The sequence below is a fragment of the Sceloporus occidentalis genome, unplaced genomic scaffold (assembly GCF_023333645.1).
Source record: "Sceloporus occidentalis isolate IW3139 unplaced genomic scaffold, rSceOcc1.0.p SCAF_5, whole genome shotgun sequence".
In the NCBI taxonomy this organism is placed as follows: Eukaryota; Metazoa; Chordata; class Lepidosauria; order Squamata; family Phrynosomatidae; genus Sceloporus; species Sceloporus occidentalis.
Genome location: NW_028316985.1, coordinates 122,434,569 through 122,506,657, shown reverse-complemented (window position 1 = coordinate 122,506,657; position 72,089 = coordinate 122,434,569). Strand labels below are relative to the sequence as shown.

The 72,089-nt window shown below is 40.4% G+C and overlaps 2 protein-coding genes across 3 annotated transcripts; both read left to right on the top strand.

Moving 5' to 3' along the window:
• The first annotated feature begins 16,653 nt into the window (after positions 1-16,653).
• Positions 16,654-22,162, top strand: LOC149312768 (FAD-linked sulfhydryl oxidase ALR-like). Of its 2 annotated transcripts, XM_089526985.1 has the most exons (4): positions 16,654-16,696; positions 19,564-19,740; positions 19,916-20,039; positions 21,311-22,162. In XM_089526985.1, the coding sequence occupies exons 1-4, from the start codon at positions 16,679-16,681 to the stop codon at positions 21,358-21,360; spliced, it is 369 nt and encodes a 122-aa protein (XP_089383111.1). In that variant the 5' UTR covers positions 16,654-16,678; the 3' UTR covers positions 21,361-22,162. The 2 variants fall into 2 exon arrangements, 1 of the variants encoding a protein (XP_089383111.1); XR_016281428.1 differs by lacking the exon at positions 16,654-16,696 and adding an exon at positions 16,940-17,196 and having other exon boundaries at positions 19,564-20,039.
• A 22,915-nt stretch (positions 22,163-45,077) lies between these two features.
• On the top strand, positions 45,078-69,733 carry LOC149312767 (acid ceramidase-like). The gene is made up of 14 exons (XM_089525326.1): positions 45,078-45,253; positions 52,507-52,553; positions 53,169-53,259; positions 55,487-55,573; positions 58,387-58,465; positions 59,330-59,404; positions 59,511-59,556; positions 62,495-62,639; positions 63,417-63,471; positions 63,821-63,902; positions 64,765-64,896; positions 65,516-65,639; positions 67,482-67,538; positions 68,546-69,733. Exons 1-14 carry the CDS (start codon positions 45,185-45,187, stop codon positions 68,633-68,635), a joined length of 1,179 nt encoding a protein of 392 aa, XP_089381452.1. The 5' UTR covers positions 45,078-45,184; the 3' UTR covers positions 68,636-69,733.
• Positions 69,734-72,089: the final 2,356 nt, after the last annotated feature.

Genomic DNA, 72,089 nt, shown 5'->3' with positions numbered 1-72,089 from the left:
AGAGGGAAGCCAGACACTTCCTGGGCCATAAAATCCGCCCAAAGGTGTGAATGACTCTTCCTGTTAGCAACTCCTATTTTGGGCCCTTTGATCTATGTTAAAATAGTGTAGGTGAGGTGCACATCTTGCAGTTATGGAGAACAGTTCTACCTCATCTCCCATCAGGCACTCAGTTATAGGGTCAGGAAAACCACCCACATTAGGGATTTTAAAGCACCAATGCTTGTAACAGCAGTGGGGCCGCACCCAACAGAATTTTTTTACCGCACCAGGTGTCCAGGGCTAGGGTTTCCACCCTCCTGGCCTCCAGCTCAGCTGTTCAGAGGGCAGGAGCCAGAGGCAGGAGCCTCTCTGACTGTCCCTTTGGTACACTCACAGGCCGGGCCAGCAAACGGCCTTCGGAGCCTGTTCGGGGAGAGGAAAGGCAAGCTGGGAGGAGGAAGAGGCCTGGACACATGGCCCGTCCCTCTTTCCCACAGATCTGTTCCTCTTTTGACATAAGCATATATTCTTATGTGATTTAGAAAACAGGAGGCAAGGACTACTATGCAGAGGGTCCACTGGATCAGAAAAAGCCACATCATCACCTATACAACACTGAAGCGTTTTACCCTGGCAGGCCTGGAAACAAGACCCAGGAGCAAATGAGGGAGTTCTTAAAGTTATTTGCAAGGCTTTATCCTTGCAGTGTGTGTTCCAACAGAATGAAACAAAGGTGAAAGGAACATTGGGTCTTACCTGTGAGGTGTTCGTTTTCTGCGATGTAGGTGGAAATATCCTATAACGTGGGTTGATTCCATCTCTTGCTCCGAAATAGGCAGGAAAAACAGACTTGAAGGAGTCGCCACCAGAGGGAGCAACCTCTTTCATCCTGTAACGGAGAAGCACTCCCAGCTGTCCAATCAGAAGGCAGCTGAGGGCCAGCCAATCGCCTGTGGGCTGGAACGTTTGAAAATTCCGAACGGTCAGTTGGGGAGTCAGTTGGGACTCAGGCAGGAGAAGGTTCAGTTGGGGGTTGGAATGTTGAGGAGTTAGGACCTGGAATCCAGAGAAGAAGGGTTTTCAGGGGTTAGAGAAAGATGGTTAGGGGTAGAGTCTGAATGGAAAAGGGCTCCCTACCATTATACTGCCAGGGCTCTAGAAAAGAGAGGGCCTGGAGTAGAATATCCTGCGGGATAGTGTTAGTTAGGGGAACTGCTAGGTCCAGAGAGGGACTGGATTAGATTGATGAGTCTAGGGAAGAGAGGCTCAGAATAGCCAAACTCTAACAGGGGGTTGTGGTTATATTAGATCATAAGAGATGTTGTTAGCCTAGGGGCGAAAATAGGAAAAGGAATTGTCAAAAAGGGATGCGAAAGTCCCAATACAGTGAAAAGAAAACTGGGGAAAAGACTAGTCCCGAGAAGGGCTATAGTCTTGAAGTCTCTGAGGGTACAGTGTGTTAAATGAGGAAATTTGAGCTTTTAGACCAAGAGAAGGCCGAAAGATTAGGAAAAGGGTCGCATCTGACATAAGAGTTTCTGTAAACCTCTGCAACTAAAGTTATTAAGAGACAAGTTCACAACAGCTTATTATTGACAATCTTTTATTCTGTTCTGTTTCTAAAATAAACTTATTTTATTGAGTTTCAATCAATCTGCTTGGCCTAAGTGATGAGTTTTAAACACGCTACCATCTACATATTTGAGGCTAGAGATTTGTGCTTTTGTTACATCATCATATAGAAGGAAGATTGTTACACATCCCTCAGTCAATATTATAGCCGAGGATAGAAAACAAACTCAGAGAGCATTTAATGCAAATCTAAATATAATCAATAGAAACTATCATAAAGTCAAACTAAAAATAACTAACTAACTAACTAACAACCACCCTTGCACAGACAAGGGAGACAGCCTCCTCAGTTCTGGGTGGGGAGGATATTTCCACCTACATCGCTGAAAACGAACATCTCACAGGTAAGACCCAATGTTCCTTTTTCCAGCGATGGAGGTGGAAACATCCTATAACGTGGGACTTACCAAAGCTCCCCAAACCAATGGGTGGGTGAACTGAGGCATATCACTTATGTGAGAACCACCAGATGTGTCTTCCAAATGAAGTCTCTTTTGATTCAAGGCAACTCAACAGTGGTGGCATGTAAATATGGAAGATGAAGGCCATGTCATGTCCTACATTTATCTTAGATGGATGTGATTGTTGGTAGTGCAGAGGCAGTAGCTGCACTGTAAATGGAGTGATCAACAACTGATCACAACAGAGATATCTCAATCTTCTTGTAGCATGTTAAAATGCATCCAAGACAAGCCACAATTTTATCAACACCTTGTTTTGATTGTGACAAAAAGAAGTTGAAATCATTTCTTGAATCAAGTTATTAGAAATTTTGATTTTGTCATCAGTGACCTGGATTGGGTCAGTCATTTGGTGTACATGAACCCTTAATGTAAACTTGTCAATTTGAATCAGAATTGAGCTGTTATTAGTTGTGGTTGAAAACAAACACTATTGGTTTTAATTGAAGCCAATTTATATTGTTGAGTAGAGAATGTTGGTCGTATTTTTTATTTATTCATTTTGCTTATTGCAAGTAACAAAATGATTAGCATCGGCCTAAGCTGGCATCCACCATTATTTGGAACTCCATCAGGGGCCAAATCAGACAATCCTTCTCGATTGGCAGCAACAACCACCATTCAAAGGGATTTGAACTTTTTTGGTATATGTCCGAACAAGTGGGACAAGTGATTTATCTGTGAAAATCTATTTTTGAAATAGCTAGAGGAACCACTCTAGGCTCATCGTGTTCATGACAAACTATTAATTGAAGCAGATCAGGCACTGTAGGTGCACCAGTAACACTAGTTCAGATAACTGAGAACAACCTACCTGCTTGAAGGTGTTCTTCATGGATCTTACCCTTTGTTTGGTCAGGAAGACTCTGGTCAGCAACGCATCTACAACCACTCCAAAGTGTTGTAGCTTCTGAAATGGAACTAGGTTGTCATTTTCATGAGTTAGCAGAAACCATTTCTGGATAGGAAGGAAAGCACAACTCGACATCTGTTACATCTTATGAAAGAAGAGTTTATCGCATTAGTACGCGGAACGCGACCATTCCGTCCCCAGAATGTAACGATAGGTAACGTTACGGGAACCGATATTATCGCATTTCATCTATTAGAACGTTCCCATAACGTTACGAGAATGCATTATACCGCACTATATTATACTATACCGTTATAGCGTCCGACATTTTTCTGAAAACGTTCTTCAGTCTGCCGTGCATGCGTATTTGTTCTGGAGGTCGATGTAATGCTTACGTAAGCACTCTATGCCTTTTTACCCGGAAATGCATCTGGTGCAGTGTTGCCAATTTCGAGACTTTCACGTGGAAACGGAAGAGAGAGGACAGTGATTGCCCCCCCCCCCCCCAATAGGCATTCTCAGGCTCCAGGGGCAAAAGTGCTGGAGAGAGGCAGGGAGTGAGGGATCTTGGCTGGCTTCCCAATTGCCTTGGATTTCCAAGTAAGACATAAGGTTTAAGGCACACAAAGGCAATATTTGATCACGGTATCATGGCTTGATGTTGTGGACTTCTGTGTGTGCCTGAGAGTGACATTTGAATTTCTGAATTCCTGAGCTTGGGCAGAGTGCCCCAAGCCTACCTCTCAGGGTTGTTGTTGTACTGTGAGGACCATTTGGGTTGTGTGATGTGAATGTGATGTCCCTGAGTGTGTGTGCGTGTGTGTGTGTTAGTGATTAAATGTGCCTCTGAGCATGGGCAGAGCACCTGGTAAGTTGGCATCCCTGCCCTGTCTTCCCAGAATTTTGTTTTGTGGATCTCTTTTTCGTTCTCTTTTCCATTGCCATCCATACTGCAGAAATAATCCAGTTTGGCACTGCTTCTAACTGCAAGGCTCCCTGCAATGATGGGATTCTGGGCAGAAGAAACCACCAAGCCCAGAATTTCATGCATGGAGCCCTGGCTGCCGGTAAAAGCAGTGTCTCAACATGTCACAAGAAACTACAATTCCCAGGATTCCCTGGTTTGACTAGGAAATTGCCTCCACACTTCCAGATTGCAGCCCCAGAGAATGAGTCTACAGGATATCAGTGTTGCCAGTTTAAGTCCACTTCTTCAGCTGCATTTGGATTTAATAATGATAATAATAATGGTGATGATGATAGAGAGATCTTGTAGCACCTTTGAGTCTCACTGAAAGAAAAGTTGGCAGCATGAGCTTTCCTTAGACTTAAGCGTACTTCCTCAGATGCATGGGAATTGTAGTTCATTGTGGCACCAGAGCTCTTTCTCACAAAACTATAATTCCCAGGGTTCCCTAGCACTGAGCCAGGGCAGTTAAAGCGGTCTCAAACTGGATTATTTCTGCAGTGTGTCTTGGACCCAACTCAGGCTGCATCTTCACTCCAGACTCCAGAGACAATCCAGTTTCATACCGTTTTTACTGCCATGGCCCAGTGCTATGAAATCCTGGGAATTGTAGTTTGTTGTCACACCAGAGTTTGCTGAGAGAGAAGGTTAAATGTCTCTGAAAACTAGAATTCCCAGGATTCCCTAGCACTGAGCCATAGCAATTAAAAGGGTGTCAAACTGGATTTATTTCTGCAGTGTGGTTGCAGCCTAACACATTTCTATTTGGCACAAAGCTTCCTGGACCCCTTCATGTCAAAATAAATATCTTAAAAGGACTGAAACATTCTTTGTTTGGTTCAATGGTGATTTTGAGGGTTGAAAGAAGTTACAATTATTTTTATTAAATTATTTTTACGTTTATTTGCAAAATATCTGCCATTTTAACATTATGGGAATTTTCCGGGAATTGCGACTGAATATTCCGTGTGATCTGGGGGGATTCGGCGTGTTTTGGACAAACATTTTCGGGAATTATCTTCGAGGCTTGTTTGCAACACTGCTGGTGACCTCCTTGTGGGGTGTAAAGATGGCGTCCAAGAAAGTGTTATTTGATCTCTTATCCACAATTTATGAGAAAGAAGAAGCACAAAGAAGGAAAAAGAGGAGCCGCTTCACCAGAACTCTATTGCTATTGAAGCGAAGAAGACATGCATTAACTACTTTATTATTTTTGGCGGGTAGTGGCAATATAGACATTTCTGGGTGTCTTGCCTGGGTGGCTACCTGGCCCCGCATCTCTCGTTGGTGGGTGAGACCCCGTCAACGTTCAAAGTGGTGGAGCGAGGAGGTGTTACAACAGTGGGATAACGAAATGTGGGTTGCAAATTTTAGAATGTCAAAGAAAACTCTCTTTGATCTTGCTAGCCTTCTAAAACCAGAGATTTATCGTGGCGAGTCTACTTTCAGAAGCCCAATCACTGTGGAACAGAGAGTAGCCATAACAATATGGTGGCTCTCCAGCCCATTAATGTATAGAAAGGTTGCTTCCTGGTTCGAGATAGGACCATCAACAGCAGCAGAAATTGCCATCGAGGTCTGTTTAGCGATGGAAAAAGTGCTACTAAAAAAGACAGTGCAGCTTGGAAATTACCACACGGTATGTAACATTTCCTTTATGCTATACTGCAATAGGGTAAAACTGTAAATGTAAAATGTGCTTAGAAAGTAATAATTATACCAGAAATGTGTGACAGTTTGGAACAGAGAACAATGTGTGATGGCACATGTGTAGTTCCCCAAAGAAACCCTTTATTCCACCAAAAGTTCAGGAACTAACATGTCCATAAATGTTGATGTTCTGTTATAGAAACATAAATAAATGTCTTGTTCTACAGGTCTTGTTTTCAATAAGTGTTTTGCCATGGTGACTGCATTACTAGCATGGTTTTAATGAAATGATTACACCCCCCATGTCTTATATTCATTATTTTATGTCGCTGTTAGAGAGAGAAAAAATGTTATACCTCCGGTTGCTATACATACACCACATGCGAATGTATATTAATATTTTCCTGTTTACTCTCAACAGATAATGGATGGCTTCCAAAAACTTGGTTTTCCACATTGTGTGGGCGCTATTGATGGGACAGATATCAACATTTCTCCTCCATTGGGGAAAAGAGAGGAATACATCAATCGCAAGCAAGGATTTTCTGTTGTTCTTCAAGGAACTTGTGATCACACAGGGCGTTTTATCGAAGTTGAAATTGGAAATTCTGGCCGTTCACATGACAGTCATGTCTTCACAAATTCTGCTTTTTGCCAGGTTATGGACGCAGGATGTTTTGTGCCTGGTAATCCAACCATCCATGTTGATAATGTAGATATACCTCCATTGGTTATTGGTGATGGAGCCTACCCGATAAGAAAATGGCTTATGACCCCATATAGATATAATATGAACCCCGCAAAAACTTATTTCAACTCCACCCTATGCAAGGCACGATCGGTGGTAGAAGGATCTTTCTCAAGATTGAAATCGAGATGGGGCTGTCTTTCTGGAAGGCTTTCAGTAAAAGAAGAAAACTTTATATCTGTCATATCAGCGTGTGTGATCCTACATAACATTTGTGAAACTAATGGCGAAGTGCTGGATCATGATGTGGAACCCCCTCCCAAAATCATTCTTTTCCAGGAACTATTAGAGGACCATTTGAAAATCACAAAAAAAAATGGTCAAGCTGTTAGAGCTGCTTTAACAAAAATGATGTTTGATCTGTGACCGTATACAACTAACTTTTATTTATTTATTTTTGTCTTGCATTGGCCTAGTTTTAGGATGTTCTTCATTGACGCTGTGTTCTCACAAGTCATCTGTAACCACATGTTTCATGTCTTGTGCCTTGATAATTTTTGCTATTTTTATGGTGTGGAAAAGGAACCTGTGTTGTTAGACCTTTTGTGACCGTTCCTCGGGAAAAAGAACCAAATTAATACTCGTAGTTGCAAAAGGTATTCAAGATATAAGATTGTGTTTCCAAACAGTGATTCCAGCACTCCTATTTCACGATGTGTGGTTTTCCAGCTCAGTATAGTTTGTAATGTTTCTGTATTTTTGGGTACTACTGTATTATTCTATTGCTGTTCTGCAAACACTAGCAAATTCATGGCTTACTACTTCTTCTCACGCAGAGGCAATTAACCTCTTGCCAGGTTTGATGTCTGCAGTGGGCACAATCTGGCCAAGGACAGGTGGTTCTCTCCTCTGGCCACGCCAAGGCCTCTCAGGTTGTCCATCTCACCGCCCAAACCCCTTCTGGGGATGGTGACTGCAGTGTGGCGCCTTTTGGTTAAGGACAGGGAATATTCCCTCCTCCACCAATGCGCCAATTCCTTTTGGGATGTCCATCTCACTGCGCAGACCCCTTCCTGGGGTTGGAGATTGCAGCGGAGCGCATCTGGTCCAGGACAGAGGGATCTCCCTCCTCCGGCCGCACCTGGGCTTCAGCCAGACATGGCTGGGCTGTCTTCTTCTTCTTTAATGCTGGAGTTGGGCCTAGTTGCCTCACAGCCCAGCAGCTTCTGAACTGTCTCTCCCTGCCTAGCTTTATTTCAGCCCTTAGAAAGTCAAAGGGATAGAGCAAGACTAAAGGAAACATAGCTGTTTTTGCAGGTAGTTGTCAAGGCAGGAGAGAACAGATTATGAATAGAAGAAGAATAGAAGAAATTTTAGAAGAAATATTAAAGTCTTTAAGACAAAGAAGGAGAAAAGGAAAAATAGCCTACTCGGAGCGAGGCAGGAAAAAGACTGAGGGATGAAAGGGGTTGCTCCCTCTGTTTTTCCTGCCTATTTTGGAGCAAGAGATGGAATCAACCCACGTTATAGGATGTTTCCACCTCCATCGCTGGAAAAGGGTTTTTTTCCCCTCCATGGAATATTACCAGGGCTATTGTGATTTGTGTAGCATTTGTTTTTCACCAGATGTGTCAACCAGGGAGAGTTTGACCTTATGGCTATGCAATTTTCATAACTCCATCATCCAAAAAGATGAGAAAGAAGTGCCCTCCTCCCAGTCCATCTGCCATGGTCCAGGCATCAGAGGAAGAGAAGATCTGCTGGATTTTCCCCCCTTCCCCACTGATTAAGAGTGTTTTTACTTGACTGGGAGAGGAAAACAGGGAGGGAACCATTTAGTCTCCTTACAGAGGGAGTTCCAAAGTTTGGGAGCAGTCACCAAAAGTGTCCTCTTCTTTGTTCCTACTGAAGGTAGTGGGACAGTGAGAAAGGCCTCTCCTGAAGATCTTACAACTGCAATGGGTTCATATAGGGATATATGTTCCATCAAATAGCATGGACCCAGGCCCTATAGGGCTGACCCAGTTGGTCAAAATATAAAACTATTTGTTTTTGTATTGAAAAATTGGAGCGTGCGTGTTATGCAGAATAGCTCATGTGATAGCATGAACGGGGCTTACTTTAATATTTGTATCAGTAAAACATTCCAGAATATTCCAGAAAGATAACATTTATCCTTCCCTACAGTACAGACATTAGGCAAGGTGGCTATTTTATATGACAACAGTGGCGAGATTGGTTTACGTAGCGAAATGGAAAGAGAAGAAAATACCGGAAAAGACTGGATAAGAAAAATAATAGACTATTTGGAAATAGACAAATTAACTCAAAGAGTACAGAAAAGAACAACATCACAAGGGCGCTGAGACATGCGGATGCTAAGCATCCGCCACATCAAAATGGCGGCGCCCATGTGTATAGGGCACCGCCATTTTGTACGTACTAGGTACGTACTAGGGTTAGGACGTCTGGAAAATAATAAAAAATAATAGACGATTTGGAAATAGACAAATTAACTCAAATAGTACAGAAAAGATCGATGGAAAAATTCAAAAAAGAACTGGAATCCTTTGATTCAATATCTGAAAAATAAAGAGGGACAAAACTGGGATAATAGTCTGGACCGTTAAATCTGGTGAAAAATGTAAACAGAGATAGAGATGATGATAAACACCAAAGTACATAGAAGATGGTAAATGTTTAACAATTATGTAGAAAAGATATTTCAAATTTGATCGCTTTATAAGGATTAAAACCTTATAAAAGAGTAAAACCAATCCCTCAGGCAGAGGCTGGAGACCAGGAGCAATAGTAGGAGAAACTCTTGTTTAAAGAAAATTGTTGAGAGGCCGCAAAGATTTTCCCATTGCAAAGACATGCCAACATGCTGTTTGCAAAACACAGCTCTTCCCTCTGCGTGTTCCAGCCTCATTTTCCATGGCCGAGCACAACAGCAGTAGACAGCCCAAGGAATATTTTCACTGCTGCTTACTGATGAATCCTCTCCCAGACGAGGAACATTGTAAAGAAAAAGAGACGGATGCTGTGACCTCTCCGGAACATGCTTTAAGCTACATATCAGAACTGTTGGTGACAGATTGAAACACCTTTTAAATAATAATAATAAAAATATATATTTCAATTAAAAAAAAATAAGGAGTAAAGCATATACTATATATCATAACAGTAGTATTTAGATAGTAAAGGTTTGGGTTTTTTTAAGTATGGTGTTTTAGATGTGTGTCTACGTATGAGTGTTTTGATTATATGTGTTATGTATGTTGATATATACCAAATAAAGTTGTTTTTTAAAAAAAACTGGTCAGCAGTTTCCAGCCTCTAGGTGAGACTTGACTACTCATTTGCACACATTACAAACTAAGGTAGACTGTGGATGAGCTACACCTCTAATAAGAGTAGTAGATAAACTAGGAGTTGACACTTTTGACATATCACACCCTAGCGGATTTTCAAAAGCCCTTGAACAAAATGTGTTGCTGCTGAGGCAAAAAGCAGTTTGCTTACATCTAATGCTAAATATTTTTCATAACTAGATTTTTTAAAAGCTTCCTAGGTTTTTTTAGTACTCTTGCAGTAGTTGAAATATGTTGGTGCTGTTCTCTCAATTATATAATACTGGTTACTTCTCTAAAATGTGCATGATGTGCTGTTAAATATTAGCCAAAAGTCCTCATAACTCCTTAGCACAATGCACTTCTGTTATATTGTCTGTATTAATGTCACTGTCAGTTTGTCACCATAAAAATTAGCAAATTTTGTTTAGAACAGGCATCCACGTGCCAGTGGTTTGTTTGTTTCTTCTTATTTAAAATCTGCCTTGACATAAATTATGTTTACAAGGGACCTCACAGATAAGATCCTTAGCCAACACAAGGTCGGCCCTTGAGAATATTGATATAGTTGAAACAGCCTAAATTGCCAAGGAGGATGCTGTTTATGGTCTTTTAAGCACCACATCTGTTCTTTCAACAGTATATGTATATATACATGTATATACTTGTGTGTGTGTAAAATAGAGAGGGAACGTACATCTTCTCCATCTTGAGTATAAATGGGAGAAAACCAGGGCTCAAATATTGAATCATCTATCTATTAAATTTGTAATTTTGCCATTACCTGTAGGGTAAATGATAAAGCTTATTAACAGACAGAATTTAGGTGTACTGTGGCGGGTTTAACCCACTCTTTCCTGACACCTTCATGAAGTCAGCTCTTAATAGTGTCTCTAGTACCTGGTCTAAGAAAAGTCACCTTTGCCTTGTGACAAATCAAGACCGGAAATAGCAGAGACAACTTTCGTTGAGCATAAATCCTTTCCTCGAGGAAGATCAAAATCCCCCGTTTTTATTGATCAGAGGTGACATTAAACACCAATTAATTGTCTTATACAATAATCCCATAAAAACAAATAGAATAATAATAAAAGATCATCAGCCCCCAAAAGTCTAACAGATTTCAGAAGCTTTCAGGAGGTACTGAAAGGCCTCATCTTTCTTTCTTCTTGTGTCTTTGTTTTTAACGCTTTCTTTCCAGATCACATTCCTCTTCTGAGGAATGAACTACAGGTATTATTTTCTTTTGTTTTACTAGAGGCATATTGGTTGGCAGAAGCAGCAGGCCTTTCTTCTTTTGCCTTGCTGTCCTTAATCAAAATGGTTGCCACACCTTCAGTTCCCAGCTTTGCTCTTCTTTTTAAAAAGGCAAGCACAACAAATAAACGCCTTGGCCAAATTCTCCCCAAAGAGTGACTGAAACCTCCAGACTAGGTGACGATGGGGCAGAAGGAGAAGTCTCTCCTTTTGTTAGCGCTCTCTGATCCCTTTGGTCTGAGTGGATCATGGAGGAAGGAAGGGAGGAGGTGGTGGCAGTTGGTTGTGGAGGAAAACTCTCCATTTGCACCTCTGAGATAATTGAAGTCTCCTTCAAAACTGGCAATGCAAGCCAGAAACAAACCTCTGGGGCAAAGCTTAACCCACAAATATAGGATTAAGAATTGAATCATCACTCACCTCTTGAAATCTGCCTTCTCTCTCTCTCTCTCTCTCTCTCTCTCTCACTGTGCAGACCCCTTGCCAGGGTTGGAGATTGCAGAGGAGTGCATCTGATCCAGGACAGAGGGATCTCCCTCCTCTGGCCATGACTGGGCTCTCTGGCCTTTTAGCCCCTTTAGCCAGATGTGGTTGGGCTGTCTTCTTTTCTTTAATGCTGGAATTAGACCTAGTTGCCTCACAGCACAGCAGCTTCTGAACTGTCTCTCCATGCCTGGCTTTGCTTCAGCAGTTAGAATGAGCAAAGACTAAAGAAAACATAGCTGTTTTTGCAGGTAGTTGCCAAGGCAGGAGAGGACAGACCATGCATATAAGAAGAATAGAAGAAATATTAAAGTCTTTAAGAGAAAGTAAAGGAAGGAAGAGAAAAGGAAAAACACAGCCTACTCAGAGTGAGGCAGGAAAAGACTTGAGGGCGGTGGAGGTTTGCTCCCTCTGGTGGCATCGACTCCTTCAAGTCTGATTTTCCTGCCTATTTCGGAGAAAGAGATGGAATCAACCCATGTTATAGGATGTTTCCACCTCCATCGCTGGAAAATCGTAGAGTTGGAACTGGAAGAGACCACAAGGACCATCCAGTCCAACCCCATTCTGCCATGCAGGAATTCTCAATTAAAGCATCCCCGACAGATGGCCATCTAGCCTTAGTTTAAAGTGAGTTTTTGGTGAGGGCTTGTATAAACTTACCATGCCTTCATCAATTTATATTCTAATCAGCAATAGCATGCCTAAAGCAGTGTCTTTCTTTTCCTAACTTCTATTAGTAATTTATGTTAGGATACAGGTCCTTAGTGAACTGCAGTCATATTTAGAGGGTTCAACAAGCTCAGACTCTCACAATCCTTTGAGACAGGGAAGATACTCATCAATTTAGATTCTAGTGAAGCCACATAGTTTTTTTATTATGAAGGAATGAACTTATTATGTTCTTCAGATTCTGAATTACAGCATTCAGCTAGAAATGTGGGATAAAAAGTTCAGATCAATATACTTTTACCACAACATAGTTAAAGAAACACTTAGGAACAAACATATGCCTGAAAATGTTTACTTGAGCGTACAAGCCAAGCAGTTTTTTAAAGTGGAAAACAGTTATACTTCCAAGCAATGTCTTTTCATGCATTTCAATGTTCTTTTGTAAGAGTAGCCACATTCTGCCCATCCCTATCTGCTGCTTCCAGTACTCTAAGCCCAAGCTTTCCCATCACAAGGTCCTCCATTTGTTTGTGCTACAATTCCCATCAGCACTAGCAAGCCAGTCAATGGTCAGCAGTTAAAGAAGTTGTAGTTCTGAACAACTCGAAGACAACAGTGTGAGGACGACTGCCTTAGTCTTGGTTGACAACAATGAATCTTTGAAGAGAGTGAGACTAGGTGTATATAAAACATAAACGAGGTTTGTGTTTAGACTTATGTCCCACCACCAATATATTTCATTATGTGCATATATGCAAATACAAGTATTCCAAAATCCAAAACACATCTGCTCCCAAGCATTTTGAATAAGGGACACTCAACTTGTAGTGGAATAGAGGCAGATAGGATGGCAGAAATCTTGTCTATATTAAGACTGCTCAACATAAAATGTATGACTATCTCCCAGAATAATCCAACATGCTTGAATACACATGGTGATACGTGTATACACACACACATGCGCGCGCGTGCATATTGTTGGCAGTCTTAAAAGCTCAAATCTAAGGACACTTTCTTAAATCTTCATTTGGTTAAAACAGGAATGAACACATTTTTCTGTTAGTCTTCCCCAACTAGACAGGTTCCAAATAGATTGGATTAGAATTCCTACCAACCAATAAGCTGGGGATAATGGGAGTTGTAAGAAGGGCTCAAAAGAAAACATGTTTTATTTAGTCTTCACAAAATAATATTTTTGTACCTCTTAAGACTTGTACAAAAATGCACAGCCCACCTTGAAAATTTTTGAACCTTACAGAATACTCCAAAACAATAAAGTACACCAAAACAGTAAGCGTATTTTAAAATGTTAACAGCCAATATGTATATCACTTTAAAAAAAGGAGAAATCTGTTTTAATCAAGTGGAGGGGGGATTTGCATAGATCAGATAAAACCGGGCAATAAACATATCCATTAGGAAAAATATATTAGAAGTTGTGTGAATTTCTATTCAGGAAAAAAGAATAGTGCAAACCAATTCAAAACAAGGTCAAGAAGAAAGTGAAGATGGGATTCATAGGAGACCTCAGAAGGTAGGCATCTGTTTTATTCTCATAGGGTGATAACTGCACTGTGTGAATTATGGGATATTTTCTGTCCTTAATGAAACCTCCAATGTATTTTGGGGTACAATAATGCCCTTTTTCCAAAGGGATGTGCATGGACATGCGCATAGCTATCATATGTTACATACACCCAAGCACCTAGAGCCAGAAAACAGAAGATGAAATAAAAATAACACCAGATAAAGTGAAACTCCCTGTATTATGGGCTATTTCTGGCCCAAATAAACTCCAGTTTCACACAGTGGAAAAATATCAGTTTTGTCTCAATGAAGCCTCAATGCTGAAAGAGTACTTCACTTTCGCTTTGTTGTATGATGGCTCACCGAAAAAAAGCATGGGGCCTTTCTTTGTCTCAATATGCCACATTCTCTGGGCAAATAAGTACCCCAATGGAAACAATAACAACAACAACAACTTCCCAGATATTTTTTTTTACCCAGCTGTTAGTTTTACAAAAAGAAACTGTACATGACAAGGTACCAAAATCTGGAGACATTACATGTACAAACAATGCCATGCAATTTTTATTTTGTAGGTCTACTGTGGATTCTGTAACATATGAACCTAGGGGACTAATATGTCCCATCACGTGTTGCATTCAAGCACTTAAGAGACAGAAAACCAGAATCCTTCTATGAAAGTTTATGCTAACAAATTTTTTCTCTCAGTTAATAAGAAAAGTGCTACTAGATCTCTTTGCAGAATGTATCATCCTGATATCCGAGGAATAAAAATAAATAAAATATCGACTAGAATTAAGAGCTCAAAACCTCCCCTTTGCGAAGTTCCTTGCCTCTGCTTTTTTATCACGTACAACATGCTTCCACCTCTCAATAGGTGGCAAATCAAGGTTCATGATGTACTTTGGAACGTTTCCTTTGTACCTAAGAAAGGGATAATGCCCATGACATTCATGAAAGTTGCTGCATACATATAAACCATGACTTTTCACTTGAGGAGGGGTTTAGCTCATCAGTCATACGGCTTCAATTCCCAAGTTCTATTTGGCTTTCATACATATTTAACACAAATGAATCACTTGTATTCACACCTAATACTAGCTTCTCTATTGTTCACACACAAAAAGAGAGCGAGAGCGAGAGTGAGAGTGACCTGTTTTCTAACAAATGTACATAAATATGAATTTTGAAGTAGTTACACAGAGTGTGGGTACGGTAGCAAAGGGTCAGTATCCAATTAGCAATAACATCTTATACTCTAATAGAAAATGGCAATATCTTCCTCTATCACTAGTTTCAGGTAGAATATCATTTTTGGTTTGAGCAACTATGTTTTTCTTAGAGCTATACTGGGATCTTGGAAATGAAGACCAGTAAGACTGCTGCCCAGTTTAGTAAGGAATGCGGGAAAGTTTGGAAAATGTTCCAAGATGGTATAAAAGTTTGCTGTGAAGACAGATAATCCATGTCTTTTCTTAAATCTGTAACTATCACCTACTGGTCTGTCATTTCTGAAGTAATTGGTACTTACGTTGGTCCTGATGGAGGATATTCATGTGTTTTGCAGTCTTCAGCAAACTGTAAAGTAAGAAAAAGCCTTTTTGAGAGCAAATACTTTTGTAATAGTTGCATGCAATGTTTTCACAGCTTCAGTTACCTCTTCAGCTTCAATAGGAAAAAAATTAGCAAGACTGAAGTTGCAATCTTTATTTACCTTAGGACTAAGTGTAACTGAAGTCATTGGTCTTACTTAGGATTCGGTTGTAGGATTTTACGGTATGTCTGGACTTTGATTTGCATGAATGTTTAAGATCAGAGCTCAAATTTATGGCACAGGTCTATTAAATGTATTGGTCTTCAGAATTACAATAAAACAGGAAGATTTTCTCAAAATACATTTAGAGTGGACTACTTTGGAATTAACCAGACCAGAATGTATTTAATGGGACTTGAGCATTCATTGATTTTGGTCTCCATGGGGAGAGGCTTCCTGGAACCAAATCCCAGTGTAGTTCTCAAATCTAGCAAAACTTTGGACTATCTCTTTCTTGCTAAGTGAAATATGGTACAGCTTGAAGTTAGGCAGAGAAAAGAAAACCACTAGTTCCTCATTCCTGATCTAGTGAAATCTTGTGAGCTTCATGAGTAATACACTAAAAGTTGTCACGGGTGCTTCTTAACTCACAGGAAGAATAAAAATAAGACCAAAACATCCACAAAACTGTTCCACAGCTGAGCAATATGTATGCCACTACTGCAGGATCAAATCACATAACCTCCTCTGAACAAATCTTGCCAAGAAAACCCCATGACACGTTCGCCATAAGTCAGAAACGACTTGAAGGCACACAATGACAACAACGCAGCATAAAACCTTTACCTTTTGAAGTGAAAGAGCTGAGGCAGAGAGAGCATAGCCAAGTGGTTTTAGCCTTGGGCTATGACCCTAGAGATCCAGGGTTCAAATCCCGGCTCGGCCATGGAAACCCACTGCTGTATGTGTGTGTAGACCTTGGGCAAGTCACACTCTCTCAGCCTCAGGGAAAAGGCCACGGCAAAACCCCTCTGAAGAAACTTCCCAAGAAAACCCCAGGATAAGTTTGCCTCAGGGTTGCTGTGATATGAAGGCACACAACAACAACAACAACGATTACAGAGCCAGTGTGGTGTAGCGGTTTGAGTTTTTGGACTCTGGAGACAGCCCTCCCTTCCAATCATCTGAACTAAGACCAGAAAACAGCAAAATGCAGGCCTAGGACTAACATCTTTGATTTCTCTCTCTCTCCTGACAAAGAAGCCAGCATGACTTTGGAAGCTTGCAGTATGCCATTGTGCATTTGGGTTGGCCCAATAAAGGCATCCATGTTTGGCTCTTTCTTACTGGATTTGTTATATGGCCATCATGGCTCCAACAGGTGTTTAATCTGTCTCCTGTGAGAAGCAGCAGGAGACTAAGAACCAGAGGGGCCTCCCTCTCTCTCTCTCTCAGTCTCTCTCCATTAGTTTAGGAAGCAGGCTTGGAGAGAGAAGGGAGTGGGGTGGTCTCTCTCCTTCAGCTCCAGAGACTCAGTCCCAGGATGGAGTGGAGAGTAGTTGCCAATCACCCTCCAAGGAATTCCCCTGCTTCAATCTGATTGGCTCCCCTGATTCTGAATGCCTCCAAATTCCCCAGTAGGTCTGGCTCAGGGGCTGCAAAGCACTATGGGAACTAGGCAAAAGGGGGCAGGAACTGGGAATGGCAGCCATTTTGTTTTGGGTCTAAAGGCCTATTCAGCCATTTTGTTTTAGGCCCAATAAGGCATGTTTTTCGGCCATTTTGTTTTAGGCCCAAAAAGGCATGTTTCTTCTTCAGCCATTTTTTTTAGGCTGAAGCCATGTTTTTTCAGATGTCCCACCCCCATTACAAGAAATTTGGAGGGCATTCGCAAAGCCAACCAGGGAATTTCCTGTGAGAGTGATTGGCAACACTTTTTAGGCCTGAAGGCATTATGCCATTTTCAGCCATTTTGGGGAGAAGTTGAATTCCCCTTAAAAAAACCTGAAATATTTCTGGGACCAGAAAATAAACGGAGTGGCTTCCAGAAACCTTGAGGGAATTCCCCTGGGATCGGCAATGTGTGGCTTCTTCCGCTTCCATCCCTTTCGCCGCCATTTGGAGCGGCTGTGGAGGGGTGGGGGTCTGTGTTTATTATTATTACCATTACATCATTTATTATTTTATTATTATAACATTACTTATTATTACAATCATTATTACCATTATTATTATTATTATTATTATTATTATTACACTTTACCCCCACATTCGCTGGGGTAACAAAAACACTATATTTTCCCTGAGAGAATGCCTCTCTAGGCATCTCTAGGTCCTCCAGGGCAACTCTGTGGTCAACATCTGCCAGACATTGGCCATAGAATTACCCTTGGGGAGCTACAAATGTTTAGGGGAGTGTTCTCGCTAGGAATCTCAGTCCTTTGGTGTGATTTTGGTTAAAGTTGCCCATGGAGTTGCACTGGAGGACCTAGGGATATTCCTAGAGAGAACATGTAGTAAAATCTGTGAATAATCAAAGCCACAAACACGGAGGGATGGGTGTATTGACATTTGTTTATAGAGCGCTGTAAACTTTGCACACAGTTTGCTTCACACAGCAGGAGTCAAATAAAATAGGGAAAAGGGGGGGGGGGAACCTGCTAGGCAGCATAGCATACAATCTAAAACAATAACATTACATGATTAAAGCATCTCTAAAACTAGTATACAATGGAGACAAAATAAGCAGCACATTAACAACCAGAAATTTGGAAATGCCATGGCGTTGTGGTTTCTGGAGACCATGGTTTGAATCCCAGCCGTGTAAACTGTGTGACCTTGGGCAAGTCACACTCTCTCAGCCTCAGAGGAATGGCCATTACAAACCTCCTCTGAAGAAATTTGCCAAGGGAACCTCATGAAAGGGTCACCTTAGGGTCGAATAAGTTGGAAATGACTTTGAAGGTAAACAGCACATGCATCCACCACTTTGAGCCCTTTGCTATGGAATTCTGAGAACTGTAGTTCTGTGAGACATTTAGCCTTTCCTGTCAGAGAGAGCCCTTGGTGCCACAATAAACTACAATTCACACAGAATTCCATCAAGCCATAGCAGTTAAAGCAGTGTCAACCTGAATTATTTCAGTAGCTGACAATTTATAAATTTGGCATCTGTACTGCAGAAATAATCCAGTTTCACTCCAGTAACTGCCCTGGCTTAATGCTATGGAATTCTGGGAATTGTAGTTTTGTGAGTTGTTTAGCCTTCTCTGTCAGAGAGTGCTTGGTGCCATAATAAACTACAGCTCCCAGAATACCTTAGAATTGTGCTATGGCAATTAAAGCAGTGTCAACCTGAATTATTTCTGCAGTGCGGATACAGCTGAGGATGTATAAACTTGTGCATCTGCACTGCAGAAATAATCCAGTTTGGCACCATTTGAACTGTCCTGGCTCCATTCTGTGGAATTCTGGGAAGTGTAGTTTTGTGAGAGATTTAGCCTTTTCTTCAGAGAGCTCTGGTGCCACTAGAATTCCTGGGATTTCATGACATGGAGCCAAGCCAAGTAGTTGCAAACTCGCTTCAGAATCGATCCTTCAGGAAACTACTGCCAAAAATGTAGTGTCGGGAAACCCCACACTTTTGCTCTTTGCCGCGGGTTTTTCCCATTTGAATTGATCCAATCAGAATCAATATCAAATTCAAATTGAAACTAGAGGAATTTACCTTGCATTGGGACCAGGGCTTTTTTGTAGTGGGATTGAGGCCATGGTTTGGTTTAATAGGACTTCATGCTCACATGGAGTTGCAAGTAAGCTCTCTTGAAACTGGGCTGATTTCCATGTAAACTGAACTAAGGCTGAGGTATGAGAGGCTTACATTAAAATCCTATGCATGTTTACTTGCTTTCTAGCCTTGGACCTTACTATATTTATGCCTTGTAACTTGTGGTTCTTGCAGGACTCTTTGAGTGGATAACTGGTCAGAGAGATGGTTTCCTCACTAGAAGTGTGTTGGAAAATGGTACAAAGTAACAGTCAGTTTTTAAGGGTTTATCAACAAATATACCAGACAAATGAAATCAAAACTTTTTGCCACAGCAGTATCTTTTAATATAGGTTTTTAACTTCACTATGTATGTCTTATTTAATGGTCTCTGTTGCTATCTTTGTTTCATTGAAGAGGGAAAAGACAGAAGATTTAATATCTGAAGCCCGTTCTTAAAATGTACTCAGACATGTCATGGTTGGCTTGTATCATCTCACACACTATGTGTTAATCCATATGGGGCTCAGAGTTCTCTGCCCAGAGAGAGCCCTGGGTGAAGAGGGGCCTGTGGGGGGGGGGAGGGGGCTAGAGCCGGGCTGAGGAAGAGGAAGAAGGGTGGAAATTCACCCCTCAATCCTCCTTGACATATCAGCTCTGTCTGCAAATTATCACATTTGCCCCCTTCCCCATCATTAATTGCAATGTCATAAGCATATATGCATTTCTCTCTTACAGAAAAGGGGAGATGAAGAGTACTATGCAGATGGTCCCTTGGATCGAGAGCAATTTGGGAGATACTCCTGGGCGTTTTTATACTCGGTGGCAGCTTCCTATCCTGAACGCCCCACTAAGAAGAAACAACATGAAATTAGAGAATCCATGCATTTATTCTCCAGATTTTATCCTTGCAATGTATGTTTGAAAGACATGAAGAAACGGTGAGGTTTTTTTGAGGCGACCCTTCGACCGCAAAGGGTCCCTCAGAGGCCAGGCAACTGGCTTTGGAGGATGGCAGCCAGAGGTGAGCCATAGGTTCGCCATCACTGCCGAAGGTGATGTTTTGTCCACTGATGGTGAACCTTTTCAGGTTCGCATGCCGGGGGCACCATGTGCCAGGGGTATCAACTGTGGCAAAAATATCCATCCAGGTGTGTCAAGCCATAGAGGATGCACTACTCAAGAAGACAGTGCAACTGGGAAACCATTAACAGGTGAGTAAATCAAATATTGGTGGTAATTGAGTCATTATTTGTTGTGCTTTTATTAATATTACTGGTAATGATAATTATTTACTTATTTTGTTATTTTGAATATTGTTGATATTATTATTGTTGTTTTTACAATTGGGAATGGGGTGGGAAAGGGATTATTTTTAAATTGCAATTTACATTGATGTTTATTGTATAGCATTTTCCAAATTTTTTTCTAGCCCATTTGGAGATTGGGTTATTTTTTTCCATAATTGATTATTATTACCCTGTACAATATTATCTAACTTAATTGATAAATTTACATCTAAATATATCATATTTTTATCCCCAATTTCAATCCTGATACAGTTGGCATTTCTTTGTGTTCCCGCCAATCAGTGTTCTAGAATGACCTTATAAACTACTTTGATTCCTCATGAAGAGGCAGGCTATAAATTAGTTATGTTGTTGTTGTTGTTGTTGTTGTTAATAGTATTTATCCCTGTGAATGTTATTTATAACCATTCATAGCCTATAGGGCTGAATTTATTAATGAGTGGATAAAAGTACAGTAATTTAAGATATAACAATTACTGAAGTTGCTATGTATCATCAGGCACTTTAAATGTGATGATGCAGGTATGCTACAAACATGATTTTATTATTTTTTTATTTGCAGGGGTCTTGCTCCTGGTCCACAATCTTTATGGACCCAAATTAAATGTTTGGTATCCCTGCATTTGAGTTTTTAACTTAGCCAGCTTCACCAGCTACTGGTCCATTTCAAGGCAGAATTCAAAGCGATGGTTGTTTATTTCAAAACCCTATATGGGCTGTCAGAAAGACTTTATTCCCACACACGTCTGCAGAATTGTAAATTTCTAGGTGAGAAGGAATCATCTCATTGCCCACCCCTGCTTTCAACGGCTTTAATGCTTGTGAACACTGTTCAAATGTACCTTCCTCAAATCTTATAAGATAAAAATATTTTAATTTGACTTATGCACACACACACACACACACACACACACACACACACACATATACAAAATTTCAGCATCACAACAGTGTATTGGTACACTATACAGAACCACAGCAAATCAGAGAACCAAGGAAAAAGTTCATATGTCAAAAGTGAATGTTTCTGAAAGTCAGCACTGTGTCTTCTATATTATTTAACTGTGAAAGCTGAAATACAAAAATTATGGCTTTGTTCTATACATGGGTATTTGAAAGTATTCTGCATTGAGTGTTACATATTTTACAATGCATAATCCCTTCTGATTCTTTAGATTTGATGGCATGGATTGACCTCAAGAGAACCCATGTAGAGTCCAACTAGAGAAGAAGATGAAAATGACAAGCAACAAGGCAAGCTGAAAACCTAAAGTGTTTGTGCTCATGCATGGTTTTCAAATATCAAATCTGTGAATTGTCATTCTGGCAGAAGTTAGATGGGTCACAAAGATGTGACTCCCCTCTAGTGGATATTGTCATCAAATTGGAACCTCCCAGGTATGCTGAAGAGAGGACAAAGAAAGAAAAAGGAATTATGTCAGTAATGTAGCTGAGAGGAAATGTAAACTCATTTTGCCTTCTATAGTACAGTCAGCCCCCCATATTCACAGATTTTGCATCCACAGATTCAACCATCCACAGCTTAGAAACATTCACACTCCAAAAAATCCCAAAAGCAAACTTGGAATTTGCTATTTTATATAGGCAACACAATTTTAGCAATAGCAAATACATTTCTATACCACTTATCATTGAAATAGCACTCTGTAAGTGGTTTAAAATGTGAAGAGGTTTCAGTACAAAGCCTTAGTGGGATTCAGGCTCCTGTGCAAAGAAAAAAGATTTAAAAGGACAAAAGGAGTCCAGTGAAATTAGTTGAGTGTGTCACGTTCTTTGGGGACGTGAAGAGCTAGTTCAAGGGTGCTCATAACCGCCTTATTCGGGGGAAATGTTTATGAATTGAGCCAGTCTTTCATAGGATTTATACACCTGATGAATGGCTTTATTGAAACTTATGTTTAGAGAAATAAAACAGTTTCAGATGGAAACCAAGTCAGTGAGGGAACTGGAACATAGACAGTTTATAACAAGTGAAGTGATGTACACATTATAACAGCAAGATTTGAGTACCAACTGTAAGAAGAAACTAAGTTAAGTTCTGTTTGTAAATAAATCTTATCGGTGTATTTCTTGTTTACAAAGGAGTGTCTTGAAGTAATTTATAAGTACAAACATCAGAAGCATGCTATCAAAATACTAAAACATTTAAATTTACAGCGCTTTATAAATAAAGGTTAATAATAATAATAATAATAATAATAATAAAACATTTAATAGGAAAGGATACTGGGAGCCCATCTGTGAGTCACTTATTAAGTGAGTGAAGTAGGGAAGGAATTAGGGCCAGTAAAAAAATTAAGGGTTAAAGAGATAGTTCTGAGGAAAGAAAAGTCTCAGACTATAATATATACATAAGAAGGGAGAAGAACCCTGTGTAAACCTGGTGTGCTTACTTCAGGGGAATTTGTAATCTAGAATAATTATCCACAAATTTGTAGAAAGTATGCAGACAACACATGGTGGGAGAATAATAGACTAGTAACTCTTCAGTGGCTCACCTTGCTGACATTTATGAATGCTATTGTACCATAACACACAATCCTTACTTGTCAACACTGGTGAGGAGGATGCAACATGGAGTAGTTAAAAGTAATCTTACAACCCCGTGCTGCACTGTTTCTACACATTTTACTTCAACATTGATTTCCCTCATACAAATAAAAAAAAAATATTTATATTTCCCACTTCTCCCAGTTGATCAAAGTGGGGTTACAGACTAAGTAAAATAGTAGGTGTAGGTGGTCAATGTTATGTTGTTTTGTTTTTCAAGTGCATTGCATGTTTATATCCCCAAATGTTTGTTCAGTGTTTTTGAAACTACATGATGAGGAAGCTGGGACTAACCTACTACCAGTTCTTTGAACTGAAAGTTATGGAGGTAGCTTTGCAAACCATGCAACAGTCACTCAGTCAGTGCTGCCAAAACCAGCTTCTAACTGAACAGGTTTGCCTACATTCAAGTTAGATGGGAAAGCTCCACATGTATTGCAATACCTCTGTCAAGCATGTTGACACAGCAGGCTTGGCACTGAAGCAATATATGTCTGCTTCAGTGCCATTCATAACAGCCTTGTTATGGATCAAAGTACTTTGGAGTTGTGTTTGCATGTTCTCCCCCTTGATGCTTTCCTTCAAATAGCTGAAAAATCTTTAAAGTCTGATATTTGAAATCTTATTCATTGCTGTGTTCCTCTCCTGTTCTTTGTTTGGTCTTGTTATCCTGACTAATTCTTTGCCACCTTGATTACTGTAATTTCTCATCTCTTTGAGTCTCGTTGGTTAGGAAGTGATGGTGGGCATTGGGTTTGTTTTAAAATACCTGCCTACCTGCAAACCAAAATGTGCTACAAGGAAGGGGTGGGAGGGGAAGCAGCCTAGGAAGCAGCCATTACACCAGTAATGATCAGGGGGAGATTAAACAAGAGGAAACAATCTGTTATATTGGTAGAAGGGAGATATTGGTTGTTCCCAAGCTGTACCTCATTTCAGATAGTTTGATTAGCCTTTCCAACAGGACCCTTGTGCTGAAAATACTGCTACTCAATGCCAGTGCAGTGAATGGAAAAACATCTCTGATCCAGAATGAGATTCTGGATAAGCATGCTTATATTTCATATACCTGGCTGGATGAAGTTCTGGGGGAGGTCCTGTCTCCCAGCTTTATCCACCTGAGATCCTTGTACAGCAGTAGGTAATGCCAAAGGGGCAGGGAGACAGGGTTGCAGTGGTCTGTTGGGATTATATTTCACTCATCAGGTGCCCCATCCCACAGTCTGTTGGGTTTGAATGTGTGTTTTTGAAAGTGGATGGCTTATAATCTCTTAAATTGAGATTACTGCCCACCAGTGGCATCACTAGAAGGTACAGGGGGTGCAGACCACAGTGGTTACTATCAGAGGGGGTGACATCTGGCAGTAACAAGGCACCCAAAGCCCCCTCCCCCAGAAAGAAATGGGGCACTGTTCTTGGCATGCTGCCCTCTTTTGAGGGCGTTGAGGATGAGAGTGACCAAACCCCCATCCGCCTAATTCTACAACTACATGTCCCACTCCCAAGCACGCATAGCATTTGAAAGACCACAGGCAGTCCCTTGTGCCACTGCAAACTACATGTCCCACTCCCAAGCACGCATAGCATTTGAAAGATAACAGGCAGTCCCTTGTGCCACTGCAAACTACATGTCCCACTCCCAAGCATGCTTATCATTTGAAAGACCACAGACAGTCCACCACACTTCTAAGGAGTGTGTTCCACATCTAACAGCTTTTACTGTCAGGAAGTTTCCCCTAAAGTTGAGGTGGAATCTTTTTTCCTGTAGCTGTCATATAGAGGTATGGAAGTACTCAGGATATTTGGAAACTACACTCAGTATTTCATTTCAGCAAGTATCATTGATCTCTTAAACTCACCAGATCAGCCTTCTATCCCAAACCTCCTTTGCAAGGCTTTTTTCTGGCAAAACCTGAAGAAATGGCAAGAGAAACAGAGCGGTGATAGGGGTTTGTTTAGTAGTTTTCTGCGTTAAAATCAGGCAAAGTTATAGTTTAAAAAAGAGTACTGAAAAGCTTCCTGGAAACTTATGAACAATAGCCTTAGGGATTGTCTATTCACCTCTTTTGTGATTGCAGTCCTTGTGATTTCAGCAGGGTCAACTAGTGTGCAAACTTTTAAACTGTAATAACCCATTGAAGCATGTTATTGGTTTCATTAAAATATACTTCTAGATAAAAATGTATTCAGAAGATGTTGTAGCATGACCCAACTATGTACATTCAGTTCAATGTAAAGACAATTCTTATGTTAAACAGGATATTATGATGTTGCTTTGCAATGAGTCTTCTTTTTAAAAAAATGTGAAGTTGGTGCTTTACTACATGATCAAACTTGCACTCAAAAGAGTTGTAAAATATAAAATTTATGGAAAGTTATAAAGTTACAGAAATTAATCACTGCTAGTTCTCTGGCACTGTTTTCTTTTGCTTCATCTTTTAGATCCTTTGTTGCACATCCCTACGTTTTACCCTCGACTTATCTAAGGGTCACATCAAAATCCAAAATTTTGGCCCCAAAACCTGCCCTCGACTTATACATGAGTATATATGGTATTTAAAATACCTAATGTGCACATACCAGCTTTTGTCAGCAGGGGGCCCCCTTCTCCAATGTCAGACCTGGTCTCTGTAAGAGCTAAGAAGAAAAGTCATGAGTTTCAGCAATCATCTGAAAACTGTTTGTTGTCTTTACATCCATATTGGACTCACTTGTGGTGCATAGCAGCTATCTGATCCTGTGTATAGGATCCCATTTACATTTTGCACATCTGTAAAATGAAAGGAAATATTTACATGCAATGACAAATTATTTTCTGGTTTGTTGCTGTTGTTGTTAACCGCCATCACATCAGTCTCAACCCATGGCGACACTGCTGATGAGACATCTCCATGACCCCCTGTCCTCCACTGCTCTGCCCAGCTCCTGCAAACTCATACTCATGATCTCTTTAATACAGTCCATCCATCTTCCATGCGGCCTTCCTCTCTACGTCCCTCCACCAGCATTGTTTTTTTTCTAATGAATCCTCTCTTCTCATGATGTGTCCAAACATGACACATATATAAGTTTAGTCATTTTGACTTCCAGGGAGATGTCTGGCTTGATCTGCTCTAGGGCCCATTTGTTTGTCTTTTTGGCCATCCACAGAACCCACAGCACTTTTCTCCAGCACCATATCTCAAATGCATTGATTTTCTTCTTATCTTGTTTCTTAACTGTCCAGTTTTCACATCCATACATGGTAATAGGGAATATGATGGCTTGTATGATTCTAACTTTTGTGCTGAGTTTGCATTTTAGGATCTTTTCTGGTTCTTTCATAGCTGCCCTTCCCATTCTTTACCTTTTGAGTTCCCGGCTGCAGTCCCCATTCTTATCAATCTTTGATCCTAGGTATGAGAATTCTTTTACTACTTCTATTTCCTCATTGTCTAGTTCGAATTTGTGTAAATTCTTCATGGTCATGTTTTTTGTTTTCTTTATGTTCAACAGTAAGCCTACCTTTGCACTTTTTTTTAAATCTTCCTTTGTAGTTGTTCCAGGTCTGCGAGATTTTCTGCTAGTTTATTATGCTGTCATCAGCATATCTCAGATTGTTGATAGTCCCATTCTATAAAGATGGGCCATCTTCTGCCATTTCCCCCCTTCCGCACTTTTTGGCACAACAGTCAAACAGGCCCTAATGTCTAGGGAGGGTACTCAGCTTTTCACCCTATACCCCACCCCCACTGCTACAGTTTCAGGTGGAATTGTGGAAGCTTTTTTCTAAACCAGAAGTGAATAGCTTCTGGGCACTTCCAATTTTGAAAAACTTCCTCACCACTACCACCACCATAGACCTTAAAAACAGCTGGAGATGGGAACCAATGCTCTTAAAGGGTACAATTTGCCATTATGGCAAAAAGCGGGTCACAAGCCCTATTCCTCTCAAGGTTGCCTATCCCTGTTAAAGAGAGAATGGTTGTATCTGGCAAAGGTACTACAGCATTGTTCACTGTGGCATACGTTTGAGTGAAGCCTTGTTGGCAGCATGTGCTTTCTCCTTCACAATATGAAACAGACAAGAAATAAATTAGAAAGTTGTGACGATAGCAGGATTGGGTTCAAGTTCCTCACTACAGCTTATCTTCAAAATACTATGTGCAGTAATTTTGGATCTGACACTCCTTGGAGGAAATGTATCAGGAGGTGGTGGCATTCTAGTTCTCAGCAGGTTTTTAAAATTCCAAACAATGTTTCTGTTGTCCCAAAGGATCTTCTGGCAATCCTTGGCATAGCCTTCAGCATTTTCATCCCACACTCAAGTGGCTTTATTTTTAATTCCACAACAGATCAAAAGATATGTACACTTCTTCTTTATGCTTTAATTTTTTTAGTTATAGTTTTATCAGTGAAATAAGAATCTCTCTGTCTGTCTCTTTCTCTCTCTGTATGCTCTGTGGCTTTTAAAAAATTCAGATATTCAGGGGAAATTTGCCCTTCAAACCACATGACTACCTCAGCAAACCAGGTTTAAATAACCTTTGGAAGACTCCTAGTGCAGATTCAAGCAATTGCTACAAATATCTCCCAAAAAGAATGAAACACATGGACAGGGAGACAGCAACAGCTGGCAAAAGCCAAGAACCTATGGCAGGAAAAATCACACTTCTTGAGACCAAAAACAGTCCAGACTTGATCAGAAACCCACCTCCCTCAAAAAGCCACAAGGATGTGTTCCCATTTCCAAATGAAGTTTAACTAAGATACTATAGCCTGCAGATAGCCCTCCCTGCCATCTGAACCAGATACAGAAAATGCAGACCTATGACTAATATCTTCAATTTTTTTTCTCCTGTTTGCGTTTGCCTGATGAAAAAGCCAGTGTGAATTCAAAAGCTTGCAATATGTAATTGTGCATTTTAGTTGGCCCATAAAGATATCATTGTTTGGATGTTAGTGGATTTGCTATATGGCCATCACAGCTGCCCTAGATGTTTTAGGATACTATACAGTAGGTTAGACTCCAAAGCTAATCTCTGGAGCAAAGGGAGCTACTTCTTTGCCCAAAGGATAAAAGGGATTCTGAGGGTTGTATTCCAAAAATAACTTCCAAGTCAGTTGTAAGCAACTGATGTCAAAGTTTTTTGGAATTATTTTATTTAGACAATCTGTCATCTCATTTGTGGAGGTAGTGCATTATAATAAAATGCATTTTTGTAGTCATAGCAGCAAACATACATTAGGTGTGATAGCATCTGGCTGAGGAAAAATTGAACCCTAGATTTTGGGCTCCCAAGTTCAACGCTGAAGCCTTCTGCCTCCCTTTTCTTTACAATGGAAATGTGTATAACTGTAGTTATGTAATGAAGTCTGCTGGTCTGCATCCCACTTTTAATTAGATATTATCTGTTAAGAGTCTACTGTTGATTTGCTGTTTGTTTCAAAACTGTTCTGAAATTCTCCTAACCTTTCTGTTTCAAGGCCTGCTTTATGTGTTTTATATAGTTGTCTCCCCCTCCCCACATCCTTGGTACTTTAGAATATCAATTATTGTTTGTATTTATGTTTCCTATAAAACAAGTTATCTAGATGTCATATTATGAAAACAAATACTACAGTGAAATACTAATAAAGTTCTATAAACACAATGCAAAAACAAAACAATAAACTGTATTTTCTTAAAAGAACTTTAGGAAATCATGAAATATCCAAAGAAAGAAATCATTACAGAAAGCAGCCAAGGTATTAGGCTTTAATTCTACGTATGATCGTCAAGGAGTCTCACAAAATAATAGTGGAACTTAATTCTGAATAAGTGATGGCACTGTTAGTCAGGAAATTAGCATACTGTGATAATATCAGCTTCGCAATCTTTGCTGGGGCATGAAGAACAAGATTTAAAAACAAAGGAACAAGAAAAGAAAACCAGATTGTAGTATTGATTTTTGCAGTTATTCCAGTTATGCCTGTTTGCTGAAGGCACATTGTTTCTCATGCTATCTAAGTAGCAACATTGCTGGTCTAAAATAATTGTGAAAAAGATCACTTATGCAATTTGGGGGTTATGAAATATGCAACATGAATCATCTCTGCTGATTAAGACATCCTAAGGGAATTTCAGTTACGTTTATTGGTAACAAGTGTCGCTGTACATCATACTTTAAAGAGGAGTCTTCTGCTTGAAGAGTTGACCTACAGTTGTCCTCTCTCTGAAAGTGCCTTCTACTTGAAATCTCATCCAGACCCAAGCTCTGATCAAGAACAATAACAAGGGGGAGCAGGGGCCTTAAAGTTGTTCATCAGCTGAATCGAGATGCAGGTCACACTTAAAGTGTGTGGTGTGTTGTTTTCTATTTAAATTACAGTGATTTCTAAATTTGCAAAGGCACATTTCAACACACAGGCAAATATTATTCAGATCTGCATCCTCTTTTTGGTGATGCACCTAGGTTGCCAGGTCAGCTTTACCCCCTGAAATCTCAGAGCCAAAACCAGAGACCTCGTGATGATTCGTTGTGAGGTCATGAGGATGGACCCTGATGACGTTAAAGCAGGCAGCCCCTAGTGATGTCCTTAAGCATGGTACATTCACAGTTGCACAGAGTATGCCATTCAAATAAAAAACACTAAGTCGAACAAATGAGAAAAGAGTACACACACTTTTCAAGACAGTGCTCTCACCCTGAAATTCCTCCAACTCATCCTGAGGACTGGAGGACAGAAGCCAGCCTCTGAAATTCAGAGCTAGGCCCTGTAGTCTAGAAATCCATCCACAATCCAGCACTTCTCACTTTCTAATTATGCTGCAGGACAAGAATGGGAAACTGCTGGGGATAGAAAGCTCTCTCTCTCTCTCTCTCTCTCTCACACACACACACACACACACACACACACACACACACACAGCCCTTACTTTGGAGGGCTGCATTACCTCCATTTTCCTTGTTTTTGTAATATTTGTTTTGGAGTGTATTTACGACATTACCCATTTTTAAAACAGGAGGTAAACCTGAAGCCACTTAGGTGTGTAGTGCAAGGCCTTTTAGTGATACACAGTATATAGTCAGCTGTAAGTTGACCTCATGTATAAGTCGACAGCAGTCTTTGAGGCCAAAATAAACGGATTTTAATATGACCCGTGGATAAGTTGAGGATAAAACTTAGAGCCATGTAACAAAGGATGTAAAGGATGAGGCAAAGGAAAATGATGCCAAAGAACTTATAAAATTCTGTCAGGCATAACTGTTTGTGCTCATCCTAAGGGATGGATGGATGAGAGATTAGAGCAAATCCATGCTTTTTTTTTTTTCTTTTTTTTTTGTGCTACCAGGATGGGCTAAACTCTTGCCTTTTACCACTCTATTTAGAGAAAAGGGATGGCACCATATAGATATAGATACACACACCATTCCTGCTGATTTCAGGAACTTGAAGGAAAAAAACTAAGCGCCAAGTCACAAGGCTTAGCGCCTGTCCTTAGAAATGTGCCTGTAGGATTGTTTTGGCAAGGGTAAAAATGAAATTATTCCAAGCAGGGACTATTTGTGTATATATATGAGTTAATGTACATTGACACATGGATAAATTTGGGTCAATTGACTAAAATTTCTAGATGTATACATGAGTATATACAGTATATATATCAAATTGGGGAGGGGCTGGAGACACAAGAAAGAACAGTTAAGTTTTTAAGGTTTTTTTTCCCCCTATTCTTCATAGCTATCCATTTTTATTTGGTTTCCCTCAGCAGATTGCTTGGCTGATATAGAAAGACACACTCATCACCCACACCCTTCTTTTGCAAGCTCAGTAAGCTTATTCATATAATACTACATCTTGCCTTCACCACTCGATTGTGCCCACAGGTATCCTTTGACACTCTGGAAATGAAGCACTTTGGATGTAGTGTTGATCAGTGGGACATTGAAACTGGCCAGTTTCTCTTTAAGAATATAGTTCATGACACTTTCGAAACACCTGTGCTTTATATAACTTGAAACTATGATGTATGGTCAAATTCTGGAAGGTGGCGCTAGCATTTCAGTTAATTTATATATGTCCATCTTTCTATAGTTGTTCTGCCTCTCTTTTAGCTGGCACGCATTCTACTTACGCAAATAGTCCATGCTTGGAATAATTTCATTTTTACCCTTCCCGAAACAATCTTACAGGCACATTCCTAAGGACAGACGCTAAGCTTATGACTTGGCACTTAGTCTTGGTTCTTCAAGTTCTGCAATCAGCCTGAGTGGAATTTGTACATTCCACCTATGAGGGGGTGCTGAAAGGTTCTCAGCCCAACCAAGAAGTGAATGAACTAGAGTCATAAAGCTTATGTGTTATTCTACATCAGGGGTAGGCAATCTGTGGCCCGCGGGCCGGATGCAGCCCGGCAAGGCCTTGGGACTGGCCCCAGCCCGGTCCTGCCGTCGATTGCTACTGGGGCCTTTGGCCTCTCGCGCGAGGGGCATGGTGGGGCAATTGTCCATAGAAGCCTCAGAAACATGCATTTATCTTAACATTTTTTTAAAAATCAGCAATTTTTTTCACGTGTCTTCCATTTTTTATTTAAAAAGTGCCCTCCATTTGAAAATTTTGTCCTACATTTGTCCCGGTTTATTTTTTAAAAAATTATTTAATTATTTGTTTTTTGGCTTCGGCCCCCCAGTTGTCTGAGGGACAGCAACCCGGCCCCCGGCTCAAAAGGGTTGCCTACCCCTGTTCTACATGTTCACCTTGAAGTTGGAGACACCTGGCATATCGTTTCTCGAAACTTTAACCCTTCCAAGAAAAAAAAATGCCCAGTCACTGAAATACTGCTCTGCTGCTGCTATAACATCTGAATCATTTGAAAATGTTCTTCCTTTTAAAGGTTTGACCTTCAAAAAGAGAACATCTTTCTACAGCTTCCTCGCCATTTTTTTTATTAAGTGCCTTCTTTAGTCGGCACATCAAGTTAAAGTAGCATTTTGCATTAACTCTTTGGTCCTTCTTAAGATCATCATCAGAATATCTTATCTCAAAAAACCGTTGCCATGACCTTTCCTGCTGACCTCTGAGTCTTGAATTTCTTCAGCCACGAGAACCTAAGTGCTGCCACTGCAAGGACTGTTGCTTGGTTTCCAGAACATAGTGATTTAAGTATGTTTCCTCAACAGAAATGAGCTGTTCCAAAAAATTATCACTAGATCACTCATAATGCTGCATTCCCAGAATATTTCTAGTATCTGAACAATTGCTTTAGCTGAAATTTGCCAATCTACCAAAATCAAGTCATGAACACACTCAAACAATTTCAAGAGCTGACATTCATTAAGGCCTCCCAGACCTCGCTGCATCTTCAGTATCAAAATCTCTGTGCTGAAAGTTGGAAGGCTACTTCACAGTTGAGTATGATGGCTACTTGGTGCTCAGTGTTGAGTATGATGGCTACTTGACGCTCGATTTATCCATGGGTCATGGCAAAATCCATAATTTTGGCCCCCAAACGTGACCTCGACTTATACATGAGATCGACCTATAGTGGACTATATATGGTAGCTCCAAATATGGTGAGCTGGCTGATACCTGAAAGGGGCAGGGAAGTGGGTACCATACAAAAAATTCACTGGGAAATCCAAAGTTTTATAAGATGAGGGGAATCTTGCCTTTCCCAGACAGCTATAGAGACCAGGTTTCGAATCCCTGTTTGGTCATGGAAACGCACTGGGTGACCTTGGGCAAGTCATACTGTCTCAGCTTCAGAGGAAGGCAAAAGCAAAGCCTCTCAAGAAAGCTTGCAAAAAAAATACACCTTAGAGTAGCCATAAGTTACAAATTACTTGAAAGCACACAATAAGGAAGACAGCCACCCCTGTTTTCAAGGCTGGTCAAGGAAATCACACACACACACACACACATCCCTTTGCATTACCAGCTAACATTTTTCAAGCAAGCTTGAATGTGGATGCTGACATGTGGATAGCATGTAGATGCTGTTCAAGCAGCCATCCTCTAAACCCAGTTGGTAACTAATAACTCCTATTAAATTCAATTGGTTTGAAATTTTGAGTGGACATGCATAGCATTGTACCAAGAATTTCTTAAGCTTCTGTATATCTAACATCCACATCATAGGCTTCCTTGACAGTACCATGCAAGCCTGCTTCTTCCTCTGTTAAGAAGCTGATTACTTCCCACTCATGGTGATCTCCACCCAATACTTGCCCTAGGCGCTCTTCACTTCCCACTTTTGTCTCATCTATGCCACTTCCATCATTGGAAATTATCTGTTGAAATATCCCTCTCCTACCCCAAGAGCTTATTTGACTATTAATCTGTTTTGTTTGCTTGATGGATATAAGATGCTGCAGAACTGTTAAGACAAATTTTGTGCTACCCATATAGTATGTTAGCATTTTTGTGCAGATTTAAGTTTAATGTGAGAGAACAGAATAAATCCATATGAATATCTACTATAGTTTAGCAATAGCAAAGTTGCATCACATTGCATGGAAACTTTTTCGTACACAGCTTTATGCAAAATGGAAGTTCAGCACAATCTAATATTTAAAGTAACAGTTTTATTATTTAAACTTAATTGAAACTGCACTTATGAATATGATTTGTTCTTACACTGCAAAAATGACTTCACATGGTAACAGATTGGCCCAGTTCAGATTTTTTTTAATGCATCCTAGAATAAATCAGGCTTGAGCATTCCCTAGAAGCCAAGATGATGACGCCGAGGCTGCCTTACTTTGGACACACCATGAGAAGGCATTAGAAAAGACAATAATGCTAGGAAATGTAGAAGGTAGCAAAATGAAAGTAAGACTGCATGCCAGATGGCTCAACTCAGGCCTAAATCTACAGGACCTAAATAGAGCAGTGGAGGATAGGGAGTCATGGAGAGGTCTTATCCACAGGGCTGCCATGAGGTGGGGTTGATTTGAGAGCAGTTAACAACAGACAGCAAAGAAATTACACACTGAAAGTTATGGGGTCACTGGAAGGGATCAGACTCAGGACTTTGTTAGCTTCTGAAGAAGTGGGTTTATATCCAGAAAAAACCCATGCAACATTTACAACCAGTTAGCCTTAAAGGTTCTGCTGCATTCCCTTTTCTCCCTCCCCCTCCCTTGCTGCTTTTTATGCAGAAATGGGGAATATGCAGCATAGTGGATTCACACAAAAGATGTTCATAGAATCATAGAGTTGGAAGAGACCACAAGGACCATCCAGTCCAACCCCTGCCTTGCAGGAACTCACCCGTGACAGATGGCCATCTAGCCTCTCTTCCAAAGGAGACGCCACCACTCTTCAAAGCAGTGTGCTCCACTGTTCAACAGCTTTTATTGTCAGGAAGCTCTTCCTAATGTTTTCAGGAAAATCTCTTTTCCTCGCTTGAATTCATTGCCCTATGTCCTCTGGAGCAGCAGAAGACAAAGCTTGCTCCATCCTCAATATGATATCCCATCAAATATGTAAACATGGCTATAATGTCACCCCTTATCCTCCTCTTCCCCAGGCTAAACATACTCATCTTCCTAAGATGCTCCCTAAGATGCTTCTCACAGGGCATAGTTGACCTTTCACCATTTTGGATTCCCTCCTCTGGACACACTCCAGCTTGTCAACATCCTTCCTAAGTGTGGTGCCCAGACCTGGACACAGTATTCCAGGTGAGGTCTGTCCAAAACAGAGTGGTACTTCAGTCTGGTCACTACACTATTAATGCAGCCTAGAATTACCTTGGCTTTCTTAACTACTGCATCACAACATTGCTGACTCTGCAATGCTCAGCCTGTGGTCCATTAAGACTCCTAGAACTTTTTTGCATGTATTGCTGTCAAGCCAGGTGTCATCCATCTTATTTCATTTTTACTGTCCAGTGTTGCATCCTACATTTTCCCTTCATGTCGTGATGAGGAGAAAAGTGATGAACAATTAACAAGTATCACATTGCAGGTCACTGGAGCAACAAGGAAACCATGATCCTGCATTTGGCCTATGCTGGGAACAGCAAAGACAGGCCACTTATAAAATGAGAAGTCATACTGAATGAATTGCATTCCAGAGATAAGACAACTCACAGGCTTCTCACTGGGAAATTAACTGGGCGTTTCTTCCTTTATCCCCCAATGTCAAGGAACTGACAACTTTCTATTTCATCTGTTACCCCCTTTCTGCTGGCAACTTCAAGACACATATGTACATAAAGCATAAAGCTCATCAGCCCTTCTCTGGCTTTCACTCCAGGACCAGGACTGTGCAGTTCCCTGGAGGTTTTGTCCTGTTGAACGACATCCATCATAGCTTGGAAGCTCCTATGACAAAAGGTAAGTTGTAACTCTCCTGAGAGATAGAATTCATGAGTAAAAACCAATAGATCACTCTTTCCTTTGCATGGATGTGAAATTTGGGCTTTCCAAGAATAAGGAATCACAGCCACCATCTAAAAAGTTGTTTAGGTTGGATTACACAAAAGGTTCAAAGTATTGTCTGGATGTTGAAAGCCAGTTGAATTCCAGCCACCAAAAATAAGCCCAGACACAATTTTTTTCAGCCTCAAGCTCAAACATGGGAAGGTTTCATAGTTTTGGGGTAGGAGCAGATAACATCTCTCTGCATGTCTTTACCATACAAATTTGGCACACAGAGGGGGAAAATTACATGCGTGCTCTTGGGAAATCAAAGTTATTGCATATGGAGGCAGATTAACTGTCAACATCTGGAACCCTTAGTCAGTGACACTTCCACATGATGCCCACACATAACTGCATGAACCTCACTTTGCTAGTGCCAAAGTTTAAAAAGACATGCTAGATCAGGGCTGGCCAGAAAGTGGATTCAGATCTGCTGGGATTGGGAATTCGGAGCCTATTAGTAATACATCTGCCAAATCTGAATTGCAATAAAGATGTATTAATGTCACACAATATTTAACATTAACAGAAGCCAAACCTCCTTTGTTAAATGCATCAGCTAGAAGGGGAAGATAAGATAAAATGAGTAAGTTAAAGAAAAGAAACAAGCCTTGGGAGAAAGGATAATAAATAAATGAACAAATAAATAAATAAAATATCACAGCAATTAATTTATTGTATTTATTTTCTTTTTTTACACAACTGTTCATGAAAAACTAGCACTCAAGACAACTTTGTTTAAAAGAAGTTAAAAACAAGTTACATAATAAAACTATAAAAATCACAACAATAATCATAACTGTTAAAATCTCAGCAATAGTCAACAAGTATCAAAACAAAAATCCACCAAACAGTGATACCTTTATTGGCCAACCGAAATGCACAATAGACTTGTTGCAAGCTTTCGAAGCTCCACTGGCTTCTTCATCAGGTAATGAACAACATACCAAACAGAGAAAAATTAGAGATGTTATTAAGATGCCTGTATTTTGTTGTTTCTGGCCTTAGTCAAGATGGTATGAGAAGGGTAAATTTTGCAGGATGGCTCCTTCTTCTGGCCATGTGGGAATTGGGAGTCTAACAAAGTCCATTTGCATATCAACAAGACTGTTTGGTGGATTTTTGTTTGAATTGTTTGGTGAATTTGTTTGTTTGAATTTGCTAAATGGCCACGACAGTTACCCCTGCAAAATATCAAAACAATTTTTTAAAGGCCATTTTCAATAGATGCACCTTCTCACTCTTCCCAAAAGCAACTAGAATGAGAAACATGCATAACTCTGAGAGGAAAACATTCCATGCAGTCTCTGCAAAATAGGCAAAGGCCTTTATTGCCATCCAACAATCTTCTCAAGGTGGTGATATCCTCAAAAGATCCTCTCTTGCAATAGACAGATTCGGACAGAAACAAGTAGTCATTTTGATAGCCATGCTATTTAGAGCTTTAAAGGTTAAAACTGATGGATAATTAGATTGTAATCAATAAATCACACAATCAGCAGCTACATCCAAAAACAAATGCGGGGAACAGAACTGTTGGAAATGCTGGAACTGGCTGCTTTTCAGTAACTGTGATCATCTGTGAACTCATACACATGTTCTGTGCCAGCACAGAAAACATCTAAACTTTCCAGAGCTAAACCTTGTGTTACCTGGCAAGAACCCTACCCTCCTCCATTGTGTATATGGATGCTGGTTTCTGATGAATCATTGCAGTGAAAGTAGAAGCAGCTTTGAAAGGGAAACAACAACACCCCAATAGGGAACAGGGCAGGAATTCAGAGATGACCATTCAGAAAATCAGTTACAGAGAAGCAACAAACAGATAGAATACAAGCAATATTCACTGTGAGGTGATTTCCATTTTTATTGGGAAAAGGCTGAAAGCATTCTCCTTCTAAAATTTGCACCAAACCTGGCACCTGGGTCAACCTTGCGGTGTCTGATGAATGTGGATGTCTGTGACCAGGTGGCTCCCCTGCAGACATCACGGAAAGGCAAGCCATGAAGAAAGGCAGTTGAGGCATCCGTGGCTCATGCTGAGTGACCCCAGACATGGGCAGGAATGGGACAATGTGCTAGTTCACATACAAAGATTATAGCTGCAACAATCCATTTTAACAGCCTCTGCAAAGACAGGTGTAATCCCTTCTTCAATACAGTCTTGGGAAAAATATTTGTTATATCGACAAAGAAAACTATAGTCCTTCTGACAGCTAGGGTGTGGAGCTGCCTCTCTCACTCAGAAGTGCAGTTTGGGGGGAAATGATGATATCTTGGGTGAGATGATCTTGGGAGAAAGGTGAGATCTGGCCAGAGAACCACCTAATCTCTAGGAAGGATGAGATAAGAAAGATCATGTTTCAGGTAGCACACCTAACCTGAATGCCTAGATCAGACAGCTGCCACTAGAAAGACAATCTTAAATGTCAGCAGCCTTAGGGCAGAGGTGGCCAGAGATTCAAAAGGCTTCCCTGTTGTTTCCAAAATAACCAAGGAGACATGGCAGGGTGAGCCAGGAGTGGATGATGGTAATGTAGATTTGTGAATCCCTTCATAAAGGCCTTGACTAATGAGGAAGCAAACTAGGAATAATAACAGGATGACAGAGATTAGCAAATGTGGCAGCAAGGTAAACACTCAGTGGGAATGTTGAAAGACCTGAGTCCCTCAAGACAAGCAGGAAAAAGAATAGGTCACCCAGGCCCACTAACCGTAGTGCAATCTGCCTATTCTTAGGAATTCTGAAAACGTTTTACATATTTGGTCATAGGGATCCTATTATATTCTATCCCACTCACACAACTGTATAAATATGCTTTATACCTGAGCCTTAAAATGACTTGGTGCTGTTTTGAAACCGTTCCCAGAAATGGCCTCCCTGGAACACATTGGGAACACATTTGGAACGCCCGGCGGCAATGGCGGCGTTCCGCTGTGCGGTAAACTAGCATTCTGGCCCTCATCACGTTCCAGGCTCGCGCCCGTGAGAACACATTGGGTAACGCTTTTACCCTAGTGTGGTAATCTTACGTCAGAAAGAGAGTTTGATGGGGACACCAGCCCCAGTTGTGCTATTGAGAGGAGGTCCAGTGCCTTGAAAGTGGTATGTTCCCTTTTTATTTTTACTAACATGACTGCTGTGAGAATGGGACACTTATGGAAGAGTTTTTAAATGCAGTATTAGGAGCTCTATGCTGGAAGGTGCATTTTGCAAACATCAAACCTATAGGGAAGGTGCATGCTAAGAGGATCATGCTCCGAGAAGTCTAGAACTAGCAATTGCCTCCTTTTGCTATTCTAGCTTTATGCAAACAAAATTAAATAACTTTTCTTAATCTGTTAAACAAATGTTTACCCCATGCCCCACTTAAAGAAGCTCCAAGAGCAGCTTATACATATCAGAAATGAAACTGCCCATTGGCCACAGGCTATATAACTAAACAAAAGGAATAGGGATTGAGAGGGAGGAAAAAAGAGCAGCTCACTTTTAATGTATGCATTGTGTATCCTATTCAAGCAGTGCCTGACATTATTGTTCTGACTAGGGACTTTATCACACGGGGAAAACCGGGGGTTTAAACAGCTATTATCCTGTGAAAATCGCACAGTCATGACTGACATTTTCACACACATTGCGATTAAATAGTCATTATCCTGGGAATAAACAAGCAATAAACAGGCAATAAACAGCAACAAATCATTTCACGGGATTTCCTTGTGAATGATTTGTTGCTGTTTATTGTCTGTTCATTCCTGGGATAATGGTACTTTAATTGCAACATCATGTGAAAATGTTAATCGGGACTGCGCAATTTTCACAGGATAATTGCTGTTTAAAGCCCCGATTTTCCCCGTATGATAAAGTCCTATCTTCAACTCACACTGGCCTATAGTATAGCAGTATTCTCTATATAATGTGTTACTACTAACTTATTCCTAATTTCACTCCATTTGTTTAGCTTTGTCAGAAAAATAAATAAATAGTTGGGTTATTTTTTTAAACATGATGCAGAAATACATACTCATTGTAATGGCTGGCTGCTGCCACAGAATAGAACATGTTAGCACTGTTGTGGGACATGATGATGGAGAATCATGTTTACATCATTTTTTATTTGTTTTTTTTTTAATACAGCAAGATGACACAGTTGCAAATTCAGCACCTTTTAAGATAGATAAAGGATAACTGTGGGACCGTGGAAATTCTCTTCCTGGTTCTAAACCCTAAGATTTTAAAAAAAGCTTCAAAACCTGTCTGAGGAGAAAATGAAAACAAGAAGCTGACCCCTCCTGTTGCTGCACCCACTTGAAAACATCCACCTCCACATTAGGACTAGCATGAATGTCAGACTGGATTTGTACAGATACAAACTTCAACACAGACTATTTATTTATCATTGGGATCTAGGACAGCCCCGTTAAAAGTTCAGATTAAAATCTAGAGCACTCTTTCTGCCCCACTGACATCAGAGCCACCAGCTGTCATTGTGCATCTGTCCACATGGGATTTGTTTCTATCTGACCACAGTTGCAATCTAAGAGAGAGTAGGACAGGGACAACGTTTCCTCTGACGATTCTTCTCAAAGTAAATGTTTGCGGCCACTTAGAAGACAGACTAGGGAGTTTATCAGACAAGGGGAATTGGAAGTATAATCTGATGGCAATCTGAACACAATCATGGGGTTTAACGTTATTGCGTGATAACCCACTACACACAATGGGAAGTCAGTCCGAACGCAATCATGTGGTTTCACATTATTGCATGATAGACTGCTACACGCAAATTCGGTCAATGGCATGCTATTTTCGGGCAATGGGGAGCCAGTTCGAATGCAATGCGTATTCACGTAATTGCATGAAACTAGCGACTTTTAGTGAATGTGTTTTGGCCCCACTTTCTTTTCATTCAAATTTAAGAGGAATTCCTCCCGTTTGATAAACTCCTAAAACCTCCACATACCTGTGGCATCCACAAATGCATTAGGGACAAGATCAACTTGTAGCAACATTAGCCATTGCCCCTGACTCCCAGAATCCTCACAATTAATAAAGAAGTAGGAATATATCATAATCCTTTGCAACTCTGTTCTCTGCAGCGCAAAAAGCCACAGGAACTGGTACATGTAAGGCACGTCAGAATGTGAGTTTCTTAAAACGCTGCCTCAAACAACCTTGCTCTTTCCTCACTCTTCTCTCTGGTCAGTTTACTTAATAAGTGTCAGCTTGAAACATCCTTCACATAGGATGGGGTTGCCGCAAATAGAATAAAATGAGTTTGCACCCACTTACCAGCTTCTACCAGAAATGTCTAAAATTAGCATCAACATGTCAAGTCACTCCACCTGCTAGGGAATCTGGTTGGAGCAGTTTTCATTGACTGGTTTGCAACTGCTTGTATGGCCTGCCACTTTATTTCTTTACATAATTACGTATTATTCACTTAGTAACTATTAGTTCAATATGTGACCAGACTCCACTAAAAAGCATTGTAAGAAAAATGATGTAACAGATCTATAACAGAGTGTCGAATGATTCACAGACTAGCTATTACTGAAGCAAATCCATATTCCTTAGGAGCAAAAGTACAGTTTGAACCTAAAAACTGCTTAGGCTGCCTCTACACTGCAGAATTAATGCAGTTTGACACTGCTTTAACTGCCATAGCTCAATGGTATGGAATTATTTGATTTGTAGTTTTGTGAGATATTTAGCCTTCCCTGTCAGAGAGCTATGGTTCCACAACAAACTACAAATCCCAGGATTCCATAGGATGGAGCCATGACGGTTAAAATGGTGTCAAACTGCATTAATTCTGCAGTGCGGCTGCAGCCTAGTCTCCCCCCCCCTCCAAACACTATGGGTCCCTTTCACTTTGACCTCCCCCCCATTTCTTTCTCACTGTTCTTTCCTTCCTTCACTTTGGTGTTCATTCAGGATTTCTCCTCCAGTTATTCAACAACAATTAGGTTTCTCACTCTCATTCTATGGACCGTTTGAAGAATTTGGGGACCTTGCAGAAGAAGCCTACCTTAGCAATACCTAGGGACCCTGTGGACAAACAAATTTCTCAGACCAGCCTCCAGCTTCATCTCTCACAGTTGATGAAGATCTGGCATCTAGTGGCTGAAGATACTACTGCAGAAAGATTTTAATTAGCTACAATTAAGTAATCCAATTAAAAAACAACATCATGCAATGACATGTGTGCCCCAAGGATTTACCTAGTATCCATGCCAGTTTTTAGGGTCTTAGAATTCATCATCTTGGAGGGGAAGACTGACATCTGCACATGGGCATACATTCTCTATAGTTATGATTACCAATGTTATTGTCCTTATATACTGTATAAGTCTAGAAATTTTAGTCACAACATTGACCCAAGAAACCTGAGTCGACTTATTCATGGTCAACGTTAATTACTGTACTTTAACTCTTACTTTAAAAAAGGAACCATCTCCTAATGAAAGGCAAGAATGTAAACTGTCCTGGAAGCATCTGCTAGAATTTTGCAAGTTCTTTGGCATCACTTTCCTTTGCTTCACCCTTTTGATCCTTTCTTACATGCCCCTGGATTTTAACCTCAGTTTATCCACAGATCATATAAAAATCCATAATTTGGGGGCCCAAAACTTGCCCTTGACTTATACATGAGGTCAATCCATAGTCAAGTATAATATACAGTAATATAAAATATATACAAACCAACTCATATTGCCTCCATTAATTCCTCTCTGTTTTCTACAAATTGGAACAATCTATTCCCTCTTACCTATGTGGTTCCATATTTATTCGTTTAAGACATTTATTTATCCTCCAGCTTTAGAAGCCGAGGTATATAAGTACTTCTTGTACTTCACTGCATTGCTGGAGGACATATCTTGGATCGTATAAATCAGTTATGTACACAAGATAAATAGCATGTCACTACATCACTCATAGTCCTGTTGGAACACAGTGTCCCTCTCCTTCTGATGTGAACACTTCTTTTTGATATCTGAAGGCTTTAAGGCGCCTTAAGAAAACACTCTGTCTTTGGGAAGAACTGGTTTTAAAACAGATGGATTGACCCCCGAATAGGGATCATGGTGGAATCAGGGGCAGGGGGCAGGTTGATGGGTGATCGCCTATCTCAGGTGGTCACATAGTTCACCTGATCATTCCTGCCACAGAAGAGTACCTCCTTTGTTTGTATCGGCATCCGGAAAAGGCCATGGTTTTGGTCACATTCACAGGTTGACATTTCACTCCTCCTTCTCAATGGCTTCTCTTTATAGAAGTGCAAGTGGACAATCAGAACAAAGAGAAAACAAAGGGTTAATCTGTGAATATGTCAACACTGCAGTCGTGTGACTAGAAATAAACCAATATAGCAGATATTTGCACACATAGAAAAATACCCTCTTGCACCAGTCTGGCTACCTAACAGAGGTCTTGCGTGGCTTTCCAAACTGATTTCAGTTTGGATTAAAACAGGTATGTATGACAGTGACCGGGTCAGACTAGGGCAGGGATACTATGCCGTGGATTTGGGATACAGCCCTTGTGTAGATTCAGCCTTAATCATGAACTTGGGCAACACTTGGTAGAGGTGGAAAGTTTACAGATGTAGATGGTCAGTTAGCTTTGAGAGTGAATTTTACACAGTTCTGGTACAAAGCCCCACAAAACCAGGCCCCAAATTCCCCTCAGGGAAAGATAACAACTTAAGTGGGATGTGTAGTTTTGTGAGACACCAGGACTCTTTGGCAGAGAAGGCTGAAGACCTTATTTAAAAAGCTACAAATCCCAGGATGCTATAGGATGGAGTGCCAATGCTTAAGGCACTGTCAAACCTCATTATTTCTACAGTGTAGATGCCATAAATATGTCAGATGCCATGACCAGATGTCATAACTGCCAGGGAGGAAAAGGCACCACAAATGCAGGCCATTCAAGAACACAGAACATTATCAAATAAAAGCTAAAACACTAGTATAAATATAAATTCATGCTTCTTAGACATGCTCAAAATGGAGGACATACTGAAATTTCTCCTGGACTGAAGGTTGGAATATAGGACATGTCCTGGAAAAGGAGGACATCTGATCACTCTGACTCTGTGTTGTCTCAAGCCTCTTTACAGGTCAGCAGGGAGGAAGAATAAAATAAACCTAGGAGAGCTTCACTGTAGTTGTAATCCAGTTTGACTCCCCTTTAACTGCCATGGCTCCATGCCATGAAATCCCAGGAACTGTAGTGGCCCCAGAGCTCTCTGAAGAACAGGCTAAATCACTCACAAAACTACACTTCCCAGAATTCCAAGCTCCTAATCCCACTGAATGTGGAGGTAGAGGGTAATAATAATAATAATGGTCATAATAATAATAATAATAAATGTGAATAATGGTACTACTACTAATAATGTGATGGTGATAATAATAATGGTAATAATAATAAATGTGATGATGACAATAATGATAATAATGGTAATAATAATAAGAGTAATAGTAATAATTATAATAAATAATGTGATGATGATGATAATGGTAATAATAATAGTGGTAATAATAATGTGATGATGATGGTGATAATAATACTAATAATGTGATGATGATGATAATAATAATAGTAATAATTATAATAAATAATGTGATGATGATGATGATGATGATGATACTAAACACACACCCCACTCCTTCACAGCCGCCCCAAATGGCTGCGAAGAGGAGAGGGGAGGGAAGCGGAAGAAACCACCAGCCTGGAAGATAATTCCCCAAACGTTTGGCCCCAAACTCACCAAATCCCCCTGTATCTCACCAAATGTTCAATCAAAATCCCTGAAAAGTCCCCGTCATGTTAAGATGGCAATAAAAGGTAGCCCTAATTGAATAAAAATAATTGGAACTTATTTCAACTGTCAAAATTACCATTAAAACCAACCAAGGAATCCTTCAATCCTTGTAATACTTTTAAGATGTTTATTTTGACATGAAGGGGGTGAGGGACATAGCCGAGGGGGGGCTCTTAGGGTCCGGACCCCCCCTTCCATTAGAAAAATGAATGGTGCGTGCTGCTGCGCTACTGTGCCCAAGCCCCATTATAATGGTGGCACTTAGTCTGGACCCCCCCCTTCCTAAAATCATGGCTATGTCCCTTAGGGGGTCCAGGAAGCTTTGTGCCAAATAGAAATGTGTTAGGCTGCAACCACACTGCAGAAATAAATCCAGTTTGACACCCTTTTAATTGCTATGGCTCAGTGCTAGGGAATCCTGGGAATTCTAGTTTTCAGAGACATTTAACCTTCTCTCTCAGCAAACTCTGGTGTGACAACAAACTACAATTCCCAGGATTTCATAGCACTGGGCCATGGCAGTAAAAACGGTATGAAACTGGATTGTCTCTGGAGTCTGGAGTGAAGATGCAGCCTGAGTTGGGTCCAAGACACACTGCAGAAATAATCCAGTTTGAGACCGCTTTAACTGCCCTGGCTCAGTGCTAGGGAACCCTGGGAATTATAGTTTTGTGAGAAAGAGCTCTGGTGCCACAATGAACTACAATTCCCATGTATCTGAGGAAAGCTAGCCTTAAGAGGGAGTCAGGGACTGAGAGGCTAGAGAGCGCTTCCTGAGGGCGGGGCGGCGACCCCCCTCCAGTCCTCTCTCTGATTGGCTGAAGCCGGTGAGTGTGTGACACTCCCAAGGGTTGGTTGCTCTCGCTCTCAGAGTCAGGGCTGGAGCTGAAAGGGGCCAAAGGCACCCAAAATGCACTGAAAGAGAGCCAGGCACCGAAATCACACCCAAAGCTCTGAGAAGGCCCCGTTTCCGTGTGAAAGTCACCACATTTGCAACACACCCAGAGAGTGGCCTGAGGCTGGGTTCCCTCGCCTGCCCTCCCTCCCTCCCTCCCAGCCAGAATGGTTCCTCCCTGGCTGCGCCTGGCGTTCCCCCTCAGACTGTAGTGGGACGTTCCAAGGGCGGGTCACGTGAGCGGGGGGGGGGGTTCAGTGCCACTGCTGCCAGAGACTACACCGGGCCCCTGCTATAAGGACTGCTGCTGCTACTTAGAGCAGAAGGAGAGAAGGTCAGAGGAAGAGCAGGCACAGGATGCCAGGTCTAGGGGTGGCTCTGCTGCTGGCGGCTGCGTCGTGGGCCCTGCTGCAGGCCAAGGACCCGGTGAGTTTGCTGGAAGAGACAGAGGCAGAGGAGACGGCAAGGACGGGAGGGAGGGAGGGAGAGAGTGGGGCCTTCTCTCCTGCTCTCCGTTGGGATCCCTGCAGGCTCTGCTCCTGGCTGTGTGCGTTGTCTGCCTCCATGCCTCTCCTGGCCATTGCAGACCCTCTCTTGGGCTTCTCCTTTTGGCAACATTGGCTCAGAGGAGCTTACTGCCATGGCCTTCCCCTGAGGCTGAGAGAGTGTGACTTCTTGCCCAAGGGCACACACTGCAGGAACAATCCAGTTTGACACCGCCTTGGCTGCCCCGGATCAGCGCTAGGGGATTCTGGGAACTGTGGGTCTGTCAGAGAGAGACAGGGGGGGAGCTATAAACTACAGCTCCCAGGATTCCCTACCACTGAGATAAGTCAGCTAAAGCGGTCTCAAACTGGATTGTTTATGCAGTGTGTTTTGTGCCCCCCAAGTGTGGGTTTCCATGGCCAAGCCGGGATTCAAACCCAGGTCTCCAGAGTCCGAAAACTCAAGCCACTGCACCACGCTGGCTCTGTAATTGTTGTTGTTGTTGTGTGCCTTCACATCACGGTGAGTGTGCCTGAAGCGAACTTATCCTGGGGTTTTCTTGGGACGCTTCTTCAGAGGGGTTTTGCCCTGGCCTTTCCCCTGAGGCTGAGAGAGCGTGACTTCTTGCCCAAGGACACCCAGCCAGATTCATGGCTGAGCGGGGTTTCGAACCCTGGTCTGACGGGAGCCAGCGTGGTGTAGTGGTCTGAGCATTGGACTAGGGCTCTGGAGATTAGGGTTCGATTCCCAACTCGGCCATGAAACCCAGTGAGTCACTCTCTCTCAGCCTCAGGGGAAGGCAAGGGCAAACCTCCTCTGAACAAATCTTGGCAAGAAAACCCCATGGTAGCACTCAAACCACTATGTCATACTGACTTTTCATATCCTAACTTTTCTCTCTCTGTGTCTCTAGGGGACAATCTACACTGTAGAAATAATGCAGTTTGACATCACTTGAATTGCTGTGGCTTCATCCTACAGACTCCTGGGGTTAGTAGCTTTGTGAAGCACCAGCACACTTTGGCAGAGAAGGCTGAAGACCATGTAATGCTCCAGAATCCCATAGGATGGAGCAACAGCACTTAAAGTGGTGTAAAGGGGCATTATTTCTAGAGTGAAGGTGCGCCCCAAGGCATGCTGTCATCAGCAGTCCTGCTCAGCTTTTGCAGACTCAGCTTTGGTGATATGGCAAATGTGTTCTGCGTAGATTCACAGCCACAGTAGGTTAATGGCTTATATTGGGTTTAAGTCCCAGTGTTGGATGGAAGGAAGATGTAGGGACAAATAGATTTTGCAGTGCTGAAGTTTGGGACTGAAATATGATTTGTTAGCATCTTGCTGATAGTTGCCAAGCAGATGCCTGGGAAAGAGAAGGCACACCAATTTCAGATCTGCTTTTGCTCCATCATGTGACTTAGTAGAGCAGTTAGCTTACTCTTGTTTATTGAACAAAGAGGTTGCTGGTACTGAGTATTGCAGTCATTTGTATACAGGCAATTCTGTCTTAAATCTATTTACGATCCAGACAGAACTGCAGTGGCAATTTAGGAGTTGATATAATCAGCCTAATATCAAAGAATGCTTAACCTCCACCTTGCAGCAAAGTATATTAATAAGCTGTTTTTACTACATAACATTTGCACTGCCACAGATGTATAAAAGGAGTTTCCCTTTTAATTCTCGCCCTGACAAGTCTTGATTGCTTTTTCCAGTTCTTTTCAAATTAAAAGTCAAGATTTCTAGAATGTTCCTCTACTCAGCTATAAAATTGGTTGCTCTTGAGATAAACACAAGTTGCTGTTTGTCTCAAGAAATAATAACAATACATCTCTCACTCTCCTGGCCATTCCCCCTGTAAGGGATATTGTTGGTGCAACCTTAGGGGCAAAGCAGACTGGCAAAAAACACTGGCTTCTTGGGGACGTGGCGAACGCATGCCCCAATGCCACCCCCAAACTAGTGTTATGCCGCCCTGCTGACCACACAGCAGACGGTGTCACAGCATTTCTGTAGCGTGCCATTTATATGCGCAAAAACGCAGAAAAACCACCACAGCGGAAAGGGCACCATTTTGGCCTATTTGGGCCAGAAAAACACTGGATCGGGGCCACAGTGTATGGTTTTGTCTGTTCATCCATCTCTTTCGGCCCTTCGTGATCTGTTAAATATTTTAAGGCATGATCTTGTTTAGGCTATATTTCCCTTATTTGTGCAGCAGACGACTTTTGACATCATTAAAATATTGCTCTGTCTGCCTTTAACTTCTGTAGCTAGTTTTCCACTAAATGCATGTATATGAAGAATCCTATACCATAGTGAGAGCATTTCTCTAAAAAATAATTTTTAAGCAGTCTTTTTAAATACCATTATATGGAATTATATTTTGGAATTTCATATTCATAGACTAATCTGGAAATCCTTTGGCAGTAAGTAGCCCTTGATACAAAACTGTGGTGGTATGGCTAATCACCATCTCCCAGTAGCCCTAGCCATTATATTTCTGGGGCCTGCACATTTTTCACCCTGGTACTATAAAAATGTAAAATATGCAACAATTAAAATTACAGTAATAACTTTTTTAATTAGTGCTCTCTAGTCCAGAGAGGAAAAAACCCTCTTTGTGCAAAAACCTGGAAGTGTTTCAACAGGAACTATAAAACATTTAAGCAACTGTTCCTGTTATTTTATTTGTTGTTATTTTATACCCAGATTAACACACAAGGCATGCATAATACAGTCGAACAAAAAAGCTCTACATGGTTCATAACACAAATGAAAAGAAAAGGGACTGTGAGGCTCCTGAAGAAGATAAGTGCTGTTTGTAATTCACCTACCTAACCAGGGTGGATGGCACAGTTACCAAAAAGGCAAACTTCCAAACGTTATATTTCTTTATTGAGGCTATGAAATCCACCAGCAGACCTTGGACAGTCACATTCTCTCACATTCAGAGGAAGGCAAAGGTGAACCCCCTCTGAACAAATGTTGTTAAATGATAGGCTCACTTTAGGATTGCTGTCATAAGTTGGAAATGGCTTGAAAGCACACAACAAGAAGAATTTTTTATCGTGAACTTTCAGTGCAATATACAAGTAAAATAATTTTAAATAGCTTGAAACAATTCATATTTAAAAATGCAAATAATGTAGTATAGTAAAAGCATTTCAAACAATTTAAAACAGTTTAAAAGTCCCCCCCCCCAAAAAAAATTAAAAGTGTCTACATACACAATTTGGAAAGAGAAATTACAACCAAGGACTTCAGTAAAAGGAGTGGAGCATGATTCAACACTAGAATGAAGTCAACATCAGCACCAGTATGAGCTCTAAAGTGGGGCATTAAGGATCCACCAATGTGAGCCCACAGCAACGATTACTCTTCTGGAACCATTTAGGCTACATCATTCAGACTGACTTTTTGGTAATACTTTTAAAATAATATATTTGAAATCCTGTGATTTCATCCTTCCATCTACAGTAGTGGCATACATATTGCTCAGCTGTGGAACAGTTTTGTGGATGTTTTGGTCTTATTTTTATTCTTCCTGTGAGTTAAGAAGCACCCGTGACAACTTTTAGTGTATTACTCATGAAGCTCACAAGTCCTACCAGATTTCACTAGATCAGGAATGAGGAACCAGTGGTCTTACGGCTGTACTCCCATTTTCTGTCAGCACTGGCCAACATGGGCAGTGGTGACATATTTCATTCATTAATGCCTTCGAGGGCCACTAGTTTCCTATCTCCACTGTAGGTTCTACTGTCACAATTTCATCTTATTGTTTGCGCTCAAGTAGAGAAAATGGGTTGGCTACCCAGAGCCAAGAGAAAATTACTTTCCTGATCAACCACTCCATGCAGAAGTGATTTTCTTTTCTCTGCCTAACTTCAAGCTGTACCATATTTCACTTAGCAAGAAAGAGATAGTCCAAAGTTTTGCTAGATTTGAGAACTACACTGGGATTTGGTTCCAGGAAGCCTCTCCCCATGGAGACCAAAATCAATGAATGCTCAAGTCCCATTAAATACAGTCACATTTTAAAATGGTGGCCCTTATATAAAATGTCAATATCAAGCTCTGTTTTTTGGAATTTATATACTTTAAAAAATATTTTCAAGCTGTGGATGTTTGAATCGGTGGATAAAGGGTCCATGGATATGGAGGACCAGTTATTCTTAGAGGCAAACAACAGAAGGCAAGAAATTGTTCTGCCTAGTGTGTAAAGGTTTGCGTCAATATAGATGTGCTAGTCTACGGCTAAGAGCGTTTTGCCATTCTTTAGCATGTGGTTTTTGGGCAAGTCAGACTCTTTCAGCATCAGGGGAAGGGAATGGCAAAGCTCCTCTGAACAAATCTTGCCAAGAAGAGCCATAAGAGGGTTGCTTTAGGATTGCCACAAGTCAGAAACAACTTGAAAGCAAACAACAGCAACAAAGCATGTGGCTCAAGCTGACAGACAGTCACTGTTCATTCAGAGGTTGCTGTTTCTCGAGTCTGAGATGAATCTGATGCTAAGAGTGCAGGAGAGGAAGAGAAGGAGTATTGGTTCACATGTTGCATGTATGAAAAGTTGTCTTAGACAATGGTTTTGCTTGATTCTTAACTGATTTTCACATTCATGAGATGGCTGTGAAACTGAGCAGTTAATCAGCCTCAGTCAAGACTGTTTATTGAGGGAAGGATTCTTTTGAAAGTGAAGTGATGCCCCAGTTCCTCATGGTGCAACTGATTTCCCAATGAAGCTAATGAGAAGTTTCTGCTCACAGTGATACATTGTTATGATAGATACCAAGGTTCTTTGGTCCATAAAAATGCACTTCAGAGACAAAGAAAAAAAAACATTCCTGAGAAATAGTGACTGAGAAATGATTGAGAAAAGATAGCAGTCTCATTTCATACAGTGTAAATACCTTCATATGCACACAGTGACATCTGTTTTGAGATTTGCCTAGGTTTTCCTCTGATCAAGGAGAGCAAAATACTGTATGCTTGTCTCTTTTGTTCATCTCTGTCTGTGTTCATTTGTTGTGCCAGGTTGTACAATGCAATGCTTTTCTGTAGACACAAGTGCTTGTAAAAAGCAGAAGGTCTTGTGGTTCATCTACAGTTCAGGTTTGATCACAGATTCCATGTTGAGAGGTTCTGGCTAATGTAAACTGCAATCTCAGCCTTGCAAAACTACTTTAAAGAAAGGAATTGCCATTTACTTATAAGGATGTTAAAACTTTTGAATTAAAGGCTTTTTTATTTTAAATTCAAGTGCATGTTCCTGTTGAGATGCCTTGGATAAAAGCCATGCCTAAACTCTTGAAAACTGATACTGTTTACAATGCTTCCAGACAGATTCTGAAAATCGCCTTTAACACCTATGTGGAGTATATGTTAACTTGTAGGGTTGTGCCAAAAATAATTATTTTTGGCTTTACACAAATCAGCCATAGTGAGCCTCTGGCTTGTGCAGTTATCTCTGTGAGGAATGAAAGAGGAATCAGAAGCATCCACTTTTGACTAGTGAGAAGCTATATCTGGAGTCAGTGAACTCTGGTTAATAAAAACCAAGAGTGGGCAAATGACTCAGACTGCAGTTCTCGGGATAAATCGTTAATAAGGAAAGTGCTCCAGGAGGCTCCCCCAGTTACGAGTGCATGACAGGAATGGAGCGGGAGCCGTAATTACACTTCCGGAGCGCCATGGGGGATCACACCCATGGTGCTTGTGTGACATTTGGGCAGCGCTTGTGTGACGTTTACCACACAGAAGGGCCTCTGTGTGATAAACTCCTTAGAAATCATAGAGCTTTAATAAGCACAAAAAAGAAGATGGGGTCCATCATATATAGCCTGAATCCAAGGCACATTTATAGGTCAAAACCAACACAGAATTGTGCCTGGATACAGACTGGCAGCCACTGGAATTGTTGCAACCAGGGTTGTATGCTCCCTTTAGCAAGCCCCAGTTAACAACCTGTCTGCAGCTTTTGGGACCAAATGAAATTTCTGAGCACTTTTCAAAGCTCCACATTACAGTAACCCAAGCATGTAACCAAGGCATGTACCTCCATGGCCAGTTCTGATTTCTCCAGGAACAGACATAGTTGGTGCACTAACTTTAATTCTGCAAATGTACTCCTGGTCACTGCTGAAATCTGAGCATCTAGGCTCAGAGCTGAATCCAGGAGTTTTCAATGTTTTCAGAGGGAATATAACCCCATCTAACAGTTCTGTTTCAACTGACCAGGAGCAGTGACTAGTTTGTTTGCCCTCATCCAGTCCATGACAGTTGCCAGGCAATGGTTTAGCATAGGTACAGCTTCCTTGGAATTAGGTGGGAAGTTTCTTTAGGGTGGGATTTATGGGCATTTGCAGTTCTGGCAGTGATGCCAAAATCACAGATGTGCCTACAAAATAGTTATGAAGTTATAAGTCTAGTTCATGGCTTTGTAAGTACTTAATAGGACACCATTCATTAGCATTGAGCACTGGCTTATGATTAACTTATTCATTCAATAATGGTTAGCCAGAGTTCTCCAGGTGTGGGCATAACTCCAGATAGTTTTAAGCCAGTTTCACATATTCTCAATGCTATATTCCTGGTACCCGTTATGAACCAGTGGTCTGGTTAATTCCAAAGTAGTCCACTCTAAATGTAATTTGAGAAAATCTTCCTGTTTTATTGTAATTCTGAAGACCAATACATTTAATAGACCTGTGCCATAAATTTGAGCTCTGATCTTAAACATTCATGCAAATCAAAATCCAGACATACTGTAAAATCCTACAGCCCAATCCTAAGTAAGACCAATGACTTCTGTTACAATTAGTCCTAGGTAAATAAGGCCATACAGGCCAAAATAAAGCTGCTTCGGGTCACTTTGGAGGTATGCTGTTTAAATGCTGCATGCATCCTAAGAGACCAGAAGCCGTGCCAAAATCACACTCCAATCCTAAGGAATAGAGAGTAGCTTTGGCACAGCTTCTGGCCTCTTAAAATGTATGTGTCATTTAAACAGGATACCTCCAAAGTGACCTGAAGCAGCTTTATTTTGGCCTGTCTGTTCAGTCCCCATAGATTGCAACTTCAGTCTTGCTAATTTTTTTCCTATTGAAGCTGAAGAGGTAACTGAAGCTGTGAAAACATTGCATGCAACTATTACAAACGTATTTGCTCTCAAAAAGGCTTTTCTTACTTTACAGTTTGCTGAAGACTGCAAAACACATGAATATCCTCCATCAGGACCAACGTAAGTACCAATTACTTAAGAAATGACAGACCAGTAGTTGCAGATTTAAGAAAAGACATGGATTATCTGTCTTCACAGCAAACTACTATATCATTTTGGAAGATTTTCCAAACTTTTCCACATTCCTTACTAAACTGGGCAGCAGTCTTATTGGTCTTCATTTCCAAGATACCAGTTTAGTTCAAAGGAAAATATATTTGCTCAAACCAAAAATGATATTCTACCTGAAATTTAACTAGTGAAACAGGAAGGTGTTGCCATTTTCTGTTACAGTATAAGATGTTTTTGGTAATTGGATACTAACCATTGTGTTTGCTACCATATCCATACTCTGTGTAACTAGTTCAAAATTTATATTTATATACATTTGTTACAAAACAGGTCTCTCTCTTTCTCTTTCTGTGTGTGAACAATAGAGAAGCCAGGTGTAAATGCAAGTGAGTCACTTGTGTTAAATATGTATGAAAGCCAAATAGAACTTGAAAATTGAAACAGTATGACTGATTAGCTAAAAAAATATTAAAATTGTATGATTCTATGATTCTAAAATGAGAAGTCATGGCTTGTATGTATGTAGCAACTTTCATGAATGTCATGGGCATTGTCCTTTCTTAGGTACGAAGGAAACGTTCCAAAGTACATCATAAACCTTGATTTGCCACCTGTTGAGAGGTGGAAGCATGTTGTACGTGATAAAAAAGCAGAGGTAAGGAACTTTGCAAAGGCGGGATTTTCAGCTCTCAGTTCTAGTCATATTTTACTTATTTTTATTCCTCAGATATCAGGCTGATACATTCTGCAAAGAGATCTAGTAGCACTTTCAATATTAACTGAGAGAAAAAAGTTGGTAGCCTAAACTTTCATAGAAGCATTCCATCTTGTTTTCTAAGAGTTTGGGAGCACTAGGTTCCTATGTTACAGAATCCACAGTAGACCTACAATATAAAAATTGCATGGGTTTGTTTGTAGCTGTAATGTCTCCAGATTTTGGTACCTTGTCATGTACAGGTTTTTTGGGGTTTTGTTTGTTTTGTAAAACTAACGGCTAGGTTAAAAATATTATTATTATGGGATATTATTATTATTATTATTATTATTATTATTGCCATTGGGGTACTTATTCGCCCAGATAATGTGGCATATTGAAACAAAGAAAGGCTCCATGCTTTTTTTTCGGTGAGCCATCATACAACAAAGTGGAAGTGAAGTACTCTTTCAGCACGTAGGCTTCATTTAGACAAAACTGATATTTTTCCATTGTGGGACACTGGAATAGCCCATATAATACAAGGAATGTTACTTTATCTGATTATATTTTTATTTCACCTTCTGTTTTCTGGCTCTAGGTGCTTGGGTGTAACAGATGATGGCTATATGCATGTCCCTGTGCCCCGTCCCCACTCCCCACACACCTCTCTTTGGAAAGAGGCATTATTGTACCCCAAAATACATTGGAGGTTTCATTAAGGACAGAAAATATCTCATAATTCACACAGTGCAGTTATCATACTATGTAAGAATAAAACAGATGCCTGCCCTCTGAGGTCTCCTATGAATCCCATCTTCACTTTCTTCTTGACCTTGTTTTGAATTGGTTTGCATGATTATTATTTTTCCTGAATAGAAATTCACACAACTTCTAAAACATTCTTCCTAATGCATTCATTTATTGCCTGATTTTATCTGATCTATGCAAATCCCCCCTCCACTTGATTAAAACAGATTTCTCCTTTTTTAAAAAAAAAAAAAAGTCGTATACATATTATGCTCACTATTTTGGTGTACTTTATTCTTTTGAAATATTCTGTAAGGTTCAAAATTGTTCAAGGTGGGCTATGCATTTTTGTACAAGTCTTAGGAGGCACAAAAAGATTCAAGAAAGTGTCCTTAGATTTGAGCTTTTAAGACTGCCAACAATACGTGTGTGTGTGTGTGTGTATACACACACATACATGTATCCCCATGTATACATGTTGGAGGATTGTGGGATATAGCCATACGTTATATCTTATGCAGTCTTAATATAGACAAGATTTCTCCCATCCTGTCTTCCCCTTTTCCACTACAGGTTGAGTGTCTCTTATCCAAATGCTTGGGACCAGAGATGTTTTGGATTTTGGATTTTGGAATAACTGTATGTGCATATATGTACATAATGAAATATCGTGGAGGTGGGACATAAGTCTAAACACAAAACTCATTTATGTTTTATATACACCTAGCCTGAAGATAATTTAACATACTTTTAATAATTTCATACATGAAACAAATGTACATTGAACCACCGGAAAGCAAAAGTGTCACTATCTCAGCTATCCATAAAAACAGTTTTGGGTTTTGGGATGTTTCGGATTTTGGAATTCTGGATAAGGGAGATTCAACTTGTAGCACATTTTTCAGAATTGGGGTTTTCAGCCATAAATGAAGCTCCAAAAGACCCTTCATCAAGTTTCCAAATAACAAAAGCCTAGTTAAGATGGGACCAAGAAGCACAAAGATCAAAATCAAAGTCTTATTTCTCTTCAAAGATTCATTGTTATCAACCAAGACTAAGGCAGTCGTCCTCACCCTGTTGCCTTCCAGTTGTTCAGAACTACAACTTCTTTTAACTTTTGACCATTGACTGGCTTGCTAGTGCTGATGAGAATTGTAGCACAAACACATGGAAGACCTTGTGGTGGGAAAGCTTGGACTTAAGAGTATTGGAAGCAGTAGGTAGGGATGGGCAGAATGTGGCCACTCTTACAAAAGAATGTTGAAATGCATGAAAAGACATTGCTTGGAAGTATAACTGTTTTCCACTTTAAAAAAACTGCTTGGCTTGTACACTCACAAGTAAACATTTTCAGACATATGTTTCTTCCTTAGTGTTTCTATAACTATGTTGTGCTAAAAGTATATTGATCTGAACTTTTTTTATCCTGCATTTCTAGCTGAAAGCTGTAATTCAGAATCTGAAGGGCATACTAAATTCATTCATCCATAATAAAAAATATATGGCTGCACTAGAATCTAAATTGGTGAGTATGTTTCCTGTCTCAGAAATCTGTGAGAGTTTAAGCTCGTTGAACCCTTTGAATATAAGTGCAGTTTACTAAGAACCGCAATCCTAATTTAAATTACTAATAAAAGTTAGGAAAAGAAAGACACTGTTTCAGGCATGCTATTGCTGATTAGAATATAAATGGATGAAAGTATGGCAACTTTATACAAATCTTAACAAAGAACTTACTTTGGTGTGTTTCAAAAACAAATCTAGATTTGTAGAACGTAAAATGAAATTTTATAAATACTGCAACTTGTCAGAGAACAAATTGAAAAACATGCCATGGAATACAAATTGCTTGGAGCGTAAGAAGACCCCTTCTACTGAAATAAACCATTAGACAGTATAATCTGCACCAGCCTCCCATAGTTTGTTGCACTCTTGTTGGAGTTCAGCTTTCTTCAGTCCCAACCAACCTAGCCAGTAGTAAAAGATTATGAGAGTTTTTGTCTAAAACATCTCTTCCTCATTGGGGAGTAACCTAGTATACACTGTTTAGTAGATTACCTTCTAGGATTTCAACCAAGTGTGTTTTGCAATCTCGAATGGCTATATTATGTGTTATCTATTCACCATTGGAATACACTGGAACTAGAAAGGATTTGCCTGGGTGCAGCATGCTCATGGGCAAGTCCAATGGTGAACTTCGGATTAGCTGCTCCTGATTATGGTTTCAAGAGTAAAAACTGTAAAAGAGTAAAAGCTCCTGTACCTTTAATGATTGTATACAACAAGGAATTTCAGCAGGTGTTGTTTGTTACTCAGTTGTGTGAGATACAGTAGCTGCTGAAATCTCCTCTTTTACAAAATCGTTAAGCATATAGGAGTGGTCTCTAATTTTCATTTTGCCAACACTACTCTTGAGTGACATGGAACAGGAGGGAATTTCTGCTTATGAGCAGATGCTATAGGGCTTTTCAAATCTGAAGGTATTGTTACCTCCAGATGTTACACTGCAGCTCCCATCAGTCACAATCAGCATGTTCAGTGATCAAGAATCATAGGAGTTGTAGCTTAAAATATCTGAAACTTATTTGAGTTTTTAAAATACAATTTTATTTTGCCATGTTCTGATGTTACACACCTGACTTCTAATGTTCAAGGTCTTCAATGTTTGTTTATTTTAGTAGAAATAGTCCAAAGTGGGGAGAACTATTTGATATATTCTTAACTTGATTTTGAATCACTGAATTTTAAGAATTGTAGGGAAGAAAACTCTTGTGAGTAATTTCTTCATCAGACTATGAATGCATGATGTATGCAGTTTGCTATCAGTTTGTTGCAAACTATCTTGGAAATATTTATTGAAGGGCAAAATAAAAATATGTAAATAAGGATGTGATGTAATGACATGGTTCTCAAAACTTTTTATCCCCCTGACCCCCTTTACATTTACATGAGGATATCATGCCCCACCCCACCCATCATAGTATATGATTAAAAATATCTGTTGTGTTTAGTGTGCATATTTTTGTTATGTATATTCATATTTTAACATAAGGAAATAGCCCTCCTCCTCCTTCAGTCATAGATTCCAGCACCCTTCTTGCCTTTCTCTTTCTCTCTAGGAGAAACAAGGTCTGGGAAGAGGGGAGATCAGGGCCACTAAGTCTTGTGCCCCTTCCCAGGGGGTCGCACCCCACAATTTGAGAACGGATGGTGTAATGCAATATAAACTATAAAAACTGCAGAAAAGAAGGCCTTGAATCAACCTTCCAAAATGGGTTGTTCAGATTCTCAGAAAATACCAGTATGGATATTTTCAGCACATGTCCAAATGACTGCAGAATCCACTATACAGTTGGAATAATTAGGTTTTCTAGCCAAGAAGTACATAAGTTGGGAGCATGAAATGTCATGTTTAGAGCCAGTTTTACCTTTTGTAGATTACTGTTTATTCCGTTTATCTGATACCACCTTAACTCCTTTACCCCACTCACTCACCCCCAGTATGCACTGTATTGGGGAGAGATGACCATAGCAGCTGGATTGACCAGAGCCACTGGGAATGGCACAGAATTTTCAAGACCAATGACAGTGAAGGAGGAGGAAACTGCAGCCCAGCATAACCAAAAGGCTGCCTGCATATGTTATAGGGTTTCTGGCTCTAAACTGCATGGGTGACATTGCATTGGAGCCTATGACTGAAGGACCTATTGGAAACAGATCCTTGTAAAGTCATGCATTCCAAGGGTGTCCTGCTGAATGGCCATTCCTTCATCTTCAAGGCTCAGGATCCCTATTTCCCCTTTCTCTCTATTGTTCTTGTCAATAATATGTGTGATTTTAAAGTTTAATAAAATGGAAGGGGGGGGGGGAGATATTGGAGGCCTAAAATCTCAGTTACAACCACATTTTCTTCAAAATGCATATACTCTGTATCTTTAGCATAATATATTGTTAAAATTTGCAGTATGTTCCCAATAAGCAGCTACTCAAGGCTCTCAAACATCTCTTTTACATTGTCCACAAAATCTCAAACTTTTGGGATGGCCTTTACAAGCCAACTCATATAGAGCATGTTTCATAATCTTAAAGATATGTCCAACACATAACATCTCAGTGCAGCAAGCATGTATATTGTATATTTGCATACACTTTCTTTGGGAAACTGTAATTGTTGTAGTGGCATAATGTAATTTGTCTTTCTGTAATGTGCAAAATGATCTTAAAAGTCTGCAGGTTAGTACAGAATGTAACTAACTATATGCTAGGAAAATAGATGGGGAAATTCAGAATACAACATTATAACGTTGTCATAATTACTTGTTTATGCTTTCTGTATAGGCTTGGCTAGGGTCTACCCTTCCCCCTCCTTTCAAAGAAGAGATCGAAGGCATTGCTTCCGCTTCTGAAAATACTTTAGGTAATATTGGATTATTATTCAGCATTGTATTTTGTAATAGTGCAAGATAGATACTAATGCATCATTACAACTGCATAAATTATTGTACAATAACTGCTGAGATTCCATTGCATACTTATAACTACAGTGTGTAAGACTGTTCACTACATGTGGTTGAGACTGCACAGTAAAATCTGATCTCAGTTCAGACATAAGGCCTGATAGTTGTTAATTTCATACAATGAAATTCACACTAGTAAACATGTGATTGGGTTTTGGTTTCACAATTGCCTTCTTTTCCTTCCCTGTGGAGAAGAAAATACTGAAGGCAGGCTGGATCTCCTCAGTGTATAAATAGGATCTTCTGATCCTATAATCTTATTCCTGGATTTAAAATGCTCAAGGTATAGATTATCCACTTCTTGTATTGCAGACTTTCCATATGTGCTGGAATATAATTCCCATCATGAACACCCAATAATGGAGTTGCGGTCTGACACATCTAGATGGCATGGTTGTTTTGCATAATTCAAGAAGACTGCTTCATTACTATATTCAGAAGCTGAAATGAGCTCTAAAAATAGCATGCTGGGCAAATGAAATAAAGTGGCAACTCTTGTGGCTTCAGTATTTTCAAAAAATGGGAAATAGGTGGTTTGTGCATCCTTTTAGTATTTCTGGATGGCATCACAAAGTACCATCCAGAATCTCTCATCTTGGGGCTTGCCATCTCAGAATGAATGTTGTGACCAAAATATGATCCTCTAAAGATGTGTACTGTCCTGCTAGCTCTTCCTGCAGTTCTGCTGCTTTTTTTTCTTGTTTTACAATTCAATTGTCAATTTGCTGAGTGATTTCTTTTCTCCCTCTTTTTTCCTCCATTAGGTGATATTGTTGTATTCAATATCTTCTATGAAATCTTCACAGTGTGTACCTCAATCGTAGCAGAGGACAAAACAGGTAAATAGTACTGTGTGTTTCAGTGATGGTAGTGATAGTGGTGGTAGTGATGAAACTTGAATTATTTTTCTCCTGGATAATCCACTTTTTTCCCCTTTCAAATCAGGAAAGCTGTACCATGCCAGAAATCTTGACTTTGGACTGTTTCTTGGGTATGTATGTGTTCTCCTTCCCTTTTTATTCATACGAGATGAGCAGTAGCTCGAACCTCTGATATAAGGGATAAAAGACCACCTTCTTACATTTTAGGTTGCAAAATACAAGCTTTGTAATACTATTATAATCATCATCATTATTAATAATTATTAATATATTTATTTCTATTCCAACTTTTTCCAAGTCTGTAACTCAAGGTGGTTTAAGAAAGCCAAAATAGATAGCTAAAAATTTATATCGTACAAAAGTTGAAAATATAACTACACTATCAGTAAAGTTAAAATGAGTTAAACCATTAAAAAAAACAAATAAAAACCACACAACACATGAAAGTCCCTTTCCCCCTAAGCAGTCAGCCCTCAAAAACCGGTTTTGTTTTGTTTGTTTGTTTTCTCTTCCTTCTTCTTTTTTTTCTTTTATCCTATCCTATCTCGTCAATCATTTTGCCAACATTAATGTAGATAAGATGTATTGAGGATACGAGTTTTGTTTGTTGGAATGTATGTTTTTTTATATATATAATTTTTAAAAGGCCGGTTAAAACAGAAAGGTCTTTCTTTACCTGACTATGACAGATGGCAGGAGAGCACTAGTCTAGCCTGTCTACAAAGGGAGTTCTAGAACCTAGGAGCAGCCACCAAGAAGGCCGTTTCCCATGTTCTCACCAGGTATGCCTTTGAGAGTGGTGAGACAGAGAGAGATGGGCAGACTCATATAAGGAGGTATGTGGCCTTATAGATAACCTGGACCTGAGCCTTATAGAACTTTGTAAGTCATAGAATTGTGCCCAAAAATAGACATATCACAGGTAAGACATATCACAGATAAGAGCCAATGGCCCTATCTCAAATGGGATGTAACTAAGGCATGTGTCAGCATGGTCAGATCCAACATCTCAAGGAATAGTTGTACCTTAACTATGTGAATGCACTCCTAACCACCATCAAAACCTGAGCTTCCAGACTCAGGCGGGTTATAGACCGCCATTTCGGACGTCCTCAGGACTTCCCATTTTAAAAAAGGCGCGTCTCTTCTAGACGCCCCTTTCCCTATCACAGACTCAGTCTGTGACAAATGGCAGCGGCCGTTCCACATGGCCGCCGCCATGTTTACGTCTTGGACGCATAGCGTCCAGAAGGGGCGTGGCGGTTATGACATCGCGGGTGCGCCATGGACGCCTCGCGACGTCATAACGGCACCGCAGGAAGAAGCTCCATTTTGGAGCTTCTTTTTTGCTCCGCGAGGGAGTCGCGCGGTTTGTATGCTGCGACTCCCTCGCGGAGCAAAGAGCAGCGCCGGCAGACCACCGCAAAGCGGCAGTTTGTAACGCCTCGAAGTGTTGAATCCAAGAATACACCCAAGCTGGAAACCTGCATTTTCAAGGGGAGTGTCTTGCTGAATCCCTATTCCTCATCTGCCTTTTGACTGACCAGGATGCCTTTGGCCTATGTGGATTAATGTACAACTTGTTTGCCCTCATCCAGTCCATTACTGATAATAGGGCACCAGTTTAGAACCAAGACTGCTTCCTTGGATTGTTGTGGAAAGAAGTGCAGAGCTAGGTATCCTTGGCATGCTGATGGCAGCAGGCCCCAAAACTCCAGATGACCTCTTCCAGAAGTTTCATTTATATGTTAAATATCATGGGGAACAAAACTGAGCCCTAAAAGACCCCAAGGAGTCAAACAGGAGTCCCCCAGCATCATCTTCTGGGTTTACCCCTCTAACAAGGAACAGTGCTGCTGCAAAACCGTGCCTCCAAGTTCCAGGCACCCAGGCAGCCAAGAAGAATACTATGGTTGATGAAACAGAATGGTTCCCAATTGGCAAAGGGGTCAGACAAGGCTGCATCCTTTCACCCTGTCTGTTCAACTTGTATGCAGAAAGTATCATACGAAGAGCAGGCTTGGGCACAGAAGAGAGAGGAGTGAAGATAGGAGAAAGGAATGTCAATAATATGAGATATGGAGATGACACCATACTACTACCAGAAAATATTGCAGACCTGGAACAATTACCAAGAAAGATCAAAGAAGAAAGTGCAAATGAAGATTTACTACACAACATAAAGAAAACAAAAGTAATGACCTTGGAGGATCTACACAAATTCAACCTAGACAATGAGGAAATCAGAATAGTAAAGCAGTTCCCATACCTTGGATCAAACATTGATCAGAATGGAGTCTGAAGTCAAGAGATCAGAAGATTAGGAATGGGGAGGGCAGCTATGAAAGAACTAGAAAAGATCTCAAAGAATAAAGATATACAACTGAGCATGAAACTTAGGCTCATACAAGCCATTGTATTTTCCATTGTGATGTACAGATGTGAGAGCTAGATAGTGAGGAAAGCGAACAAGAGGAAAATCAATTCATTTGAAATGTGGTGCTGGAGAAGACTACAAGAGGATACTGCAGTCAGCTAAAAAGACAAATAAATGGGTCCTAGAACAGATCAAGGTTGGAATTTCCTGGAAGCCATGATGATAAAAGTTGAGGTTGTTGTACTTGGGCCACATCATGAGAAGGCACTACTCACAGGGTCACCATTAGTCAGAAATGACTTGAAGACAGTTAACAACTACAACACACCAGTTGACCATTTATTTTTCCAGAACAGCAGAAGTCTTCAAGCGCCATCAAGGCCACCTGTTTCAGAAGCCAGTGACATTTCTAACATGTGCATGTCACCGAACATGGCTCTGCTTGGTGCAGAATTTGCATTAAAGCTTGCAGGATTTTTTCATGTGTTGTCTTCAGGATGGAATACACTAATCCTAATCAGTAGATCTTGCTGCTAAAATTCAATAAACAGATATACAGAGGCAAAGTTGCAGCTTCCAGAAGTCTTCTGCCAGTGTGGTTGCGCAGTAATCCAAAAACAACTTCCCAAGATATGAAAATGTTTAAATGTGATTCTTGTTTTTCCTTGCAGGTGGGATGTAAAAAATAGTTCCTGGTCTGTAACAAAGGAATTAAAGCCACTAATGGTGTCGCTGGAATTTCAGAGGAACAATAAGACAGTATTTAAATCTGCAAATCTTGCAGGCTACGTGGGAATGGTATCTGGACTGAAACCTGTAAGTATTTTTGATTTGTCCCACATTAGGTGCATTCTGATGTAATTGCAAACTGTAACAAGCTCTTTATAAGTGTCAGCAGGCCTCCCATTTCTCCTTAATCAGGAAGACACTATTAGAAGCCTCTTCCACTTTTGGCTAAAAGCTACTCGGAATCTGCCACAGCATCCAAACATGACAACAATATGGTTCCTTAAACAATAGTTTGCCTGCATGCCAGGTTCAACCTTCATTTTCCTGCATGTTTCATAACCTTCAAGTCTTGCTTAAAGTGGGGTGTAATCTCTGAAAGTTTACAACATAGTATATTTTTCAGTCTTTAGCGTGTTGCTGGACTTTGGAAATCACTGTTTTTATTGTGATAGACATGGAAAGTAATCTTGTAGTCTTTCCTTCACAAAAACTAGAGCAAACAAACAAAAACCCAGAATCCAGTAATATCCTGAGGTGTAAAAATGTTGCACTTTCAGATTTCCCAGTAATTAGTGTGATGTACAATACACATGATCTAGTTTTTTTCATTTAGCTGTGAATGGGCTATGACATCCAAGAAACCTCCTCACTTTCCTTGTACAATCTAGTGTAAACTATTGTAGTGTAAATAGTGGTCCCAAAGCCATAAAATGGAATAAGTAGTAGTATAGGTTGAACTCATGTTCTGCTACTGAATGTAAGAACCTAGTTAAGGTATTACATCATCAGCTTATCTTGCTCTCTTATTATCTCTACTAGATACAAATAAGTTTAATTCAACTGTTCACTGATTTCATGTTTTAGGGTGCCTTTTCTCTAACCATGAATGAGCGCTTCAGTCTTGATGGAGGTTACATTGGTGAGTATCCTAATTATTTGTTTTAAGAGAAAATTTAAAGGGGTTATTATATTAGCATTGCAGCCTCAAATCATCAGAAGCAACAGTTTCACAAGATACAGCCATACATTTTTAAAAAGCAGCCTTTTACATGTTGCATGTAACTTTAAGAAACTGGATGGTTTGGTTTAATAGGATTTCATGCCCACATGGAGTTGCAAGCAAGCTCTCTTGAAACTGGGCCGATTTCCATGTAAACTGAACTAAGGCTGAGGTATGAGAGGCTTACATTAAAATCATATGCATGTTTACTTGGTTTGTAGCTTTGGACCCTACTATATTTATGCCTTGTAATTTGTGGTTCTTGCAGGACTCTTTGAGTGGATAATGGGTCAGAGAGATGGTTGGTGGATGAGTTTTCTCACTAGAAGTGTGTTGGAAAATGGTACAAGGTAACAGGCAATTTTTAAGGGTTTATCAACAAATATATCAGGCAAATTAAATGAAAACTCTTTGTCATAGCAGCATCTTTTAATTTAGGGTTTAATTTCACCGTGTATGTCTTATTTATTTAATGGTCTCTGCTGCTATCTTTGTTTCAGTGAAGAGGGAAAAGAAAGAAGATTTAATATCTGAAGCCCGTTCTTAAAATGCACTCAGACATGTCATGTTTGGCTTGTATCATCTTACACACTATGTGTTAATCCATATGGGGCTATGTAGTCCTTGTGGTACATTCCTTACATTTTCTCCTCTTCTCAACCCATTGTGGTTTCTGTCTTTCATAAGTGGGGGCCTTGTGGTCACATGTGACCACTCTTTGTGATCAGAGGCAAGATCATGGGGAAATTTCCTTTGTGCCACTTGGTGTAGACTCAGATCTTCTGACTTTGCAGTTAAAGTGAGCTTGTCTGGGGATGTAATTAGGTACAGTGACAGTTTTTGATTTTGAATGTACATTTTTGATAGATGGTCATATCAGTGCTATACTACCTCTGGCTCTCCAAATGTTATTGGGCTGCAACTCTCATTAGCCCTAGCCAGCATAATCAGTGGTGATCGATGATGGTAACTGCAGGCAAACAGTATCTGGAGGGCCTCAAGTTGACAACTCTGTACTAAATAAAGATGAGCTTGTTTTTGTAACAAGAGAGACTGAAGTATGCATCCCTTGTGCTTTCCCTTGACTTGTTAGAAAATCTTAAACTAGTGTCATCCTGCCTTCATCCCAGAGGTTACTGCATGTTCAGACAGCATTATATAATATGTTGTACTTGGTTGATGTATCCCTCTGATTGTTTCTGTTGAATATAGTTATGAAGATGCAAAGGACAAATTGAGTAATTCAAAACTGCTGGCACCAGCTTATTTCATATTGGGAGGCAATAAATCAGGAGAAGGTTGTATTATTACACGTACTCGAAGTGCTGTCTTAGATATTTGGCCGTAAGTATGCTTGATAGTAGATGCTATTTAAGCAGATAGATGTATTTTCTGTAATGTAGCTTGCTAAAGCAACAGACATGGATATCTAGTATTTTTGTAGGGGTTGCCTGGGTGCATTTGTTTTGCTTTTACTATTTTTATCAATTTGTTTTCATACTGAGGAAAGAAAAACACTCCTTAAAATGTCTTCTGGCTTTATTTTTACCTAGAATACACTAGTGATACAGTGCTACCTCGGGTTACGAAATTAATTCGTTCCGCGGCGCCGTTCGTAACCCGATAAATTTCGCAACCCGAAAAGGCGCTGGAAAGCCGCTGGAAAGCCGCTAGCCGCGCTTCACATTTGAATTTCGCGCCAAAAATTTTTTCGTAACCCGAAAAAATCTTCGTAACCTGGAACAGTTTTTTCAAATCTAACTTTTTCGTACCCCGGAAATTTCGTAACGCGATCAATTCGTATCCCGGGGTACCACTGTATTAGACTTGTATGGGTAGACTATTTTAAGCAGCTTGAGTTCAATGCAGGAATGTTAACATCAAAAGTGTTGTAATGCATCCATGGTAAAAAGGTGTGGGGTTTGTGTGTGCAAAATATGTTAATTTTTTTTTCCATTTCAAGCTTGAACATAGAAAAAGGTACCTGGTATTTGGTGGAAACCAATTATGATCGCTGGAAGGATCCATTTGTTCTGGATAATCGGAGAGACCCTGCAATGAAATGCTTGAACCAAACAATGCAAGAGGTGATTCTTTGAATTTTAACAGTGATGGAATGCAGTAGCCTGTTATGGGTGACTAAGCCTATTAATATGATTGACATTTAACAAAAGCAGCTAGAATGGCAGTCTAGATCCATCGTAATAGGATCAGATAAGGCTTTGTAACAGGAGAAGAGGCATAGCTCACTTTGTATGTAGCACCAATCCTTGATTTAACATTCCAAAGGTAACCTGCAGCAAGCATACTACTGGAAGTAGTAGTCCAGAAAGTAACTTTCCTAAGCTGTGCTGAAGTTTGTGTGCTGTGCCTCCTCTCTTCTTTCTCCCAACCATAGAAATGCTTTCTGTTTCAATTAACCTCAGTTAAGCATTCTGTCCAAGTGTTAAACTGAGGTTAATTTGAACTATGGTTTGTTAAAACCAGTCAGTTTCTTTAAATCACTGTGGGAATCATTCAGTCTTGCAGATGTTGTTGGACTGCAATTCCCCATCAGCCCTTACTAGCATAGCCAATAGTGAGGTATCCTGGGAATTGTAGTTTTGTAACATCTGGAGGGATACATGTTTCCCATCCATGGTGTAGGTGCTTATTTGAGTAGGGATCCTATTCTGGCATTTGAGTTTCTGGGAAATAAAAAATATATTATTTTAGTAATTGTAGACCTAGAATGTTGCGGTGGGGTAAAGCTGAGATTAAGATGGAGGGTACCATCTTTCTATCACACTCTTCTCGGTTCTGATTGGCAGTCATCTCCAGGCTTTCCTGCAGTATTATTTCCTCACCTTTACCTGGAGATCCCTGGTCTTCCTAGGTGGTCTCTCATCCAGTGACAAACTAGGACTGACTGTGCTAAACTTGCAAAATCAGACAAGATTGGGTACATTCAGGAAGATGTGGTAGGATATAGTGCATTAATATGACATAGGAATTAAACTGAAGATCTTATTCCCACATCTTGTTTCGCAACAGTTTTATGCTAGCTGTCAGCATATAACTGGAGAACTACTTAAAGCCAGTATGGCTCTTTTTTGACATAGTGAGGCCTGGAATCAAAGTCTTCAGTTTCTTTACATGGGATAATCTTTCCAGGGATGTAGCCGGGGGGGGGGGGGGGGTTCTGGGGGTCCAGACCCCCCCCCCTTCCATCAGAAAAATGAATGGTGTGTGCTGCTGCGCTGCCACAGCCAAGCCCCATTATAATGGTGGCACTTAGTCTGGACCCCCCCTTCCTAAAATCCTAGCTACGTCCCTGATCTTTCACTTTCATTGTTGTTTTACAAAGCTAGAGCATTGGTCCAAAATACACTGCAGAAATAATCCAGTTTGAGATCATTTTAACTGCTCTGGCTCAGTGCTGGGGAATCTTGGGAACTGTAGTTTGTGGTGGCACCAGAGCTCTCTGATAGAGAAGGCGAAATTTCTCACAAAACTACAATTTCCAGAATTCGCTAGCACTGAGCCAGGGCAGTTAAAAAGGTCTCAAACTAGATTCTTTCTGCAAGGTGTTTTGGCCCATTGTCTCAGAAGTAGATTTAAACTTTAAATACTACATAGAACTAAACGAGTCATGCTTTAACGCTCATTGTGTTGCTTCTGACTCATCAAGTATATTGTGCTTTGTGGAAAAAGCAAAATCATTCAGAATTACACTTGACACTTCCCTTGGCCTCACTGCTAGGATGTGCTTTCAGAGAACTTTCCAAGTTCAAATTTGGCTCCTGAACTGAAAAGTGTTCCTCATCCATGGATTAGTTGTTTCTGTTGTCTGTTTTGTGGCTGCTGCAAAACTAATACATCAGTTGCTTATGCAGATGCTTCTTGATTCAGATATCAAAATAACTTGTCTTTTTCCCTCCCTACACCAGAACATCTCATTATCAACTATTTACAATGTTCTTTCGACAAAGCCTGTCCTCAACAAGGTTAGCTCTTTTTTTTGCATTATTTCTCTTGTGTGTCGTAACTGAACCATATATTGCCTCAGAAACCTGAAAAATTGTCCATTAATTTTAGCCTAAATGTTGCTCATCATTATATATACTTAAGAGTGAAAGTTCTCTAGCTTCAAACCTAAAAAATTGTGATTGCTTGAATTGGATGGGTACACTTTTGAAAGAAATTAAAGTTTAGTTTCTAAGACAAGACTTGTCTCTCATATTAAAAATGTGAGACTTTGAAGTGTAGCTTTAGTAGATCGCTATTTTGTCAGCTGAAATTTCAGTATCCTTCTCCTGGGAACCCATGAGACTGGAATCAGTTGCCTGTTACAGACTGCCAAAATAAAACTGCTTCGGGTCTCTTTGGAGGTATGCTATTTAAATGATGCATGGGTCCTAAGAGTCCGGAGGTCGCACCAAAGCCATACTCCATTCCTAAGCACTGAGTGCAGCTTTGGTGCCGCTTCTGGATTCTTAGGATGCATGCATCATTTAAACAGCATACCTCCAAAGAGACCTGAAGCAGCTTTATTTTGGCAGTCTGTAACAGGCCAGTGTGTGCAATCAGTTCATACATTGCATTACTGAAAGTAAACCAGACATTTAAAAAAAGTAAAGCAGACATTACTCATCAGTGCAGTTATTTAAGCAGAATTTATGCAAGCACCTTGGAATCAAAGCATTATTGGGTTGCTAGTAAAATTTTGTGTAGTTTACTTATGACTGGGCTAAGCATTGTGTGGCTGTCAAGATGTTATTGAACTGCAATCCCTAGTGGCTCTGGGCATCATAGCCTGTGGTGAGAAATGCTGGGAGCTGCAGTCCAAAACATCTGGAAGGCAACAGAATTCCCTCCTAAGATATAACTCCCTAGTTATCAAGGAGTCCTGCCACTGACTTTTTAAAGCTGTTTATTTTGCTGTATTGACATATTTTCCTATTCGCTCAAACTGACCAAGGTGTTGTGTTCATTCCCCCCCCCCCTTCTTTAGCTGACTGTGTCAACAACACTACTGGAAGTTTCTGATGGACATGTGGAAACTTACCTGAGGGGTTGTCCTGATCCTTGTAGTCCTTGGTGAGGGCTGCACTTGCCTGTGGAATCAGATTAGTGTGAGATGTATTTTCTCTGGGGGAAGTGGGGGAAGAGAGAAGCTTAGACTGCTGAGGGTTAGGAGATGGGCTTCTAGGCCTGCTTGCACTTCACACCACAAATTGACCCTTAATTGACATCCTACTTTGAACTGTCTGCTTGTTTGTGTGTATAAAACTAAAACAAATGGCTTTAGGTCCCTGCTACTTGGCTAGTCATTGTTTAGACAATAAATTTTGCAGCATCATCCTGTGCCACTAAGGCTTGCTTCCAAGCATCTGTGATGGAGGCAAAGGAAAGTTTGGAAAGTGACACTGTGCAGACTTAAAGAGAGAGCCCAGTGTCTGGTGGTGGTGCTTACCCTGCTCAACTGTTTACAGCTACCTCAGCAGTTCATTGTATTTTCTCAGCTTGAAGAAATGCTATAGGGCTCTTGGCTCCAGTTTCCATCCATTTAAAATTAGGAGAGAGAGTGCTGCGGGAAGATCAACCCAACCTTAAAGGGAAGTAGCATAGTATCCTTCTTTGTCTGGTAAAAGTTCCAGCGCTATACTGGCTGCTTCCTGTAATTTTATTTTTCTGGAGTTGGGAAAGAGTAAAGGGCTGAGATGCACTACCATGATAGTGCTACAGTAACCCCCCTTACTCAAAGCATAAACATAGGATAAGGGTGCATCTCCTGCCCTTAGACTTAGGCCATGATTAATTGACCTTGGGCTTGGTAGAATAAGTAGCCATGGCTTTTGATATTCCTGGCTATGCCATCACTGGACCAATGTTCACTGGCTGTTTCTCAGCCCTGTGCTGTTGTCTCCAACAGCAGTTTGGAGAACTAGAGGGAAAGCCATGCTAAGGGAACAGCTGGATATCTATTGCAGAATGTATTACAGCATCCCTGTCTCATACTTTGGACTTCTCTTTTGTGGTGCACTAGCTAAAACTGGGGACATAATTGCTCTGAATAGAAGTTGCTTTTTTTCTAGTAACTAATTGAGATTATTAATGTTTCAGTACTGCTAGTCAGTATTAAGAATGTATCTTTTAACATGTTCTTGATCATTTTACAATTAATAAAATTGAGAAATTATCTGTCTTTTTCTTTCTTAACTACTTGGATATCCATTCCCTTTCCCCTCAGTGTTTACTGTGCATTCTACACAGTAGGTTATTAATCCTACACTGCACCTGTTTTTGTCTGTAAATTGTTGTCCACAGCTGTTGTCATATTCAATTTTTATCTCGAGCAAGGCCCATTTCAAACTGATGTTGAGTTCTAAAACCTAAGATTCATATGTTTCCTCTGGCATAACTTTCTCATCATCCTAGATTAGCAGAAGGATCTGATGTCACTGTTTTTTTCTCTGTCGGGAGAAACAACCAGTATATTCAAGTGGTTTAAGTGCTGGACTAGGATTCTGGGAGACCAGCCATAGAAACCCACTGGGTGGCCAAGTTATTGTCTAAACCTTAGGAAAAGGCAATGGCAAGCTGCCTCTAAATAAATCTTGCCAAGCAATAGGGTCAGCATATGTCAGAGTTGACTTTAAGGCATATAACAATACATGCATCTTTAACAAGTAACAAATTGTGATTTTGAATGGCTAGCTAAAGCAATGTTTCTCAATCTCAGGTTCTCAGATGTCTGAAAATTCAGTTCCCAGAAGTTTTGACCACCGGCCATCCTGGCTTGGGCCTCTAGAACTTTGAAGTCCAAAACAATTAGATTCCCAAAGGTTAAGAACCACTGGGTTAAAGTACTTTGAAAGAGAAGAAAGTAGTGGAGGCAGGAATCATGAAGCTCTCCAGATGTTGTTGGACTGCAACTTCCAACATTCTTCACCACTGACTGTAACAACATCTGGAGAGAGATTCCTTGCCTATCCCTGTTCTAGGATTTCAGGCAGGATTCTTTCCTGGCCCTATCTGAGTTAGTATCTTCTGCATGGGCTCAGGTGTGATACCACTGAACAATGCCCTTTCCCATCAGTGTGGAGGTGAGTAGGAAATTGGTGGGATATTCCTTCTCAAATTGAGAATTGAATTGTCTATCTTCAAGAATATTTTATCAGTCATTTAATGCAATCAAAAGGCACACTCAATTCTATGGTTACACCTATTGCAATTGGAAGGCCTCTGCTCACACAAAGCATTTCTTCTGGAGTTCAGTCAGATTCATTTCCAAGCAGGACTAACATGTCTCACTGCAGCTACATAAGTTTTACACGTTTTATATATTAAAGTGTTACATTTTTCAAGATAGGCTTTACAAATCTAGATTTGGGGAGGTCACAGTGTGCCTAATAGGGCTTACTCACAGGCAAATAGGAATATTTCTGAAGCCTTGGTTATAGAATCATAAAGTTGGCAGAGACCACAAGGAACATGCAGAAATAACACAATTAAAACACTTCTGACAGACTATTTAAACCCTTCAAAGGAGGAGACCACCATACTCCAAGGCAGCATATTCCACTGTTAAGCAGCTCTTACCATCAGGAAGTTCTTCCTAATATTTAGATGGACTCTCTCTTCCTGCAAGTTGAACCCATTGGTCTGTATCCTAGTCTCTGGAGAGGCGGAGAACAATCATATGAAGATGTTACAACAGTAGAACATTCCCATCTGCTTTAGGGGCATGGTGCTTAGATGACACATGCCCCCAAAGTGGCCAGAAGCTGCACCAAGGGCACGCCAGACTTGTATGAGCTAGCCCTTTTAGGAATGGATTTAATCTGCTCCTGCTGGCTGCCGATTTGAGACTGTGACAGTGGTGCCAAGGTCCCATGGTTCTGGTCTGATTGGGGCCAGGCTGCTCCTTTTGGGCTGTTGACTTTGGCCCTCAGTTAAGTAAAATACTGCCCCATATTGTATTGTTTTGAGCATCACATTGCTCACATACGTTAATGCTATTGTCTAATAGTTACCATAATCCCTGGTTGTCCCCAGCAGACTATTTTGGGTTGGCCCTGATTTCATTCATTTAAGGAAGGAGAAAAGGAGAGAGAAAAGAGTTAGATAAAATGAAACACCTATTTGTTTAAGCATTCTGTTTCACACTGTAGCCAGCCAAGCTGCCTTTAGAAACTCACAAGCAGGGCTTGTTCTTATTACCATTATCTGACATTCAGAAAGGAAGAAACTGTCTCTGTTCATTGGAAATTCATTTCCGTTTAGCTATTGATGGGTTTGAATCAGGATGGGGAACCTATGACCCTCCAAACATTGTTGGACTTTAGCTTTCCTCAGCCCAGAAGACCACAGTTAGGCAAGTAGGCAATCCCATACATATTTTCTTGGAAATAAGCCTTAGTGAACTCAACAGAATTTGCATGTAACACCAATAAGTCCAGTATACAACTAGGTCCTATTGCTCTATAAGCCTCCAGATGCATTTACAGGGCATATTCAGCTATTTCCATTAGTCCTAACTAGCAAACAGTGAG

Bases quoted from the DNA above. Each gene is read 5' to 3' on its own strand.
- LOC149312767 (XM_089525326.1), top strand. From the start codon at position 45,185: ATGCCAGGTCTAGGGGTGGCTCTGCTGCTGGCGGCTGCGTCGTGGGCC. The intron at 55,574-58,386 runs GTGAGTATGTTT...CTTTCTGTATAG, and splicing joins CTGCACTAGAATCTAAATTG to GCTTGGCTAGGGTCTACCCT. The intron at 59,405-59,510 runs GTAAATAGTACT...CTTTCAAATCAG, and splicing joins CGTAGCAGAGGACAAAACAG to GAAAGCTGTACCATGCCAGA.
- LOC149312768 (XM_089526985.1), top strand. The intron at 19,741-19,915 runs GTATGTTTGAAA...GAACCTTTTCAG, and splicing joins CCAGATTTTATCCTTGCAAT to GTTCGCATGCCGGGGGCACC. The intron at 20,040-21,310 runs GTGAGTAAATCA...CTGATTCTTTAG, and splicing joins AACTGGGAAACCATTAACAG to ATTTGATGGCATGGATTGAC.